General features: G+C 37.6%; 4 protein-coding genes and 2 long non-coding RNA genes across 9 annotated transcripts in view; 1 reads left to right on the top strand and 5 right to left on the bottom strand.

Moving 5' to 3' along the window:
• Positions 1-452: 452 nt before the first annotated feature.
• Positions 453-7,753, bottom strand: cav1 (caveolin 1). The gene is made up of 3 exons (XM_079603784.1): positions 7,479-7,753; positions 6,697-6,864; positions 453-2,705 (listed from the first exon to the last, which is right to left on the bottom strand). The coding sequence occupies exons 1-3, from the start codon at positions 7,512-7,514 to the stop codon at positions 2,364-2,366; spliced, it is 546 nt and encodes a 181-aa protein (XP_079459910.1). The 5' UTR covers positions 7,515-7,753; the 3' UTR covers positions 453-2,363.
• Positions 7,754-8,662: 909 nt separating this feature from the next.
• Positions 8,663-12,666, bottom strand: cav2 (caveolin 2). Its single transcript, XM_079603680.1, has 3 exons — positions 12,431-12,666; positions 11,698-11,885; positions 8,663-9,758 (listed from the first exon to the last, which is right to left on the bottom strand). Exons 1-3 carry the CDS (start codon positions 12,581-12,583, stop codon positions 9,608-9,610), a joined length of 492 nt encoding a protein of 163 aa, XP_079459806.1. The 5' UTR covers positions 12,584-12,666; the 3' UTR covers positions 8,663-9,607.
• Positions 12,667-19,903: 7,237 nt separating this feature from the next.
• LOC306993685 lies at positions 19,904-24,631 on the bottom strand. 4 transcript variants are annotated; one of them, XR_013796512.1, is made up of 4 exons: positions 23,283-24,631; positions 21,885-22,124; positions 21,500-21,621; positions 19,904-21,205 (listed from the first exon to the last, which is right to left on the bottom strand). It is a non-coding gene; the product is annotated as an uncharacterized lncRNA (long non-coding RNA). The 4 variants fall into 4 exon arrangements; XR_013796513.1 differs by having other exon boundaries at positions 19,904-20,774; XR_013796514.1 differs by having other exon boundaries at positions 23,439-24,631.
• Positions 24,632-27,631: 3,000 nt separating this feature from the next.
• LOC306993952 lies at positions 27,632-34,332 on the bottom strand. Its single transcript, XR_013796580.1, has 5 exons — positions 34,202-34,332; positions 33,680-33,724; positions 31,427-31,523; positions 30,566-30,659; positions 27,632-28,091 (listed from the first exon to the last, which is right to left on the bottom strand). It is a non-coding gene; the product is annotated as an uncharacterized lncRNA (long non-coding RNA).
• A 2,465-nt stretch (positions 34,333-36,797) lies between these two features.
• tes (testis derived transcript (3 LIM domains)) lies at positions 36,798-50,410 on the bottom strand. The gene is made up of 7 exons (XM_079603084.1): positions 50,244-50,410; positions 46,405-46,490; positions 42,484-43,096; positions 41,293-41,697; positions 40,273-40,488; positions 39,090-39,248; positions 36,798-37,812 (listed from the first exon to the last, which is right to left on the bottom strand). Exons 1-7 carry the CDS (start codon positions 50,268-50,270, stop codon positions 37,618-37,620), a joined length of 1,701 nt encoding a protein of 566 aa, XP_079459210.1. The 5' UTR covers positions 50,271-50,410; the 3' UTR covers positions 36,798-37,617.
• Positions 50,411-55,293: 4,883 nt separating this feature from the next.
• Positions 55,294-60,948, top strand: part of LOC306993374 (carboxypeptidase A1-like) — a 16,112-nt gene continuing 10,457 nt past the window's right edge. The window contains exons 1-2 of the mRNA XM_079603085.1: positions 55,294-55,416; positions 55,556-55,637. Coding sequence (XP_079459211.1) covers positions 55,325-55,416; positions 55,556-55,637 — 174 coding nt within the window. The 5' untranslated portion in view covers positions 55,294-55,324. The remainder of the gene's footprint in view (positions 55,417-55,555; positions 55,638-60,948) is intronic.

Genomic DNA, 60,948 nt, shown 5'->3' with positions numbered 1-60,948 from the left:
CTAAAATAATTCTGATATTGTCTACAGTACTATAAAAGGTAAAAGTGTTTAGTATTATTATAGAGGATCCATGTGCCACTAAAATGCATTACAAAAGAAAAATAAACGTTTTGAGGTTCAGTCCAAATATTCACTAGAGGCACATGAAAATGAATAAGCACTGATTTATTTCTCCCCACTTTATTTTAGTAACCCTGAGCTTACGTGCTTATTTTTGGCTTCTCTTAAATACTTCAATATTAATTGCCGTGGGTTCAAGGACTTGTTTTGTAAACAAATAAAGAAAGCCTTAAAATGACCACAGAGAGGTTAAAGCAACCCAAAGGGGCTTTAAACAAAGTCCTAAAATGAAATCAAAGCCATTTAATCAAAAACTTTTTCATTACAAGAAAGCAAAGCCTGTGGCAGTGCAACCGTCCATGTAAATAAAGACGCTGAATGAACCAGACAAATGAAATCAACTTGTTTTATATTACATTTTCTTTAATGTGCACAGCATTATGTGATTTTACAGTAAAAGCAAGGAAAGAGAATTTCAGTTTTCATATAAAAAATATGAATAAAAATAAGATCTCATGTACAGAGGCAGACTCATTGAAGCAAATGCATCGCAATAGATACTAAGACAGCAGGTAGACAAAGAGGTGACCAAGTCAAAGCGGGTAGACAAAAGGTGACAGAAGTGAGCATAATGTCAGTACAAAATACTATATAAACCCCACTTTAGCAGCAGCCTTTGATGCTGGAAACTTTGGTTTGCTGCCAGTCTTTGCCAGTGTGTGTGTGTGTGTGTGTGTGTGTGTGTGTGTGTCTGACTGACAGTGAATTAACAGAGAAGCAGACAGGTTTGTTTACGGGACAAAATTCCAAACCAAATGTCACTTCGTACTGCAGAAACATTTAAAAAAATGCAAAAAAAACTAATTCTTCATCTTCAAAGACTGCAAATAAAGTTTAAGTATACGTTAAGGCTGTGGTAATGTGCTTTAGTGTTAAAAAAAGTTCAATCCTCACAACCTCGCTAGCTTTGTGTCCTATAGTTGATAGATTCACATGATGTGTCTCTGGAAGTTGTAAAGACATTCTCTGCCACTCAAAAAGCTGTTGACATGATGACCGATGTTTGAAGCGTAACGTGTCAGAGCCAGGAACAGTCTCTTTGTTAGTATATGCTGAGTTGGCAAAGGGTTCAGTGAGGGCACCTCTTTTGCTCCGTGTTCGGGCCATCCACCATATTTAGTGGCAACATGCAGTGTGACGGGCAGTCTTAACGTCAGCAGGGCCATGCCTACTTTTTTCTCTAATATTCGTTCCGTTTCCCCGAACCCTCTCTCAAAAACAAACAAAAAACGTTTGGATTACAATCATTACATAAACCCAGTGATGGCAAAAAAAGGGTGATGGTACCCAAATGGAAGAATGAACATAGCAAAACTATTCGAATCTTCTATATAAGGAACTATTTTGGACAGACTTAAGTGGACATGTCAATGAACGATAGGGGACCAAAAAAAAAAAAAAAAAAAAAAATTCACAGCCTCGTCCCAGCAGGCAAATCTTAAAGGGATAGTTCACCCCAAAATGAAAATTCTGTCATTATTTACTTAACCTCAAGTCATTTCCAAATATATATACCTGTAATGTATCTGTGGGATACAAAGTGGAAAGTTTGCGAAATATTTCACGATAAAAGTACGGTCACATTTTCTGTTCGGCAAATTTTCACGGTTGAAATCCAATTGCTAATGCGACTGGACCTTAAAATATGTATTTTTATATATTTCACATTTTTTTATATTTATATATATTTATGATATTCTCTATAATGAGAGTGGCCATTGTTAAGCTCCAAAAAGGACAAAAATCACCAACAAAAGCACCAATAAAGTACCATAAAAGTGGTCATGTGCGCTATTATTCAAGTTTCCCGAAGTCATATGAATGATATGAAACAGAACAAGTCATGCGGATCACTTTTATGGTGTTTTTGGAGCTTGACGGGCGAGAAATGACATGAGGGTAAGTAAATAATAACAGAATTTGCATTTTTGCATGAACTGTCCCTTTAAAAGTCAGGGTAAAACGGTATTCCTACGTTGATAAATTCTAACAAATTACCAAAAAAAAAAATGTTTTTTACCACACACGTCCCCTACACCCCAAGGAATCCAAAGCCGAGAGGAGACAAAGCTCATAAATACGCTGAAAAGAGAGTCTTATCTAACGTGCAACCCTCCATCTCTGTTCACGTTTATTTCGCACACCCTTTATTATAGGTTTATCATGTGACTTATCTCCCTGCTTTGGACATTGGTTTCCCCCATCCCACCCGATCCCTCTGGCTCTTTTCCTTCTCCCTGTCCCTACACCACTTTGATGGTGGTGACCCGCACGCTGCTGAAGCACTTCCCCATGGCTTCGAACAGAGGGTCGCAGAAGGTGTGCACACAGATGGAGTAGACTCGGCTGACACAGTGGATCTCGATTAGGTAGCTCTTCACGCAGGGCACCACGGCCCAGATGTGGATGAAGGAGAGGATGGCGAAGAAGATGCCCCACACCAGGGCGAGCGGGATGCCCACCAGGGCCGTCAGCAGCCTGTAGCACCAGTACTTTGTTACCGTGAAGGTGGTGAAGCTCGCTTTCCACACGCCGTCGAAGCTGTAGGTGCCGGCAGGCTCAGCGATCACGTCCTCGAAGTCCACCTGGAGATGAAAGGGATTTCAGAATTCTGCCCTCTGGTGGATTATAAATGATCTTCAGGAAGTAGAAATAATTTTTCTATTACTATTTTTACTATTTCAAAAATGATTACAAATGAATCTATCTATCTATCTATCTATCTATCTATCTATCTATCTATCTATCTATCTATCTATCTATCTATCTATCTATCTATCTATCTATCTATCTATCTATCTATCTATCTATCTATCTATCTCTCTATCTATCTATCTATCTATCTATCTGTCTGTCTATCTATCTATCTATCTATCTATCTATCTATCTATCTATCTATCTATCTATCTATCTATCTATCTATCTGTCTGTCTGTCTGTCTGTCTGTCTGTCTGTCTGTCTGTCTGTCTATCTGTCATATATGTCTTTCTATCTATCAGTCTGTCTATCTATCTATCTTTCTATATATATGTCTGTCTGGCTGTCATATCTGTCCGTCTATCTATCTATCTATTTTAACTATGTTATATAATTTTTTTTAGGATGACTAAATTACTATGAAAGTTATGAGTATTTCTGCCATGTTTTCATCCATATGGAGTGGGCTGACATTAAGAAATCCAGCACAATTCCTCCTCCCCCTCTTCATCCATCTCCACATTCCTCATAGACAGCATCTCTACACTGTCCAGCACCCTGCTCTGGTTCACTCACACTGGTACGGCCTGGTTCATGCCCGAGCCACCTTACTCTAAACCTCCTGCATCAACCACAGATTGGATTAGATAGTGCCTGACACCAAACACTAACATTTGGAGAAGAAGACATGTAAATGTAAAACTCATTTAATAAGCCCTGGAAAGCTTGGTTCAGATCTTCTCAGCGCTGGCAAACCTCACACCATCTACTGTATAGCAGTACACTTTCTTTTAAATACAGACGTGTTTATTTCAGTTGTGACATTTTTGATTATACAGGGAAAAAGCACACACAAAACACACACCGTCCTTCACGGTCAAACACGAAAGTCAAGATAAAGCTAATATTTATTTAAGAACTCCTATTTGAATCAGAATAACTAGTCAACAAAACAGACATACACACATTTGGTGATCTTTTAACTGATAACATCTGAAAATGACTTTTGCTAACTGAAATGTAGGCAACTTAACCACTTTAGACTATGTGTGCTAGTTTAAACAGCATAGCCTTAGATCACTAGCTAAAAAAAGAAAAGAAAAGCTGGTTGACCAAAGAAGGCTGACTGGTTAAGATTAGCTAAAAAGACTGCTAGGCTCACAAGGTTTGGACAAAATAGAAGAGTGTTTCGACTTTCGAGTAAATTGAAGTTCCTGTAAGAGTAAAATGATAAATTACTACTTGTCTGAGGGCTTGAAACCATCATGGCTCAAGTTGGCAACAAAATACCAAATTATACAGTCTTATAAAAGCCAATCCTCCCCATTCATTTATCTACAGTATATCCCAATTGGCTGGACACATAGTTTCCATTACTTGAATATTACAACTATGACTTTCAACAACGTTAAAATAAACAGTTCTTGAGCCGACTGCACAGTGTTCCCTGATAACACCCTCACTGCACTGACAGAAGAATCAACTTGCATTCTTCAGATCTGGGGGCTTGTGATTATATAAGACCCGCGTCCACATAGTTAATAAATCACCAGTGCACACTGCAGTTTATGGAGGAGTAGGACTGATCACTGATCATTACTTTTTAAATGGAATGAACCCAATAAAATAAATTTTTCAATAATAAATAATTTAAATAAATCACATTAAAACGGTTTACTTGATATTTAAAATGAACAAAATGAAATAAATAAAAATGTAAATAAAAAAGTTTCTGTTTATTTAATGAACTGTTTAAAAATGCAGCTATATAAAAATATATATTTGTGTGTGTATGTGTGTGTATATATATATATATATATATATATATATATATATATATATATATATATATATATATATTTAAAATGCATAAAATTTAATAAAAATACAAATAAATCATATTTCAAGCTGACAAATAAACAGACATATTTAATTACATATATAAATGTGTAATTAAATATGAACATATCAATTAATATGTTTTTTAATTAATGTTTATAAATAAATAAATAAAGATTTATTTTTAAGTACCGGTAGTCCTCCACATGCATCAAAATATTGAATTTGGACAGACAACAAAAGTTGTGCAATCCACACCGGTTTAAATTAAAAACAATAATAGCTATCTTGTTTATTTTTTCTAAATCCTCGATCACGACGGCAACAGCCTGTGATTCATTTCAAATTGCAAATTCGTGTGCAGTGACTAACAAACCCACCAAAGCCTTGGTACTGTAACTGTATTAGCTATGGAAGGTTTTCATATTGGTCAGCCAGGATTTATAGTCCTTCTGCAAACACTGTATACTACGAGCATAATCTCGTGCATTCGTGATGACTACGCGGAGGTCACTAGACTGTGCTCTGGCCAGATTCCCACGTGGAATCCTGCTCCAGCGTGCTATTAAAAGAATGCACTTTTATGAGAGGAAAATATTCTGTTCTAAAGGAAAGCTACACATGTGTTTCTGCACACAAGGATCTTTGATGTGGATGTCTGTGGGAGTGCACTTGAACCACGAGTCTGGAGGAACGCCCATGTGTGGAGAGGGATGTGTGTGTGTGTGTGTGTGCGTGCACAGAGAATTTGTAAAAATGGAGATGGGAATTCCCTGCTACGCTCTCCTACGCAAGACCCCTGCGGGTGCTCAACCCCTTTTAAGGACAAAATAAAAGGACTGTGAGCACAAAATGAGCCCTTGTGACAGCAATCCCATAATTCCAAGAAAACAGCAAATTATAAACAGAAAACTTGCTTTCGGTGTTCTCTGGATTCAATTTTCAGTCAAATCATAAGAGGCTTTCAACTGCATGTGTCCTCAGGGATGTGACTCAGTGTCATGTTGTGGTGGGACGTAGGAGGGGAAAAGAAATGCGAAAAAATAATGCGAAAGGGCGGAGATGGATGCAGGGGGGTCATTTTTTGAAAGCTGAGTGTATCATCAGGTGACCCAGTCGACTTTTCTTTCAGGGAAAGTTGCTATGCAAGGCATCGTCCCACGCCCAGGAAAATGTTCACTAAGAATGTTAGGTGTGCAGTCTTTGCTCAAAAACAGGAAACTGTTAATATTTCCTCTATAAAAAAAAAAGACCTTACTTTGACAGCTCGTCACCGCATGGGAGTTACCACAGCATCATGCCCGTCCAAATGAGAGCAACGGGCTATTATTGCATACATGGATTTCACAAACTTGTGCCACAGTCCCAACATTTCACATTGAAGAGACAGCTGCTCCAGTGATAATTGTTTCCACCCTGATGGAAAATCCAGCTTAAGCTGGTAGCTGTGGATCTTAAAGCTGGTCTAGAACTAATTTGACTACTGGTATGACCAGCTTAGAAATCAACTGCTGCTCCAAAACACCTAAGGAAGCCTGGTAGGGACACCAGCACATCAGTATAATATAGTAGAGTCCAGGTGAGACTGAATGCAAGTGCGTTTAAAAGTAAATTTAAGGTTTTGCAAGTTCTATAACAGGATTTGAAAGACAGCAGCTGCTTGCAATAATTGTTTCCAGTGCCACCGTGACGGACTGACCAGTGACTCATCGCCTTTGTTATGAAGCCAACCTTTCTGTTGAGTTATAATGCCAAACTATTAGGATATGCATAAACTGTAATGCTCTTTGAAGACGCTTTATTAAGTTTAATATAACAAAACATAACATTTAATAAATATTATATATATATAAAATACAAATAATTATTAATAAATTACATTATATAATACATTAATTATAATATATACTAAAATAAGTGCGTATGAAAAGTTACATGCAGTTGTTTCATGTTACATTGTACTAATTGTACATGCATTTAAAGTGACTGGCCAAAGAAAAAAAGTTGCAAAACGCAGAAAAAGTGAAGTGAATGACCTACCTTCACCACATCGTCATTTAAATGTTTTGGGTCCCGGTTGACCAGGTCAATCTCCTTGGTGTGGACATCCCGAAGTGTCTTTTCGTTGATGCTGTCGTTATCCATTTCTTTATTATTTGGTTTGTAAATATTCCCCTGTTTCCTGATGAACGGTGAGTGAGCGTATTCCTGCGGTTCCAAAGAAAACAGAAAATGAAGTTCATGAGCGTGGAGGGGAGACTGGGGCGCAACTCAGCACAGCCCTGGCATGGGATGGTTTTAAGCGGATAGAAATGAAGCACCACACCCCTCTGGAACACAGTAAAGCGACCCACCGCAGGGCGGCGCCATTTTACACGCCGCGCGTGCGTTGCTCTTATTCCGCAGCAAAAATATATAAAATAAATACATTCACAACTGAAATATCAAACTTTTAGGACGTGCTTTAAATATATTAGTTATTCTGAATTAAAAAAAATTGCATTGCGCTCCGTCAACATGCGCTGCGAACTTGCACATTATTCCACCTATGGATAGGGAGCAGTTTACCTAGCCTAATATTCGTATTCCATCAAATTGTGTTTGCACAAAGTGTGCACAAAGTAAACAAGGGAGGCTTGCCGAACAAATACCTGCCAGTAAAAGATAAGACCTCACATTATCCAACATGCGCGAAAACAAATGGAGCAAGTGCCAGCACACCGCCTTCGTGATAAACCCCTAAAAGTGTTTGAGTAATAAGTTGCACAATGAATTTTCATCAAACATAAAAAAGTCCGAGGTAAAATAGTTGTCATTCTTACCTCTTCAGGTGTCCCGTCCTTGTATCCGCTAGTCATGCTGTCCTCAGTGTCCTGTGAGTGACTGAAGTGCGATCAGATGAGTGTGTGTGGAAACGAGACAATCAGTAGCTTACAGAGGAAGCAGTGTGGGAGGCGTGGGGAGATTGCAGACTTTGGGGAGTCCTCTTCCTTACAACAGCCCTCTTTTTTGCCAACTGAAGTCCCATAAAAACTTTATCTATTGAATGTTTTTATCTCTCCTTCAACCTCTCATGGCATCTGTGGGAGTTTCTCTCAGTCACCGAGGACATGCTGTGTGTGTTCAAATGAATGAAACCTTCCATTAGCCTGCCACTCACAGAACTACGCAGTATTAGTGGTTGGATATTTTGACGTGATTTTTCCCAAATGGGAGGTATATTTGGGCACTGTACCATATTTTCCTGCACGGTCGTGTAAACATCCACTCGCACTATTTCTCCACGTTAGAGCAAGGGTAGCCTTAACAACTAAAGCAACACAAATTGGGTGGAATTAATGGTGATTAGGACACTTTTTGCAATTGAAAGGATTGTAAAAGGTGTCCTAATCAACCTGAATTCAGAAGTAGCCTATGGGGATTGTGTAGTGACCAAAATCAAATGGTAAACAAACCATATTTCACCAAAGTAGCCATGTTACTATTTCACAACTCTACATAGCCTACTTATGCATGAGGTGCATCTTATGTTTTTTAAACCTATTGAGAGTTTTAGTTTAAAGTTTTAGCTCTGTAAAGAAATTCATTCTTGACTTGAAATGTATATAAACCTGAAAATGTGACTCTAAGGTCAGTTTGCATACCAAAATACACCTCAAGGCAAAACTTGCACTTTAGTTTGGAATGTTTTCAACAAAAATGCACCTGTTTAATCTTGTTTTTTTCTCATATTTGTAACTATGATACTTATCAGGCTATAACTTTTCTATCGTTTACTTTACGTATCTATACATCTTTTAGTGTCCATTTATTGTACCTAATATTTGTGTATCTAGTTCAGGTGCTGGGATGTGCAGGCAATGCAAAATATGCAAACAATGACGAGATAGCGGCCAAAGGTCACTGTTGTTCAGGTAAAAAAGTAGCATGTTTTAAATGTTTAAACCTTTATATAATGATTTTAATTAATTACTACTTTATATTAAATAAAAGTCTCCATGAATTACAAAAAATCCTCATAAATTTTTATTATTCTACAAAATCAGAATGTAGATTGAGACATTTAATAATCGCTCAGCAAAGAAAACAGCCCATTCAACTTCCAAAAATATTTTTATTTGTGAACTGAAAGGCATTTAGTTCTGTCTTTCATAAGCTGAGCTGTATTCAGCATGTTTGCTACATGAGATCATTCAACAGGGGTGAGGAAACGGCACCTGAGCCTCTAATGTTCCATTGCACAGTCAAATATTCCATTTACTCTGCGGAGCCACTAACAAAGCACAATCAATGGCAAACAGCATGTCCAATGTGGCTTTGCAAGTCAAACTAATCGCCATTTGGGCTCTATTTTATCATTACAAAAAGAAGTCATCCATACAGAAGAAACCATGTGATATTTGTATAGAATGCTCTCTATAATAGGAATGTACCTGAAAATCATAAATAGTTTGTACACTGAAATTTCATCAAATCATCTAATTTACTCTTGTTGATAAAAATCTATCAACTCCAAACAATATAAATATTAACCCAGAAATAAATCGCACAACACTACAACCCTATTGGAAGTAGTTGCATAATTTTTTCCTTACAAGCACATCATGCGCTTATTGCAATGTCATACATTGCAGTAGTATTGAAATCTCAATCATCACAATAAAATCTTCGAAAAGTCTTGCATTATAACAAAAAAGCTTACATAACAATTTTGAAAAAGCATCTCAGCACTGACACCGCCCATTACGAGGTTAACATGTCAGTGGCTAAAAAATGGAATGAATATTGCAATTGTCTACTGAAATGAAAGAAAAGTTATTTCTCTTCTCTTTGCTTCAGAAGTCAAGGGAAACTTATCCTTCAGCTAATAACCCTCAAAAAGGAGGCCAAAAGAATACGACAGAAAGATTCTGCAACACTTCTATGCGGAGTTAGATTTGGACAGACTTGCTCAGTTTTGCACAGTCTTGATATTGATGGATGACAAGCACCGTCCAATGCTGAAGAAGAAAGGCCCTATAAACGTGTCCATCAAGCTGGTCCAGATCACGTGGATGGAGGGCAGTGTCATCATGCAACCATGGATCATTGGCATCACCACCCTGCAGATGGAAAATAACTCATCATAATGTGTGCTGACATATAGGGCTTATATAATAATCATTCAAATCAAGGTGAACGAGTTCCATTCGCTTTGTTCTGGAGTACAAATGTACCCTGGAAAGTGTGCAAAGCATTATTCTTCGTTTCAGATGGTTCCATTAAATCATCACCTTTGATATTGTTGACATTAAAAACATATGCAAGATCTGTCACTGGCCATCTGTAAGGGATTAATAAGAGATGAGAGAATATATAAAGCGTGTTTCCATCTACAGCACAGGTCTAATATCTTATTTTTTGTAACAATCTTCTTATTTATAAGATTAACCTAATTTATAATTAACCACATTTTTGCAAAAAAATCTTGAATAAATTGTGAGTGGTGCCTCACCTATGCAAAACTCACATCCTCAATGTTGTGGGTGTTTGCTAGGGTGTTGCTATGCAGTTGCTATAGTTCTGTGTGGTTTTAGCACTATTTTGGGTGGTTGCTAGGGTGTTGCTATGCTGTTGCTACAGTTCTATGTTATTTTAGCACTATGCTTGGTGTTCTAGATGGTTGCTAAAACATTGCTATGTGTTTGCCAATATTCTGCCTGATTTTTTGCACTATCTTTGACGTTCTATATGGTTGCTAGGGTGTTTCTAAGGTTCTGGGTGGTTTTTATCTGTTTTTTTATGGGGGTCTAGGTGTTGCTATGACATTGTATTGCTGTTTCTAATGTTCTTTTCATTATACTTGGCTATCTAGGTGATTGCTAAGGTTCTATGTGTTTTTTTTAGCACTATGCGTGGCAAGCTATGTGGTTGTTAGGGTGTTGCTTTGTAGCTGCTGAGGTCCTGTGGGTTTTACCACTATGCTTGGCGATCTAGGTGGTTGTTAGGGTGTTGCTTATGTTGTTATGTGGTTGTTGAGGCTCTGTGAGGTTTTTAGCATTGTAGTTGATGTTCTAAGTGCTTGTTGGGGTGTTGCTTTGCAGCTGCTAAGATCCTGTGGTAGTTAGCAGGCTTGGTGATGTAGGTGGATGTTAGGGTGTTGCTATGTTGTTATGTGGTCGTTGAGGTTCTTAGCATTGTACTCGATGTTCTAGGTGGTTGCTAGGGTGTTGATAGATAGATGGTTGATAGGAGTTTTGGAAAAGTAAACATTCCTCAACAAGCTGCACAATTTGAAGCATCATTCATGTCTGTGACACCTTAAATTGACAAAATCTGTACAAAAAGGTGTACTAGGTGGTTGGTATAGGGAATTCTGGGTAGATGCTAGGTGGTTACTTACTGACCCTTCTTTATGATATTCTGGGATGATATTTTTTTCACCTGTTTTAGCATCTACCAGGCTAAAATTATAAGTACAAACATTTAGAAAAGACACATGTATCCAACAAACCCCACAATTTAAGGTGTCGCCCACTATAGCACATTAGACATGCAAAATTTAAAGTAGTTTTCTCTTCATCCTTAATGAGCTACATCTTGACATTGATCTTCTCTGGCAAATTTGTCAGCACGACTCATTCCTAAGCTAATGGGGTCACTCTGCTACTCTAGGTTGTAAAGTGTGCTAATATATGCACCTCAGGAACACTGACCCTGAAAGAGCTGTTGATCTAAACTGCACAAGGGTCAAGCACCAAGCTTTGCCAAGTTTCTGCTTGCATGTGTCAAACCCCTAAGAAGTCGGAGAAAACCCCTTGACTAGAATGTTAACAATCCAATGAGAGTTATGTGTGGATTTTTCCACCATATGTGAAAATGCAGGCCCACCTGTGCTGCACAAAACCAGTATGCAAGACTTTCTCTGTGGTATTTCTTCAATTTTGTCAAATGCAAGTCTTTATCTAAGTGGGAAGTGGCCATGGCATATATTTTGCAATTGGGCTGTGGAAAATACAACAGAGAGCCAACAGCCTTCCCCAACAAGAAGTCTTTTCATACCAAATATGTATACAGCTGAGGATCCCGAAAACAATCCCCGCAATAAATGCCAAGGGAATAGCCAGAAACGTGGTGAGGATCCGGTAGAAGACGTATTTCACCAGCTCGAACACAGCATGACTGCCGATCCACACTCTGTCAAAGCTGTGCGTGGAGATCGGCTCAGCAATGATGTCTTCAAAACTAACCTGTGGAATCAAGCATAAAACATGGAAATCAACAGTGCTCAAACTCAACTACTAAATTAGACCAAAATAATGTAGAAAATGTCACACTTCATTTTAACTACACACATTTAAAGACCAAGAGATCAGTGTTGCTGAAAATCTATGTAACACTTTATTTTGATGGTCCCTTTTGAACATTCTGTTAACTATAAGTAACTTTGCCATCAAAATAAAATTAAAGTCTATTTTATTTCTATATTAATGGAGTATGCAAAACAGCCATGCCAAGTAGCTACTCAAAACTGAAAAAAGAAAGAAAAGAAAAGATTATTGCACATGTGCAACATACACTTATTCAAACATAGAATCATTCTAAAAAAGAAAAAAGAAAAAAGAATGCACGTGAATGGCGGTAAGTTAAAAGAACTTCAGATCAAACCGTAATAAACACGTTATCAATTCTTACATCAACGATGTTTAGTCAGTTGTAGGCTATAACGATGTTTATTAGTAAGTATTAATAAAATAAGTGATAGTAAAATCTCTCGCATTAAGTTGTCACCTACCTTTAAGTGCGAGTTAATATCTTTAGGATCTCTGTCCGCTACTACATCTGAATACACTTTCGTTTTTTTTCCAATTATAGGTTCAATCGATCTATTGAACTCATCCTCATCCATAATGACACTGGTCTCCGATTTTTCTTTTTCAAGTCCCATTTTTTTGTTTTGGAGGTGCGAGGCGCGCGCTGCTGTCTGTCGCGCCTGCTGTACGCGCACTGTGCGCTCGAGACAGGACGCGTCCACGCCCCTCACGGAAGACGCGTTCACGCGCAGACAAAACACACAAACGGCGCTCAATTCACTGCTCCAAACAAATGAGGAACAACGATAAGTAACCTTTTTAGGAATGAATCCCTGTCTAGCCGTCCTTATCTCAAAACATTGTTTATTGAAACAGAATTCAAGGAATGTTAACAGATTGTTATTGTTATTTCCTCTAGAGTAGCCAATAGGTCGCTATTTGAAGTATTTTTTTCCTCACCCGTTTCATTCATTCATTCATTCATTCATATGAAGTTTATTTTTACTTTAGGGCATTGCTAAATGTTTATCTCCCTCAGTCTTGATCTTCATTAATCATTAAGCTTCACTGGATTCTTGGAGGAGGCATTTTTTGTTCTTTAAAGCCAAGGTTATTAAAACATATATGCCTAAAAGTTCTTTATAATCATATTGTCCTGAAGAACCCTTTTATGCTGAACTGTCAAAAATCCATTGAAAGCAACATTGATTTTCTGGAGCTTAGCCATCTAACAGACTGTCAACACACAGTTATTGATGTTAAGCATAAACTGTACCGTTTTAAAACCAAGGCTAGCCTACTACAGCTCTCTATATTTTTAAAACTGATCCAGTGATGGTATTTGGTTTTACTTTTCAAAAAGGGACAGTTCACCCAAAAATGTTGTCATCAAAAACCTGTCTTTCATTGTGTAAAATGTCAGGGAGTATACATTTTTTTAAATTCTTGAAACCTTTTTGCATAATCGTTTAAAATGTCTTGTATTAAAATAATATTTTAACTAAACAATCTTGCCTTTATTTTTTCCTGCCAAATCAAAGTCATTTGGTGCAACCAACATGCCAAAAAAAAAAAGAGAGAAGAAGAATGATAAAGACCCTCATTAGTGTTTCAATAAGTGTCTTCAAATATCAGATAAGTTGACCTAATAAAAAATCCTAGTTGTTCTTTTCCACTATGAAAGTGGATGGCGACCAGCTTGGTCATTCTGCTAAACATGTATAGCCCTAATACTTTGTTTTCATAATTTTTACCAAAAGTATGAATATAATGTTTATCTATAACCAGAAGGAATGGAGGGAGTTTCACTGGAGCTAATACACATTTAAACAACAAACTCATTGTGTTGTAACAGTCGGGAGGAAAAAGGGGAGAGGCCGTGGCGGCTCATGACAGCAGAGCAAAAGCACAACAGTGGGAGTGAAAAGCACATTCTACCCACATGGACACACACAATACAGGTCATAATCCCCATGGACAATCACACAGCTGATTTCCAACAGCAAAACAGCGTGTGATTTAAGTGGTGATCAAACTTTGTCAGCATGAACGGTCCATGAAGATCTATGATCTTGAGTTTGATTTGGGTGTACTGTATTTTTATTTATTTATTTATTTATTGGTCCAAATAAAAATGTGAAACAGAGCAATCTGACTTCACTGCTAAACTCTTCAATGAATGTATGAAGTACTATAATCTGTGATGAAGGGTTTGGCAGGCGAGTCTGTTTGATCTATTCAGGAGCAATCTTTTACAGTCATAATAACTTCAGTTTTCCCCTTGAGGACACAGGACCAGCCCAACAAGCTACTGAAGCAAAGTAATCAAACCAATATGTCATTTTCATGACAACTTAGCAGGTGAATGACAGCTGCCTTATAAGATTGCATAAAATGAGTCAAATTTAGGTAATTAGCTATTACTAGCAAATCAAGTGAAGTGGCTTTAAAATCCTCTTAAATTCGTACTTTCAATGAGGACTATATGTTGGTCATCACTATTTTTGGGCACTTGGGTCAATAACATTGATTATATTATATATTTTTCTTTTTTTTCTCTCTCTTTTTTTCTTCTAAAACACATTAAAATGTAATCCACTACTATTGTTAATTTCTGAAATAAATTCATTTGGATTTTTTTGGGGGGGAGCATAAAGTCAAAAGTATCAGGGGTGGTACAACTGTCATGGAATCATAATGAATTGTGAAATGAGTTGTTGAAAATGAAATATTTGAAAAAATAAATAATAATTTGGTTATTATTAATAATCCGGTTATTATTAACAACCCCCCCCCCCCCACACACTCATGACTGTTTCAAAATCAGTAAGTCTATTAAAATATAAAATAATTGTAATTTTTTAATGACAAGGCAAAGTTAGTTCAGACTGTAAAATATCATGCTGTATCACTTTCCAAAAACATAATAAATAAACATATTTATAAAGATTAAAATGTACACTCACATGCTCAGGGTGTGAGGAAAACTCTTCATCCTAAGGCACAAACAGTGCTGGGGATTTTTGATGAATTAGCCAAAGGTCACATTCCATGGTTCTGTGATATAAATCTACCTGCAGAAAAACAATGAAATCAGCACAATGATATCAGATGGGCCTTCCTGACAGTCACCTCATCTGTTAAAGCTCTCAGCTCTGTGAATCTCCTTATAATAAACCCTGACATGCGGTAATCGTGAGAATCAGCCTATAGCAATATTACTCTATTGTCAGCACTTTCCAAGCCTGGAACCTCATATTTTCACATGCATTAGCGTACAATTACTACAATTACACTATACAAAAAAAATTAAGTGTGAATATATTCCTGGCTACTTGTAGAGTATAGGCAATTGGCAATCAAAACAGATTTCATTAAAGTCTTCTGCAGAAGTAAACTTTACAACATAGCACTCACTGATGAAAGTATTTGCTTAAACATTGCATAACTTTTATTCAGACATAAAAGAGGCATTTGTTTCTCCATTGACTCTTATAAAGACTGAACTTAGATCAATTTAAGGAAATGAAAGTAGACTAGAATACATTAACCTCCGTGCTCTCTGCCAGCATACCTTTGTCTAGATCAAATTTAATGCTTTGTAACTTTTCCAAGCACAATAAACCTGTCAAAAGCACCCAATCTCTTCATCTGTACCCACGTTGCTCTGTGCTTGCGAACACACACTGGCTGAAGGTGTGGTAAACACATCAGGGATCCGCCCAGAGCCCGAGGTCGCATTAGTCGAGAGAGCTTTGCGGTAAGAGATAAATATGTTTTTTCCATCTGTAAGTGTGGAGCAGCTTTTGCTGAGGTGTTGCATGAACAAGCCCTTGAGTCCTTACAAGCTTCAACCCTGCAGCTTTGACACGGCTGCCCAGTCGCACACGGAGGAATATTCATCACCATCGCATGACAGACCCCCTCAAACCATTTTCCAGCATAGTTTAGATCAGGAAGATGACTCTAAACGTTGCAGAACGTGCATTCCGGTGATGTTACTCAACAGCTTCAGGTGTGCCTTTTCCCTTCATTTTAGGCCAAGTCTGGAAATGCTGGCCAGTGATCCTGTTTCATGGACCTCCTTTGTGCTTTTATAAGCTGCCCTATGATAAATGTTCCCTTCATGAAAACATATAGCCACACTGGACAGAATCATAAACTCAGAATGTTTAGAAATCATATTAGTTGTTATTTATCACATTTGGGTGAATATAGGAGTGTGTTTTAAATCATTTCTAAATATGTTTTACATTTATGTTCATATTTAATAAAAACTATTAAATAAAACTAATTTAAAATAACATTTTAAGTGAATATTTCATCTTTTTTTCTGTCAATGTTGTTTCCATTATGTATACTTCATGTTCGAATATTTTCCATCTATCTATCTATCTATCTATCTATCTATCTATCTATCTATCTATCTATCTATCTATCTATCTATCTATCTATCTATCTATCTATCTATCTATCTATCTATCTATCTATCTATCTATCTATCTATCTATCTATCTATCTATCTATCTGTCTGTCTGTCTGTCTGTCTGTCTGTCTGTCTGTCTGTCTGTCTGTCTGTCTGTCTGACTGTCTGTCTGTGTGTGTGTCTGTCTATCTGTCTATCTGTCTATCTATCTATCTATCTATCTATCTATCTATCTATCTATCTATCTATCTATCTATCTATCATTTATCTGTCCGTCTATCTATCTATCTATCTATCTATCTATCTATCTATCTATCTATCTATCTATCTATCTATCTATCTATCTATCTATCTATCTATCTATCTATCTATCTATCTATCTGTCTGTCTGTCTGTCTGTCTGTCTGTCTGTCTGTCTGTCTGTCTGTCTGTCTGTCTGTGTGTCTGTCTATCTGTCTATCTATCTATCTATCTATCTATCTATCTATCTATCTATCTATCTATCTATCTATCTATCTATCTATCTATCTATCTATCTATCATTTATCTGTCCGTCTATCTATCTATCTATCTATCTATCTATCTATCTATCTATCTATCTATCTATCTATCTATCTATCTATCTATCTATCTATCTATCTATCTATCTATCTATCTATCTATCTATCTATCTATCTATCTATCTATCTATCTATCTATCTAGTATAGTCGCAAAACATGAAGGTCATAAACCAATTAATTTTACTCCAGCTTTAATTTATAATTTTCACAGTTAGCTATTAGCTATGTGTACATTTGACCCAGGTGACTGAAAACGCTGGAGTAGCCGTGCAGTCCAAAGCAAACACTGTCAAACGTCACTGCTCTAGTAGTTTTCCAGACTTGTTTGCACTGGAATATGAGGACTATTGAATGCGCTACCTGAATTAGCTTAAACCATGCTAGCCACGGTCCCCCAAAATTAGCAACAGTGAAGTTTTACAGGAACACTCACCCTGAATCTGTGCCAAAAGGGTGTGGGCTGAGGGGAACACGATTAAAGAGAGATTTTTTTTTTTCTGTAGTGTTTTTTCATCTTGAGTTGAGGGCGGTTAGCATGTTGCTAATGGCCTCTGAAGTAGTCAGTCACGCAAACTTTCATCTAGGGTTCCCCCAAAGTGGAATTCCCAAGTTAAATTTAGTCTTTATTTGCCTTCTCTCCCTCGTTCTCTCCAACCACACTATCAGCTCACACACAGCTTTCCTTCTCTTTCCTTCCAAGCTACGGCGATGAAACGGTTCTGTTGAGGCTATTTTTAGGCCTCGGCTGCCTCCTTTCCACCTTGCTCCACAAACATCATCTCAGGGATACCGATGAGTGGTTAATTGTCTCATTTATGCAGTCTACATAAAAGTGTGTACTCTAAATCCATCAATCTATCAATATGGACATACACAAGCAAAACTCAGCTACATAAACTGTACGGCCTTCACCGCAGTCTTTGACACTGTGAACCCCACAGGCTGAATTCCAAGCTCAGTGTCATCAAACCTTTGTCTTTTCATGGAAAAACAGTGTTTGAAACCAAATACGCAGCTATCGGACCACACACTTCCCGCGGTATGAATGTGACCTGGAGTGAATGAGTGTGCGCAGGTGGGTGGAGTGTCCCGGGGAGTTCAAAAGGAAGCTCCGGCCATGAACACACAATAATGAGACCACCAATATACCCTGCTCGCTTGATTGAGGGTGTAATGAGTATTTGAAAACAGATGTGTGAGAGATCACTGCTCTTTCCTATCCCAATATTAGCACAAACAATGAGCAGACCAAAAACAAAGGGCGTGGTCATGAGGAAGCTGAATTTCCATTGGGAGCTCTTGAGGAATTTGATCTTCTTGAGACCTCTTTTGGCTTGCGAAAGCTATCTGGGTTTAATAAAAGGTTTTAGAGTTGGCAATTTGTCTTCAAACTGGCGGTGCTTTTGAAAGTGTTCCAAAGACCATGCTAAGGCTAAAACTACGTCCTTTAGCCTAGTAATTCAAGGCAGCTATTTTAAGTCATGAAAGTACAGCTCCTGTCTAATTAAATTGGGAAACAAAAACTTGCCAAAGTCACATTTCAATGACATTTCAATTCAGCAGTAAAATCTGACAAGGCTGGTATCATAAACGTTGTTTCTTACCTTTCAATAATGCTAAAAACTCTATATTCTGGAATCTGGACGGTCCAGCCAATGTACCTGCACTGAGCAAAGTTTCTAGCAAAGACCAGGTGGTGACTTTGCCGACTGGCTCTTTTATTTGCAAGGAGGGACTTACTTTAGAGACACCATATTGGGCATTCCAATTTCTTCCATTCATTCCCATGGCCCATCTCAGGTACTGATACAGTCTGAGGCTCAAGTACAAAAATGCTTTGACATGAATCATTGTTTCTGATCATTTCCATTGAATAATGACTTTTTTGTCTGGTTAATGCAAAGCTATCGCATGATATTAGAAGACTATACAGCATGACTTATATGCTTCTAGATACTTTACGTACATGAGTACTGTGATCAACTTTGCCTTAAAGGGATAGTTCACTTAATTTTTTTTTAAATTAAGTAATAATTTACTCACCCTGGTGTTGTTCTAATGCAGTATGCCAGTCGGATCACCAAAGGAATTTTTTTCGCACTTGTCCATATAATGGCAATGAATAGCGACCAGCATAAAGCTTTAAAAAAAAGATGGAAAAGTATCACAGAAAGGTCGTATGCTACATGTGTTGTACACTCCAAGTGTTCTGGGAATATACAATGGGGTTTGGTAAAAAACAAACCCAAATTTAAATCCTGACCTTGGCTGTTTGTCTTTTGTGCAGGACTACATGTTCATGAGACTCTATTAGAGGCACAGTTCAATAAAGTCTTATGAGAAAACCAACGGCCAAGGTCAGGATTTTCATTAAATAATACAATAAATGTTGTTAGTTTTTCACCGAATCCTATCGCATAAACCCAGAACACTTGAAATATACGACAAGTCGCATGGGACCTCTCTGATACATTTCCATCTTTTTTTTTTTAAAAAGCGTGATGATGGTCTCTATTCACTGCCATCTTATGGATGAGCAAGAGTGGGATTTTTTCTTTAAAAATCTCCCTTTCTTGTCCGAAAAAGAAAGAATGGCATACGCCATTAGAAAAACACAAGGGCAAGTAAATTATAACTGAATTATTGAACTATCTCTTTTGTGTTTTGAAATTAAATGTACTCAAATGTGCTTAATGACATTATTAAGACAACAAGTCAGTAAGAAATGTTCAGGTGTTGTGGACGGGTGGTTAAATGCCGCTGATGTGTGTTAACAAGTTAATGGAAAATCACATCCGCTTGTACAAAGGCAGGGAAGAACATGCCTCAGGCTACCTTCTTATGAAGGCTAAAAAAATACTTCTCAACATGCCCAATTAACTGCAGAGAGTTATACAAATTAACTTCAATTGAAAAGATTACAGTCATTTGACAGGAGTAGATACTGTCAAAGGGTTAAACTGTCCCGTTTAAGCTGTTGTAATATAATTAATCACATAATAGGGATAACTCAAATCCACATATTATCTAATATTCAAGGTCTTAAAAAAAAGAGGCTGAAAATGGGCTGAAGCGTGTTCGCTACTAGTCCCCTATCATTTAAAAGTTAGTCTTTTATTTTTTATTCAAGCAAAACATCTGCACAGCTCTTAAATTTGATGGCAAACTCTGAGAGCAAAACATAAAGGTCCACTGGGACTTTCAACCGGGGAATTTTAAACACACAGTCCTCAGGTTTTTTCTCTTTGGTGACGGCAGGAGCATGTCCATATCAGCTGCTCGGCAGGGTTTAATGTTTCCACCAAAACCATGTAAGGAGTTTTTAGGGTACTTCAGGATCCTAGCATAAGACATTGTAGGGAAGGGGGGTGGACCACTCATAGAAAAATGAATGGGAAAATCGCAACACTTAATATAGCAGCTGTAGAAATGGTTTCAGTTAAAGAGACAATGATCTTTTTAAAAGAGTTTTTCATGATGCTACATTTAAAATATTTATAAAATACAATCTTTACAAACAGTTAGATTTAAAGTAGAAAGGAGCTGCACTTTTATTCCTAGTACTGCCTTCCATAATGGCTGCCGAGTGAACTGATTTGCCTTAAAGGGACAGGCATGATGCAAGCCTTTAATGCTGATATTAGGGTTTGAAAGTGCTTGTTTCTTCACAGATTCAGAAATACATCACATTTGAAACACAAATGTTCCTCAGAGCTGTTGCCAAAAATCTCTATATTTGCTCATTTCCTTGCAGACGTCTCCGGTCGGATACGCTGCCATCCAGCATGAGCAGGCTGTGATTGGTTGTTTCTAAAGCCTACGGTCATCCGCTCATCATACTATGGAGACAAGGGAGGTTTCAGTTGCTTTGACATCATCACACTGTTCATGTTTAAAGGCGGGCATATTCAGGAGGAATTAAGTACAGTGACCCATGTGGATTCATAAACAGAGCAACTGTATTGGCAGCAAGTCCTATGAAGCATCTGTAATCTGTTAAGAAGACAGTGACAGTGGTTTTGTCTCTGAGACAGACATAAAAAGATGGGCATTCAATCGTGATTCATTTGAAAATGCAATGTTTCAGGAGTATCGATTCATGGGATCTGGACTCCATTTGTTATAGATAGATTTACATGTTATGAAACTTCTAAGAATAGCCTACTGTGGTTTTGCTTTACACAGTTACAGATGTTTTGGACATCACAGAATATGAAATATTGCAAAAAAGCAGTTCATACAAGTACAAATCATCTAGGGGGTTTTCAAACTGGAGATGCTCAAGGGTCCGTGGAAAATGGAGAGAGAGAGAGAGAGAGAGAGAGAGAGAGAGAGAGAGAGAGAGAGAGAGAAAGATTTTACAAAATATTTTTAACCTTTTTAAGTTACCCTACATTTTTTTTTTAAATGTTAAAAGCAAAAGAAAACTTAGCAGAACTAAAAAAAAACGAAATCTATTTTAAATAGGTTTATACATTATTATAATAGTGGGGACATGTCACCTAAAATAAGAAAATATTTTCCATATAATATTTTAATAGTTTAGTCTTCCTCCCTCACCAACCTGATGCAGGAGTCTCTCTGTCTTTCTCTCTCTCTGAGTGGACCGGCCTGCCTCAGTGCTCATGCAGGATGTTATGTACAGTTGATAACAGAGAAAACAGGAGGACTGGGCCAAACTTCTTCCTGAAATGGGATGTCAGTAATTAGCAGAGACCGGGGAATAGCATTTGTTTTCCTTGTGCAGCTGAACATGAAATTAAAGCTTTATCTGAAGGTAACAGGCCATTGGTCCCAGGGGTCAAACTCATGTAAGTGGACTGGGCTCCATGGCCAAAAAATGTCTACAAAAGATACATTTTACAGTTTACAAGCACAATACTAATTTTGAACCATAACACAATTTCTCCAAGTCTGTTTGCACTCCATCATCTCTCATTTTCACTTACTATGTTCATGTAATTGAAGCTCTTGCTGTACAGTATCCCTCTATTGATGTCTAAATCTACACCAAAGAGGGAGTCCCGAGGCGCTGTAACGCTATATAAAGCCCTTTGCTGCAAAACTCCACCAGTTTCTGCCCATAGTCTTCCCACAGCCGAGCTGCCAAGCCGACACACATTTTCCTGGCCAGAGTTCAGGAAAGTGCTGCTCCGAGCAGAAGGATGGAAACTTCAGACTGCCTTTGCCTGGATACAATAAAAAACACAAACACAGGGCCTGGTGACTCAGTGATGCAGACAGTGCCTTCTTTATCAGGAAGGGGGCTCACCCGGTGGATACGTCCCTTATCAGACCTCTGTACCCAGATACAAGTCATTATAAACATGTGAGGAGCCATAACTATTTTTCACTGTTCAATTTTTAAATCTATCATCCCTAATGCCAACATACTACTAACCACAAGGGAAAATGTCTCTCGTTTTTTGTATCCCTCATTTAAGTCCAGTGAGTCATACTCGCCGCAAAATGCAACATTCCCATCTCTCACAAATGGTACAGGGCTCAAATGGGTTACTTTGATGTTACATGCAGAATGACAAAGAATAAAGGAACTCTCCCCGGATCAAACTGTACCATTAATAGGACCCCGAGTGGTTGTATAAATTAAAGTGACAGAAGTGTCATAATTGATGCAATTAGTCAGGGTATGTAATTAGATCAATTAGAATCAAACTGAAGTCCAGGGATCCTGAGGGGTCCGTTGAAAAACTGAAGTAAAAAAAAAGTAAAAAACAAACAAAAACAAAAAACAGTTATTCTCAGGGCTGTGGAAGTTAAGACACTAATAAAACAGGTAACCATACAAATATAAAAGAATAATAAAAAGCTATTTTAACATTTACTAAATTTGATATGATTTATATGTATATGTAGCTATAACATCTATGGAAGCATAGACCTATTTTCAAACAGGGTTGGGAAAAGCCTTGCCGCTGAGAACAGTGTTTTTAGACATAATAATTAATAACTTTTATTAGCTTTTGCATTTGGATATATATTTAGATAATCAAAGACCAGTTTCTGTCACAGTTTAGATTTAACTTTTTTGTAAATGTTGTTGAATTTTCTGGTAAATTAACTGGTAAACAGTCTCCAACTTATCCTTTGACCCCCCCCCCCCCTCTCTCTCTCTCTCTCTCTCTCTCTCTCTGTGTGTGTGTGTGTGTGTGTGTGTGTGTGTGTGTGTGTGTGTGTGTGTGTGTGTGTTTCAATTGTATACCTTTGATGGTGTAGAGTTTAACCCATTCATGCTTTTGCCTGACAATATAGCTTTAAATAATTAATTTAATAATTAGGTTAATCAAAATATAAAAAAACCTTAAGATAAATACTTCTGGACTTACAAAATGGCCTGTCATCGCTGTTTGCCTTTGGCGAATTGATCTGGCCTGAGATCTTTACAGAAAACTTTCCTTTTTCAGAATACAGTACAAAACCTCTTAGATCCTGTGGAAAAACTGAAAATAAGTGGATGTGACCAAAAACGTAGTAATACATACCTGCACAGAACTCCAAACCCCGGATTGTGTCAGAGAGGGAACTCCCTGACTGAGTGTTTATAGCCAAGCCCATCCAGGAACCCAAATGTGAGGAACATTCTGTCAACATACGCCACGGCCTCCAACCGCACAAATACACAGTTCCAGTTCCCACAGCGTTGCCATGACAGCAAAGAGCCCATTACATAATGTTGTGGTGACCCACTCTTTCCTGCAATGGACTCCAAGCAGGATGTGTTCGAGTTGTGATGAATGTGAGCTCTCTGTGAGATTTTCCCTGATGCGCCATGTGCAAAAAATGTATCTACCTTCTGAGATCATGAGATTTCAGGAAAAGATCTGGTGTCCGCGATAAGGTTATAGGGAAAATAATGTTGTTAAATGGATACTACATAGGTCACCCTCAAGTCATCCCAAACCTGACTTTCTTTTTTCCACGGAACACAAAAGAAGAAATTTTGAAGAATCTGTTTTTGTCCATACAGTGAAAGTCAATGGGGACCAAAACATAACATTGTGCGTTAGGGAGATAGAGACTTGAGGTCTGGTTGCTAACACAAGTTCTCTCTCAAACAGCTTTGTTCTTTGCAGAAGCACATGTGTTTGACATTAAATTTCAGAGACGAAAAAGCGATACAGTTAATAGCAGACATCAGGAACAAAAGGAGGAACAGATGTAAGGTAGGAACACAGACCGACGTCAGCTGGCTAAAATTATCCGAGGACATCCCTGCTCGCCACGTGGGTCGTCTGTGTGGGAGAATTCTTCTACTGGAGCGGGGAACTCCTCCTGTCAGTGGAAGCCCATACAAATGGGACAGAGAGCATAAATCTTCCCCCAAAGGCCCAAGACACACCCGTGTATTGTCCTCCAGCTTGCAGTAGCATCAGGAAACGACTGCAACTGTTTTTGGACAGGAGTCGTGAAAACAGTTCCTCTTAGAGATGTCTACTTTTATCGTGCCGAGAGCTTCCGACTATTGACTGGTCATCTTTTGCTTCTCACACAATGCATTTATCAGGTAGAGAACAACACCAGATGGGAAGCTGGTTGAGGGATGTTTCAATGAGGTGTAGCAGAAGTAAGAGGCGCCATTAATCTTCTTGAATGCTGTGTTAATGGAAGGCATCTATCTAAATGGGGAAAGACTGAAGATTATATTTCAGCAACATATATTAATGAATAAAATGCAAAATAATACATTTTGCTACTTTAGCTCATCACACACACACACACACACACACACACACACAAGCTTTCATTTCTATCCTTGTGAGGACATTCCATAGGCGTAATGGTTTTTATACTGTACAAACTGTATATTCTATCCCCTTACACTGCCCCTATCCCTAAACCTACCCATCACAGGAGACATTCTGCATTTTTACATTTTCAAAAATATATAATTTAGTAGGCCCTATGTTTATTAACCCATTCCCCTCATGGGGACCGCTGGCTGGTCCCCACAATGGAGGTGATCTCAGGTTTTACTATCCTTGTGGGGACATTATGGTTCCCACAATGTAATGTATACCAAGTACACACACACACACACACACACACACACACACACACACACACACACACACACACACACACACACACACACACACACACACACACACACACACACAGGTGACATTACTATAAAAATTGTGATTGGCTGTTTTAACCAAAAGGCGGGGCTTCAATTCCTATCACTTGCCATATTGTTACAAGTTCCCTCATTTATTTATACTCTCTCTGTCCACCCAAAAATGAAAAATCTGTCATTATTTACTTACCGTCATGTAACATAAAAGATATTTGACTCAAAATATCTTCTATGTTCCACAGAAGAAAGAAAGTTAAAAATTGTTTTAAGTTTTAAGTTTAAGTTAAGATGGTGCAGTACTGTTCGGTTTTCATCATTATGACTGAATGAATGCACTGTGTGGTTACTGGTTATCAACTAAATGTTTCTGTATTTTGTTTATAATGGGGGGATTAGATTTTGCTCAGATACTCAGACTTTAAAAGCATCACTTTCAATCCCCAAAATCAAACACACATGTCAGCCAAGGGGAGTGTGTTCCCCATTTCAATTCCAACCCACTTTTTATGTGTAACATCTCTAAAATCTCATTATTTCCAGCATTATCCAATCACAACTCCGCACCTGAAATTTATTTGGGCACGTGAGCATGAGGGAAATTTGGTACGGTAATAATTTTAGTTCAGAGATATTGCCAGGCTTTAGAATGTACAACCAAGATGTAATTGTACAGGCTGATCTAAAACAATGGTGGAACACTAATATAATAAAAGCATGGTTCTACATATGTACAAAATGTAGTGCCACTACAAAAAAAGATGTAACATTAAGAGAATAAAGTCATAATGTTTTGAAAATGTTTAAACTGTCAATAATAATTTCATAAATGATCATAAAAAAAGATAATTGAATTATTACATTATCTCAATAGGCCCATAACTTCATTCTTGATTTTTTTATTTATTTTACTGTGGCACTAAAACACTGTCCTAATTATGAAATCAACATTGCAACTTTATGCTATTAAGAAAGATAAAATACTGTAATACATCAACATGACCTTACCCTTAATCAGCATGTAAACAAACTACATTTTTGAACACATATATAGTCAAGGTTTTTACATTATAATATGCAGAGCCCCACAGATACTAGCAAGACTATTTGCATTAAATGTTAATAGGCGAAGACTGCACCTGAGCGGAATAGGAGTGGCCAGTTAAAAAAAAAAAAAAAAGGATAGTGAGTCACTGGAAACGTATTATATCCTATTTGAAGTTGCTGCCACAACATGGCACATTCTTTACCTGGCATACTCCCATTTCCTAGGGCTACAGATTTTACAGAAGCAGGAGAACTGATTGTATATATATATATATATATATATATATAGTTATATAAATTGTTATTTTTAAAATAATTTTTACGAATTTCTCTTCACAAGTGTTTATTTAAGAAGGCCAGGTCTGGAGGAATTTTGGAAATGCAGACACATGACTTGAGAACAACAGGGCAGGCACCAGCTGGATGCACCGACATGAATCAGAGGTTGTTTTCAAACCAAGCATCAGCATAGCGATATCATCTGGAAGATGTTAAAAAAAGGTTTAATCAGGGTGTGTCTCTATCTATCTATTCAGCCTCCCACTTTTTCTCACTCTTTCTGTTTTTCTTATACAAAACACATAAATTCTTCTCAAACAGATGAGCTGTGAGCACAGAGGTGTGTCTGAAGAAGCTAACCACGATCATTATACAGTGCTGAGGGACACTTGGGAATTCACAAATATGTCATTCCTCCCTTGTTTCCTTGGAGTTCATTGTGAGTCGCTAAATTTATTGCATGGAAAGACCCCAAATGTTTGGCAGAAAACGGGGACTTAACCATTGATATGTCTGTTTGAAAGATAACCGGCTTTGACTGAACTCTGGAGGCCAAGAGATTAAGCATCTTGGGTTATGTGGGAGAAAGACTTGAAGTTTAAAGGGATAGTGCACACACACAAAAAAACTGTCATTATTTACTCTCAATCCTGTTGTTCCGATCTTGTGTGACTTTATTTCTTATGTTGAACCCAAAAGACGATATTCTGATCTTTTTTCTTTTTTCTTTATACAATCAAAGCCAATGAGGGCCAACATTGTTTCAGAGCCTATTGACATTCAATGTTTGGACAAAAAAAGCGGTTAAAAATTCTTCAAAACAAAAAATGCTAAATTATTTTCAATGTGATTCTTAGTATTACATTCTGATTTTTGGAAACACAAATCAAAAGTTTGAAAAAAAAAAATCTCATTCATCAAAGAATATATCACTGTTTTCACAAATAAAAGTAAGCAGCACAACTTTTTTCAACATTGATAATAATAAGAAATGTTTCTTGAGCAGTAAATCAGCATATTGCAATGATTTCTGAAGGATCATGTGACACTGAAGACTGGTGTAATGATGCTGAAAATTCAACTTTGCATCTCAGGAATAAATTACACCGTAAACACATTAAATTAGAAAAGGAGTTATTTTATATTGCACAATATGGCAATTTTTTCAGTATTTTTGCATAAGAGACATAAGAGACATCTTTAAAAAAAAAAAAACACTGAAAAATCTAACCCAAACTTTTAAACATTAGTGTAACAGTACATGTATAGGGAAGAATCTCATTGAAAAAGCCCTGCCCTGGCACACCCCTCAGTCCACAGATGCCCACAGGGCGTATAACCTACAAACACAGATATAAATGAGCATATCCTCCCTAAAGCAAAGACTGAGAGGAGAGGAATTTTCCAGAAGTGGTGTGAAAGGCCCATGTGTGTCTTCAGTTTAGATTGCAGCAACGGGAGAAAGAAACAGTCAGAAAGAGAGAGGGAGGAAGGGAGAATAAGAGAAAATTTGCCAATGAAATTGGGTAAAGCGTGGCTTGCTCAACATATTGTCATTAGAGAGCAAGTGAACCCAACCGTGTTTTCTGGGAGAGAGGTGAGGTTGGGAAACTCCTTCCACATGATGGAGGATTCTCCTCAAATGCCGCAAATATGACCATGAAAAGTCTTTTTGTTTGTTGGTTTTTCATGAATGATTTATAAAAAGACTGATCTTCAGTATTTCTTCGTTCTTCTGTGAAGCAAAAAAAAAGAAGATATTGTTTAAAATGTGCTTTTTGGCCATACAATAAAAGTAATTTTATTCATTATATGGACCAAAACATGAGATTTAACATGAGATTTTAAACAATAAAACTATTGTTAAAATCCAAGCGAAATGATAGGTTGGTAACCTGTGTCTGTCACAAATTCTGCAAAAACACAAAAGCAACATTGCATAAATAGCCTGGATTATTGCACCATTTAGCCATTGCGAGAAGCTGCTGGTGGATCGCAAAGGATTTCCCCCAGTGCCCGGTGAAACCTACTTCACACAACTGTTAATCTTTCCACACTGTTGCCGTTTACCAGACTGTTGGCATGGCAATGGGAATAAACTGGAGCTGTTGCTTGAGGAGGCATTTTGTATAAACAGTATCCTCTTTATTTCAGTGATATCTGATTTATGATCTGAAACCAACAGATGAGTTTGGGGCAAAACACTCTATGCTCATTAAAATACAAGACAGAGTCCCTCTTACATGTGTATATGAACGTATAAGTCGCTAAGTTATATTAAAAGCTTTGATCTGGACAACAATGTGGCTGAAAGTTGTTGTGTTGTGATGAAGTTAGTTCATTGCATGACAAAAATCTTTCAAGAAACTCAAGAGAAGTTACAGCCTGCTGACAGAAGAAGCCAAGCTGGTTTTCTTTTTCTCACTCTGGCACAACAGTTTTAGAAAGCAATGTAGGCTACAGTATGCATCACTTCATCTTCAAGTCATAAGAAAAGATTTCATAAATTAGTAGCAGTAAACATTAAAGGCATTATATAAAATAAATGAGCACTAGTGCGTCTTAATCGCATTAGAAACATAGTTTCAACTAATTAGGTGAATGCAAAGAAAACTCATTCTCATTACCATAATGTGAACAAAATATTGTGTAATTTTATAGATATTTTGAATAGTAATTGTGATTTTTTTTATTGCCTTTAACTTAAAATCATGCAGTTTTTTACAAAACAAAATAACAAAACAAACAAATAAAATAACAAAATAAAACAAAAGCAAAAACACCAAACAGCAAAAACAAAACACCAAAAAAGCTAAACAAAAATCCCAAAACAAAAATCAATCATCAAACAAAACACCAAACAAAAACGAAACACGGCACTAAACTAAACTCCAAACAAAAAACAAACAAAACACCAAACAAAACATCGAACAAAAAATAAAATAAAAAAATAAATAATGTAATATATATATATACATACATTTGAATTTTTTTATATATTTTATAACATATATATTTAAAAACAATTTTATAACATATTCATATAATTGAATAAAAAATTAACTAAAATCATCTTTTCCTTTCAGTTTTGGCTTGAAATATGACCCAAACATGCTTTGAGAATTTCACCCATGCAGTTATTTTACTATAGTTAATCATAGTTATCATATAAACACTTGAGGTTTCTGAAAAGAGGCAAAAAAAGAAGAAAAAAGATAGCAAATATTACACCAAGATTGCATATGATTTTGTTTCAGAGCAATGCATGTAAATGCACTTAAGCTAGGCATAATCTGCTTGATCACCTTACGCAGTGAGCCCGGTGAGGGGATAAAAACTGTTGCTCCACACTTTTCTGCATTTACTCCATTACCTCAGACAGTAAGAATTCCAGAGCCACAGACTTATCAGTACAGCATGTTTGTGAAAACACTAGGACATGCTGTTACCAATTCATTCCATGGAATAAATGGCATCCAGTTTCAGACTTGGATGAGGAAAACAGAATAATGATTGTTGATATATATATAGGCTGATTCACATCATTGAGACCTGTCAAACCAAGGCAATCACATAAGTGCCTGATGTTAGGTTTGTATAGAAAATAAACTGTAAGGTACAGAACGTTTTTCCATTCCATCGCGGCAATGTTTTCCAATGTTAACATGCTGTTTTTAACTGCAAAAACTCATTCTGTGCGAACCAGCCCCTAGTCTGCTTACATTTATCGTATCCCTCTAATTTACTACAGCTCAAATCTTCATGGCTTAGTGTTTCAAGGCAAAGGAGGTGCAACTAAGTAACATCCAAACAAGTCTGTGACCGTTCGTATTGTTCATGATACTTGGCTCGAAAGTTACAGTGATACAAAGACCGGCATTCCATGAGGAGCATTCTTTCAGCAAGCATGGACCAGCTCTCTATAGTGAATCAGTCTCAGGGGAAGGGAAATGATTGTGTTGTGTAATGCCAAAACAAGGCAAGCACAGCCATGAAATAAAGTTAAAAGTTTACAGACTCACAGGCTAGTGAGCAATGAAGCGGTATGCAGGCCAAATCGATTCAAATACCTGTGAGGAAGGGTTACGTTGACCTGGACAGTTTGGGAAAAACTACCTAACAGGGCTAACGTTATATAAAGGTTGTGTAAACATTAGAGACAAACATTCCTAGAATCAATAACGAAAATTTAAATTCTTTCATATTTACCCATGCCATTGCAACTTCCTGTCTTCAGTGAAATACAAAAGATAATCTTTTCCATCCAGTTCTTTTAGGAGTTTGACAGATGAGGTCACTTGAACTATAGTTGGAAAAGAGTAGTGTGAAAATCAAAAAATGTCTTCTTTGGTGTTCAATTTCAGAATATAGAAAGCAACTTATGTTCCAGAAAATATGGTAATATATTATTTCCTTGTAAAACTGGGAAATAATTTACAGTACTTATGTGACAATTCCACATAGCTTAATTTTTTCAATTACGCATTAAGTTTATTTACTTATTTACTCATTTTAAATCATCAGGGTTTCCGCACTTTTTTAAGTTAAGGCAACTGATCACTTTTACAAGTGTTCCTAAAAAAAAAAAAAAAGTGGACTGTACAGTTCAAATAAAGTAGCATTCTGTACATATTCAACAACTGACCAATTGCAATAATATAAATCAATGTTCATTGAGAGAACATTTCAAACATGTAATGTTGCTAACATTCCCACAACCAATATCAGCAAACAGCTTGTTAAAAATAGCATTACCTCAGTTAAAAATCAAACTTTTGAATCCTGTTTTTGCTGGAAAGTGGCACCAAAAGTAAAAGTTATGAAAGATGATATAAAGGTCAAAGGTTAAAGGCTAAGAATTGGGCTAATTCTGACATTTCTCTGTCACCAGTCGGCGGAATGTGCAGTACAGGAATGGAGAGGCTTGTCCTCTGTCTTTTAATGTCAAATGTCAAACGTCCACTTTTCTCTTTCATCCAAATGATGGATGGGTGGAAAAACTGATGGAGATGTAAAAAAGAAGTTCAGAAACGTTACAAGAGCCCGACTTTGACCCCCTCACATTCTCACCTCAGTATTTCTCCTTCACAGAGAGGTGATACTCAGTGGCATCAGCACCATTCAGGAAGAGGAATCCCCTTCTTTCTGTACCACCTTTAAAAAGGTCCTAGAATGAGAGAAGATAGATGTTTTTTACTCTGTTTGACCTTCCCACCTCACCACCTTTAGAAATCCCCCTTATTTAAACCACATTAAATAAAGTAAACCTCTTTGCTGCGGAAAGATGATAGAAAAAAAACGGGCTCTTGATTTTCATGCCCATACAAGGTAGTTACACATTCCAGCTTGAGACGTTTATTAGCTCTTAAAATTTTTCTCCAATAGCTTGCTAAATACAGAGTACAGCCTTTAAGAATTCTTATCTTTCTACCGATAAAACAAATTAAGTGTGGGGTTTCATACTTATTTATGTAAAGGTTAAGTGCTTCAGTCAATGTGCATCATCATTATTGTTAAGTACACGTGAACATGATGAATCATTGGAAAAAATCATATGGTTATACTGACAGGGAAAAGTTATCTATATGTTTAACGTGTGATTATGTGATATTGTGTTTATACTCCATCTCCATTGGTCAATCAGATTACACCCCAAACTCATGGCGTTGGGAATGAAAAACAACCATTACTTGCCAGTTTAAATATGTTTTTTTTTCTCTCCAAAATGAGTGGTACAAGTTTGGAGTTGTGTGAGAAGAGTCAAACAACAGAGGATCTATTGAACGGGTTATCTACCCATTTGTGGCATTTATGTAATTTATGTCTTGCTTCGCCAGATTATTCGCTTCTCTTGGCCTAAACTACTGTGATTTTCTGAGGAGTTCAAATGACAGAGCTCTGATGGTTTGTGTTTGCCTCTGCTTGTAAGTTTTTCCAGGGTGAAGAATGGGAAATGAAACCGTGTACAAAGGCAGGAAACTGAGGCAGTTGCTAGGCTATGCAAACTGAACCTGGAGAGCCCATGGTTGATGAGGCCTGTGCAATCTGTGTCAAACACTGTTGAGTAAACATCAGCTCCAGCAGTAACACAATACACCAAGAATGTACTGGAATAATCATTATAATTTTGCATTCTTGCCATAAGCAAGATGTCCACTTTTGTACTTCAGCTTTGATAAATCTATCTTGAAAGAGTTTAAAGATATGTTTGAGTAGATCACCTTAAAAGGTCTCACATAGACAAAAATATATCAATTTGAGAGTGACTACCGCAACTTTTCTAAATACAGTGGCCCAAAAAAAGTATTTGGACACTTACACCAGGTTTAAAAAATGCATATAGCCTATCAAATAAATTAAAAATCAAAATTCTGAGTTTTTCATGGTTAATATAAAAACATATACAATTGAGCAACTTACAATGTAAACACAATATGAATATTGACAGTTACTTTTTTTAATCCTCAACTAAAGTAAAAAAAAATCGAATCTAAGCACAATCTATTGAGTGACTGGTTCGTTTTGTAAATGAGTTACAACAAACGGCTGGTAGAGACTACGTTACACGACATTCCTGCCGGGTTAGTGACATCACCAACCCTAAAATCTACATTTGTGAGTCAGCTCAAACTTTAGCATCCTATACGAGCGATTTAAAGATTACCATGACAGAATATCCCAATTAAAGATATTATCTCCACATCAGCAACATAAATTCATCAACTAACCATTCAGAGACGTCCTGTTGCATTCTACATGTTGTCACTTCTTCTTGAGTCTCTCCATCTTTGTCTGACTAAGTTTTTTAACATTAAAGGCAGAACAGTTTCTGTCATTTTAGTGTGTCTGCGTGAGGTAAATAATCGCAGCTGATAACACACACACACACACACACACACACACACACACACACACACACACACACACACACACACACACACACACACACACACACACACACACACACACACACACACACACACACACACACACACACACACACACACACACACACACACACACACACACACACACACACACACACACACACACACACACACACACACACACACACACACGAGCTCTTGAAACCCCGCCCTCTGCAGCAGCTCATTTGCAGCCAGGCACAAAACGGTGCATTTTTGCAAACCCTCAAAAAGTGACAACTTTAACATGCTATATAAAAATATCTGTGGGTATTTTGTGCTAAAACTGCACACACACACTCTGGGGACATCAGAGATTTATTTTACATCTTGTGAAAAGGGCATTTTACCACCCCTTTAAAACGAGTGGTTCATCCATAAATCCGTAAGATCCTACCTTCATGCTGTGGAAGTAAACCAAAAGACCACAACGAACGCAGAGCTGAAAGGGGAATATCAGAATATTCAGAAATCAGAATATGGATGAAAATTAACTCTACAACACATAGGCCAGCAAAAATTAAATAAGAGGAATATTTCAAATGCAACCATATTGTAAAACTTTTTTTTTCTCAAAACACTTTAAATTAACTCCAATTGTGTCCATATTCTGCATCTACATTTAGCTCCTCTCATCCTGTCTTCACTCAACAGATTGAACATAATGCCTTGTCTTATTTACTGCTTTATTTTCTTTATTTCATCTCTGACTTGAATTTCCTTACAGCACACTCATTTATGTCTATAAAATACAATTTATTTAATGAATTTGAGTGTAATTACTGAAGGTCGCCCACTTTACCTGAATCCTGGCCCACTTTATCTAACACATTCAGCCAAAGTGGGCCAGCAATATTTAAAGTAACACCTTACAGGAAAACTGGCACATTTTTAATCATTTTAATCTTATTCACTTTACCTGATGGCCCACTTGACCTGCATTCACTATATCTGTGCAAATATCTGTATCAGTCCAAGAATAGGTCTGTCTGTCTGTCAATCCATCCATTCAACAATTGGGCCAATCGAATTCGAGGAACAGAACTAATTGCGATATCATAGTGCAATTACTTTTTTCTATATATTTTAACTGTTGGATAAGTATCCAGATGTGTTTTGTACATTGTACAATACACAGTGATTATTATGAACCATCAGTCCTAAAATTGCATATTTTAGAGATTGATGTGAAATGCTAAATCAAACGTCTCAAAACTCTAAAATGTACAAAAGAGAGTTATCTCATCCTAATTCACTGTGCTTAAAACATTTTTGTGCTACCCAAAATAAATACCCACAATGCCAAAGAAAAACACTCCCAGTGAACATTAAGTTTCACTAATGTCTTAAATGGTCTTGGTGGAGTATGGATAGCACATGACTCCTCAAGTATGTTTGGGGAGAGCTACATTACTCTTCAGCTGGGTGGGGCTTCTCCATTTTTGCCCTAGAGAAAAAGAGATAAACACACTGGGAGAGAAATAGATAGAATGAGTAAGTACATCAAACAATGGTCTAAAAAACCCAAAGGTGGGTGTGGAGAGTTCACTTAATATCGTATTTGACTTGACACAATGAAAAAGCCAGGAAAAGGAGGAGTGTACGAGATAAACAAAAGCACAAAAGAGTGCCGAAAGAACCCAGAGCCAACCGCAGATATGATTTAAAGACCATTTGGGCTGTGCCAGGGATTTGCTTTATTTGCCTGCCCAGAGTTGGTATGAGCATGCCCAGATCATAGAGGCGGGGAGTACACCTGGAAACCCTGGTCTTGTCTGCTTCATATCAGTACACATATGCAAAAACAGCTCAAAAGGAATTTGGAAAGCCGTTGAAGAGAAATGTGAAGAGAGGTCGACTTAAGGTTTTATGGCTGAGTAAACATCACTGAGGTGACTAGAAAAGCGTCAGGCCAATTCTGGCAGGTTCCTTCTGTTTCGTCACTGTTATGTGTCAAACTCTCCCTCGTTTTCTCTTTTTTTAGGAGGAATGTTGTTGGGGAGGCTTATCAGTCAAAGAGACAGCTAACATTTACCTTGAGTTCTGAGTCTGCCTCTATCTTTCGGTATTCACACATTCCTATCACAATTACCTGGAGCATCTGGACGAGTCGTTGGATCATTCCTTAAAGAACAACAAAAAGTCACATAACTAACTTGCCAAGTAATGGTTAGACTACGTTTATTTTACTATATTCTTATTATAACCATAACCACGCACTTTCCAAAAAGAGAAATTATTATTTGATACGAATGTTGTTCAAGCCTCAAACCAGCCCTACAGGCCAAACCCTAAACCTGGTTAACAAAAATGTTGTTTGAGGGCCAACAAGGATGTCGTACAGCACCATACTAAAAAATAACTAAATAAAAAATCATGGTGAACGACATACAATCGTTGGGACACAGTTGCACTGCACATTGCTATGAACTAAATAGCGCTAAATAGTGAAGACTGGTGCCGTGCAACAACATATATAAAATGTGGAAGAGCGCCCTCTCCAGGATCATCTTATCAATTACTGCTGAAGCTAATGAACCCAGAGGAAACGGGTGTCCGAATGAAAATGTGTCTGTCTGTCTATCTATCTATAACATTTCATTTAGATTGTCCCCATTAGACATCCTACTGCTAACTACAAGTAACTTTGCAACTACATGTCAACTACCAGTCAAAAACAGCATAGTAAACTGTCGCCTTACTATCTTGTATTAAACACTTTATTTTGATGGTTCCCCAACAGACATTCTATACTGACTAAAAGTAACTTTGCAAGTACGTCAACTTATTCTACAAACCCTAACAGTCAAGGCTAATAATACTCTGAGTTAGTTGACATGTAGTTGCAAAGTTACTTATAGTGACTGTCTAAAGTGAACTATCGAAAAAAAGTGTAACCCAACAATCTTTTATCTGATTGAACTGGCCATGTGCACTTTAATAATGTGCTAACGCCAGATTCTTTTTCAATACTGATCTACACAATGGACCGGTTTTGTTTCTATGTGCTTATCTAGGAATATTTTCTCAGCTAAAGGCCAGATAAACATGACCGCAATGAGGAGGGGGTCTTGCAATACAAACACTTTTAACTAAGGCTGAAAAGACATCACTGCATAGCTAGCCAGAATATATAGTCAGAAAGAGAGGCCTAACCGAACAACCATTTTTGCTACATTGTCATTTCTCAAGAGTCTGTAACAAACAAGCTCAACAGTTTTGTGACTAACGAGTGTAATTCCAGGATCCCGACTGTCACATTTCTGCTGTCACCAGTAGGATCCTCCAGGGATTTGGATCGTCTCCCTGGCCTGTCTTGACTCTTCATGTGTGGGGTCTGCGCAATACTTTCGCTGAACAGCAGCGCCGCTTAATGCTTTGCATCTGGGTTTCATCACCTCAGGGAGCTACAAATCAACAGATCATATCTCTTGCACAGTTAGTGCTCATGGGGAAAACAAGTGCTAAGGAGGCAAGTGTGCAAGTAAGTGCACTTCATGTTTGGCAGGGAAAGCACCATGTAAATAAATTCCTGCACGAGGGGTGATATTGAAGGAAAGAATTCCCTCTTGGAAAACTCCACCCTAGTGTGGCGTGAGGTGAGGGGAGGTGAAACAGTAGAGCCCCTCGTGCAACCGTGAACAGTTACGATGGGAGGAAATGACGGCATAGTCTTAAGTTCGCCGCCATTAGAGACAATGGAACCGGGCTTCCTTGAATTGTGCCCAGTTTCCACAGCTAAGTGTAAGAAAACACACAGAGGACTAACTTTTCCCCAAAAGTGCCGGCCTAGATTGGAATTTTCAATGGTGTGAAACGGTCAAGACGTTAACATGAACGTAACACCTGTCCCTTGAGATCCCGAACTTGTACGTCACAATAACGATGGATATTTGGATACATAGTTGAAGTGGAAAGATGGGGAAATAATCCACTCATATTACTGCAAAACATTTATTGGGTTACATGAATGATAAATGGAAGCGATGAAAAAATAAAGTGCAATTTTAGACCTAAAAACGGGGGGAAAATTCAGTAGCCAAAGAACAAAAGCCATCATTGCTTCTGTTTATTAATACTAAACTATTAATAATAAAGACACTGTCACATTGGATTAAGTTGTCAACTTATTAAGTTGGTTCATCAGCCGCTGCTCCACCGTATTGCTTATTATTTCTAAAAAAAACATTCAAATGACATGAAAATTAAGATTACCTACATTCATTTCTAATAGTGGCAGTATATATTTATGAGTAATGCATTAGAGAGAAACTGGTTTGCAGTGCTCTGAGCACTTTCCCAAATAAAGTAGAATTCTTATTGTTCCTTGTTCCTTCATGAGGCCATGACCTTTTTCTTGCACTCTACGGAGCACAGCAGCATTCCCTGCAGGGCCATGAAGCGCTGGCCCATAAGGCACTTGGAGCAGCAGGAGCACTGGAAACACTGGGGCTCAGCGTGCCAGTGGTGCTCTCCATACGACACGCGCTGAGCTTCAGGCTCGATGGGGTTCTGACAGGCCGCACAACACTGTGAACACAGAGAGACATGGACAAATTCACAGGAAGAAGTATATCATAGTAAATGTATTTGTTTGAAATAACACTAGTGACAAAGGTCTTTGATTACATGTTACAGGCACAATCAAGCTAGTGCATTCTGGGATATAAATATTAAATATGTATATTTTGCATATTAATATTATTTCTTCATTTTTAAGCATATTAATATATATTCTAATTAATATTAAATATTTAATTTATAATTATTAAATTACATTAAACATTAATTCATATTTTATGCCTATTTTAATAGTTAATATAATCATTAATATTTTATTTATATTTGATATGCCCTTCAGCAAGGCATCCCAGGATGCACCAGTGTGATTGCACCTGTAATTGTGTAATCAAGTGTAATCAAAGTTATTTGGAAGCAAGCCTAATTAATTATAAAAATTATTATATCAATATAATTTAATTATATTATTACAATAATAATTGCACGCGTGTAAATAATTATTATAAATATATATTAATATAATATACAGATGATAAAATATAAAAACTCTGCTTTTTTGACTGCCTGAAGTTTCTTTCTAAGCTGATGTCTAACAGATGAGTCATAAGAGCTGTGTGTCATGGGACATGCAGGCGTTGAAAGAGAACGGTGGTGTCCGATATCACACAACTCCATTATAAGCGCATCCACCCTCCTTTTCCTCTGGTTATCATGTCACTGGCACTTCCTTAATCTCCTTCACCTGCTCCTGAACCAACATGGCTGCCAAACACATGCCAAGCCTGTTAGTTTTAATAGCCCAGGCTTAGCAGGAATTCACTTCCATTTATGCATGACATGAATGATACTTGTACAACGGTTGTAAAGCTAAATGTTTCAATGATCTATCCATCCATCCATCAGTCTTAACTGTAATGTATTTCATGTTATGCCAACCAGTATTAATTTGATAATTTTCAAAAAATATAATTGTACTAAAATAGATATCATATTACTAGGTTATTGGCTATTTATTATTAGTACTTAAAAAGCACATATTAATGCCTTATTCTGCATGACCATATTCTACATCCCTTAATCCTACCCCATACCTAAACTTAACAACTACCTTACTTAACTAATAATAAGCAGTAATTAGGAGTTTATTAAGGCAAAAGTCTTAGTTCATTTATACATTGTTTTCTGAGGAAGATAAAAAGAAGTCCAATAGAAAGAAAGCTACTCAAAATCAAATAGAGCAGAGAAACAGCGAGGGAGAGAGAAAGTAAGGAATTTCTTCTCTTTACCACAGCGTGGTTCTTCATGTAGCAGGGTTTGCAAACAGGCTTGTCATTCTCCATGACGTAGGTCTCTCCAGCCAGCACACAGTCACAGTGAAAACAGCAGAAGTGCTTCAGGTGCCAATCGTGGCCCTCGGCCTGAGTGTACTCATTACTGAAGATGAGCTGGAGACCACACACACACACACACACGTTTAAGAACATTCGACATAAGAAACAGTTTAAGAACATTCAACAAAATTGCATTCATTGTTTTGCTAAGACTTGTTCAGATTTTAACACGAAACATATGGTGGGGTCTAAACATCTTGAAAATCTTGACATTGAAATTGACATTGACATCTTGACATTGAAAATCTTCCGCAATTTTTACTGTACCAATCTTTTTTTATGAACAATTGAAATGAGCATTTAGGACAATGCACATCGAGCCGCCTATTATGACATCAGCTAATTTCTTGGCACGGTGTCATGGCCGCACATATGATGCGTTAAAGCTGACATAACAAATTTTTATTAGAATTACTGCTCTAACAAAATATACATTTTCAGCAGTTTTTACTGTACCAATTATTATTTTTTTGGCCTTTGAACTTGGCATGTGGGATAATGCACACTGTCGTATTACACCATCAGCCCATTTTGTGGCGCTCTTTCTCAGCCGCTATATCCGTTAATGCGGATATAACAATTTTATACTAGAGTTACTGCACTAATTCAAATCCAAATTTTGAGCACTTTTTACTGTATAATCTTTTTTTTTCAACCATTGAACTTAGCAAATAGGACAATGCACAGTAAAAAAAGCCACCTATTGCACCATCAGTCCAATTTTCGGCGCTGTTTCTCAGCTGTCACAGAGGATGCATTAAAGTAGACAAAAGGCTGTTATAGTAGCCTTACTGCTCTAATGAAATCCAGATTCCCAGCCTTTTTTACTGTACCAATCTTTCTTTATGGACCCTTGAACTTGGCATATAGGACAATGTACATTGAGCCGACTACTGCACCATTAGCCCATTGACCTTTTGTTTAATTTTAACCTGTAAATGATCAAAGATAAGATTTTGTAACATTTAAAACATAGCCATTATTAAGTTATTGAAGATTCTGAGCTATTTCCAGGTTGCTAAACAAATGTACGCAAATTTGTGACATTGACCATGTGAACTACTTTGCCTCCACTCACCTCATCGCAACCTGCACACCGAGGCTTTTCGCTATCTCCATAATGGCGGCCACAGTACAGCTGATCCTTCTTCCAAAAATAGATCATGTCCACCAGTAGCTCGCTGCAGTTACAGCACACAAAGCACGCAGGGTGCCAGAGTTTATCGTAGCCTGCCCGCTCGGCGTAAACCGCCGGCTCACCCTTCTTCATGGGCAGCTGGCACCGGTGACATGACTGTGGGCAGAGATTCGGTGATGAGTTCAGCTTGGCATAAACATAAATGAAGAATGAAAGGGGGGGAAACACAGTCGGGGGAGGTTGGTATTAATGAAGACTTGACATATAGTGAAGGAATTGTATGGATCACACGTATGGTGCTTTTCAGAGCATGAGAAATGTCATCACTATGAACTGTTGTTCTATGCAATAGAGCTGCTGAAGATTGATTTAATTATTCTTGTCTTCCAGGGAAACAATAACAGCATACAGGTTTGGAACAACATTAGGTTGAGTTAATAAAGACACACACAATGTTCATTTTTAGGTGAACTATCCCTTTAAAAAGAGCAAGAACAAGAACAATAGGCTGATGGCATACATGTGTTTCCATCATGAGATTTCAGATGATTATTTCAAATCCACCTGAGCTCAAACATAACCACAGGGACTAAGTGTGGTAATTTATGAAGATCTCTGGAAGAACATAACGTTCATTCCAGCTGCATGACTAACACAGGCTTGGCAGTATATGAACCGCTCATGTTAATCAAGTGAATCCGGAGATGAGCACTGGAGAATGATTTGACTCCTGTGGCGCACATGTGGTGGAAATAAATACCACCGCTCAACAACTCCAAAGGCGTTTTTTCATTAATATAAGTTGACATTTAACTGGAAATAATCTAGATTGAGATTCATTTAGATATAAAGGGATAATGAGAGTAAAATTTTTACATACGCTATTTGTATGTAATAGAGAAAAGTATTCATGGCAAGCAACATTCACAATAGGTGTCCATTACTACAGTTAATACTTACGTAGTTACCAGCAGGTCCACTGAGTGAAGTCCCAGCAGCCCCTGGGGCGCCAACTTTTCCCATTGTAGCAATGGCATCACCTTTGTCTCCTGGTGTCCCTGTTGTTCCAGCACCAGGCTTCCCTCCAGCACCGGCACCTTGAGGGCCCTTTTCCCCGGCCAAACCTGCCTGCAGCCCCATCTCTTCAGGCAAGGTGATGTCGCCTATGCCCAAAGCCTCATCCTTGTACTTTCGGACATACTGCTGCATTTGCTTGACCTCGCTGGGTGAGAGTTCGTGGCAGCGCTCAGGGTCTTGGTCGTGGTCGGGCAGCTGCTTGGCCATCTGCTTCTTACGGTAATCTGCTCCCGCCGAACCAGCGATGGGTCGCCGCTCCGGAGGCAGAAGTTCCATGTAGAGCAGAGCCTGAGAGGACAAAGGTGGCGCTTTTTGGTCAATATGAAACGGGATTTGCAACTCTTACTTGACTTCTGTAATGTGATGTATTTTTGATTGAAACAGGGTATTAAAAAATAAATGACAAAGAAGTGGCAGGACTTTCGTTCTTGGTGAACCATTCGTTTAAAAAAAAAATTATTTTCTTATTTTGGGATATTCTAAGAGATATTTTTATAAATATTTTGGAATAATTTAATTATATTCATAATAAAAATTATAATAAATGCATATAAATGTATAATTTTGCATCAGAAAGTTTACTACAGAAAATAACAGAACAATGTAGGCCTACAGACAAAAGGGATTTGTGTCAATGAAAGGTGTAACTTTTAATTACTCAAATAATGTTTTTAATTAAAACTAAAGAAACATGCATTCTTATATTCTTTTCTGAAGAACAATGTTTTTATTGAAAACAACAACACATAACTGCTAATATTTTAAACTTCAGTCTTTTCCTCATTTTTAAGTATCAGCTAAATTATAAATGCATATTATATTTCTATTATTCAGTATTTTAAGACAATCAAAATATTGGTAGAGCACAAACTCTTTTTCAAACTTTCAAAGAGGGCAGTCAAAAAAAAGAAGTAGAGAACAGTGACCTCTAGTGGATCCAAGTATCATAGTACAATTACAAACTGACCCTCAAGCATTTTTGAATAAACAAATATATATAAATATAAACTTAATTTAAATATAATGTAATGTATAGTAAATCATAGAATATGATTTTAAGATTAAGAGAGTTACCAAGCCTTGGTTGATCCCAGGTGGAGCCCATTCATAGGTAACGGACTTAACCACATCAGTCTTGGCAGGCACTGCAGTAGGGGTTGGGACAGCAGTAGTGGCAGCACCAGGGCCTTTGGATGGGATGGAAGCACTATGGCCTGTCCCTAAAGCAGCAGTATGGCCTGTTCCTGATGCGGCACTATGGCCCGTCCCTAAAGCAGCAGTATGGCCTGTTCCTGATGCGGCACTATGGCACGTCCCTAAAGCAGCACTATGGCCTGTTCCTGATGCGGCAGTACGGCCTGTTGCTGGGGCTGCAGGGGAGTGAATTGACGTTCCTGGGGCAGCAACAGGTGGGGCATGAGCGGACTGAGAGCCGGGGATGTAGGTCTGGCTGGAGCCGGGGACAAAAGTGGAAGCAGGAACAGGAGTAGCAGTGCTGATGGAGGAGGCCGGGATGCTGAATGTGACTTGGTTGCCTTTATAAGACGGGATGCCATCTCTCTTCAGCCTGGCTATGAGGCCTGTGTACTTGGTGTCCTCAAAAAGCTTCCCCACCTTCTTATTCTCCTCCGTCTCGAGCTGCACGTCATGGTCCTCAACGCCGCACTTGCAGTTTCGGCAAATCTTTCTGATGAAGAGAATGACAGAATGTTTATTTTAGGGTGGAACACTTTAACCATGCACTACAATTCAAAGGTATGCGATCAGTTCGATTTGTTTTGGAAATAAAGTAATACTATTCCAGGCAGGGGCGTAGCACCAAATTCTGGGCCCTGTATACTCACAATGTCAGTAGGCCCCCTACACATGCCATTAGACGATGCGGGTTAGCAAAAATGAAAATTCAATTTTGAATAAATTTTTTTTTTAAATTATTTGAATATAAACAAGTATAAATAGTGTTTAAATCCATAATCAAATCAGATTATAGTAATGACTGGTTCTTTCGCTGTAAAATGACTTGTGTGTTGTGTTTTTACTTTTCGAGTATTAATGTGTAAGGTAGAGTTGAGTAGTTATTCAAACAAAGAGAAATACTTTCCAATTCACTTCATGATCATTTTTTTGCGCAGGTTTTTATAGCTAAAAACCGTAATAAAGTGCTCCTAGGGGGGTTGGGGGGCATGCCCCCCCGAGAAAATTTAGATTTACCTGAGCTCAACATGTGAATTTTAAGGTGTTTTGAAGACCAAAAAAAATGGACAACAGGAGCTTTAAAAGCATGTCAGTGGGCAGTATGTAGTATTTTATCAGATAACAAATTCTAAAACATGAGAATCAGTTTAAATGTCGCAATGAATTATCCACACTATAAAATGGAAATGCAGAATGTTTATGCTTATTGTGGACTATACACAATCACATATTCGAAACGGGAATGGCCTTAAATAAGAAATGATTCAAGGATTATTTTGCATAGGCTAGATGTTACATTTCAAACAAACGCCAATGCAATAATTCCAACGCTATCTCACGACCAATTCATACGAATTTGTACGAGTGATTAAAAGGTGGCTAATTCGTACGAATTTGTACGACCTCACTCGTACGAATTTGTACGATTTGTCTAAACCCACGTGACGGTTGGGTTTAGGGGCGGGGTCAGGGGTAGGTCATTCGTATGAATTCATACGATTTTGGCAAATCGTAAAATATGTACGATTTAGCAAAAAACGTACAAATTCGTACGAGTGAGGTCGTATGAATTGGTACGAATTAGCCACCTCGTAAAATTCGTACGAATTGCCGTGAGATCGGGTTTCTGTGTCCAGAGGCATATGAGCAATTAGTATGCGCATCAAATATCAATTTCATCTACTTTTTCTTTCCTAAATGAATCAATATTTGTGGACTAATCTGTTCATTTAATCAATGGTTCAATTGCTCACTCATAAAGACAGTCACTTGTCGCCGCCTTCTGGCTTAATGATGCAAGTTGCGCAAACACGAACAAGCGGAGTGATACAAACAGGGAAAAGGTCTGGCACTGAGTTCATTCTCTCAGTTGGTGTTATCAATATATTTTGAAATGAATAATGACATCAATTGGAGGGCCCAATTAATTCGAATTAGGTTAAAAAAAAAAAAAAAAAATGAAAAAATTTTTTTTTTTTTTTTTGATGGGATTTCAAAGGGCCCTCTCCCTAGACGGGGCCCTGGGTAGTCAGGTCCACTTTTCCCCCCACTACCACGCCCCTGATTCCAGGATGCATTAAATTGATTAAATGTGACAGTAAAATACATTTATAATGATGATGATAATGATTTCTGAAGAATCATGTGACACTGAAGAATGGAGTAATGATGCTGAAAATACAGCTTCACAGTCACAGGAATAAATAGTTTAAAATATTTAAAAAATAGAAAACATAAGCATAAGAGACTGACTCCACACTTTTGAACTGTAATATATGAAGAATCAAACCGAATCAAACAGCAGCGTACTGGGAGGAAAAAAAACAATGATTGATAGAGAATGAGAGTAGCATATTATTACTGTGGGACGACCTGTCACTCGGAGTTATGTCTGTTGTGTTAAGTTAAGAGTCTGATAACACTAGTTTGGATTGCTGTGCACGTCGAGTTACGGCATGCACAGAGTATTCAGTGATTACTTGGAAAAATAACAACGTGGGTTATATGCCGAAACCCTTCCGTCATGATTTTTACCACAACATTAAATAAATAAACCATATCGTGTTGCATTCAATGAGACCTGTGAACATTTTGAGAAAAGACTGTAGAGCAGGATAAAGTGCATTGTTTATCAGCAAGTTGACTTAACATGTCATGAAAAACTCTTTGTTGACTATTTGAATGGAAAATAATGCATTCTGGTCACTTTGTTGCTTCAAACCACTGTAATTAGCTATGTTTACCATCCAACAATTTATTATGCGAATTTGAGCATATTGCATACAGAAAATGCTGGATGGAAACACCAAGATGTGCATTAAAATGTATGTGCTCAATTGAGGCGGATACATTTTTTTATCCGATAAGAAACCATGTGCATAATTACGATGGAAGCTAATAAATCCGAAATCCAATTATGCGCATAAGTTACATTCGCAACTTTGTATGGAAACCTAGCTATTGTGAACGCAGGGTCAGCGAGAGGGTAATCAGGGAAACTAAATTATGACTTTTTGGTGCAAGAAACCCTGACATTATAAGGGAAGAAAATAAAATACCACAAAAGTAGAACATGGCCCCTTTTAAGGACACTTTGAGCTGTTTAACATATCAAAAAGAGCCAAGCAGAAAGAGTGATGGTCTTTGGAAATGTTACAACGTAAATCGTAGCCACAAATCCAAAGAGGCTTTATCTTCACCCAAAAAGAACTGTTTCAGCACGTCAGTGATCCAAAGCACCAGAGCACAGATGATTTTACCCAAAGCGTTTTACAAACGAAAGACTTTGAATTGAAGATGAGGAACAGGAAGTGGGCCTACGCCTGTCTGAGTCACTTTACTCCCATTTAAATGTCACTAATTCTGTTCAGCCACTGGATGGCTAGTCTCCCATCTCTGCTGCATAGAAACAAACACAAAGATGAAGTCTCTGGCTCTGCATCCAATGACCTCCACATTGACGTCTTTTCATTCAAAGAATTCCTGAATCCCCACGAGGGCGCTCGGGAATGGCATGCAGCGCCGCTGTAGAGATAGAGCTCTGGCATCTTGGCAACTGTGACTCTGTTGTGAAAAACTGGTCGAGTGCAGCGAATGGCCAGAACTCTCTCAGCGTGACACTTTTCTTGTCGTATTTGTCAGATAGATATGGTACTGCATGTTGCCGTGTTTTTCAAGATGATGATGGATAAAAACAGAGAAGTCAAACCAATGATGGCCCAAACATGATTACACAGTTGTCACAGAAAAAAACACATGCACATCACTGCACAAATACATAGGAAGGAAGCAAGTACAAACCGCCAGAAGTGAAGATCAAAGCCTTCACACTTGTCCTTGCATTTCAGACAGGCAGCTCCGGCTCCTATCTCATGGCCCAGGGTTATCTGCCAAAACAATGCATAAAGACACATTGGAGAAATCAACACGTATCAAACACATCAATCATCTGAAGTTTAAAAAGCATTTGCATAGTTTATGGTATTTTAATCAACCATCTGGCACTTTTTTTTTTTTAAATTACAAGTAAAAGGATGTGCAGAACCATCAGAAAATGTTAATTATCAACCTCAGGAGATCAAAAGAAATGAATCATTTTTTTCAGCAAGGACGCATTAAAGTGATCATAAAGATATGTATGTTACAAAAGATTTTCATTTAAAAAAAATGCAACTTTCTATAAAAAAAAAAGATATAAACAGTTAACTGGTCCCATTGACTTCCATGGTATTTTTTTTTTCCTACTATGGAAGTCAATGGGACCAGTTAACTGTTTGGTTACTGACATTCTTTAAAATATCTTCCTTTTTGTTCAGCAGAAGAAATAAACTCATACAGGTTTGAAACAACTTGAGGGTGAGTAAATGATGACAGAATTTTAATAATAAAAAAGCCTAAATAAATAAACTATGCCAAAACAGGTAAAAGTTTTGCAAATTTAGCATATATTAAGATGTCACTCGGGCTAACAAAATTTTGGGACCAAATTATTATTATTCACTATTATCTCTTTATTCTCTAACATAGTCCCACACCCAAGTTCATAAAACATAAAACATTTGCGTTTCCAATTATTTATTAAAAAAGAAAAGACCAACATGTAACACATTTCTCTCACACTCCGTGTCTGCTTTACTTGCTTAATGGACTTTATGCACAGCTGCACTACTTCCTGAACTTTAGCCAGCTCCTTTGTTTCCTGTCTGCCATTACTGGACAAACTGATTAATCCAGGTGTGTCTGATTATTGTAGTTGGTCAGGCTAGGGCTGCACAATTAATCGAATTTTAATCACGATTACGATTTTGGCTTCCCACGATCAAATTCGTGTGATCGTGCGATATTTTAAATCCGTCATTCTGTTCATAGAACGCTCCATATGAAAGTTTTTTTTTTGCAAAGCCAATCTAGCGCTGGCTCCATGACGAGCCAATAATCAGAGTTGTTCCTTGCACCGCACAGCTTAGTTTCTAGATGTAGAAACTAGAATGTTTTGCCGGACTGGACAAAAGCGAAGCAAACTGGGCGAGATGAGACAGAGTGTGTCTGCGCGCGAGCAATAGTGCGCGAGAGAGTGTGTCTGGGCGCGAGCGATAGTGCGCGAGAGACTTCAAATAACAAGAGACTTTTCAAATAACAATGACAGAATTTTATTCACTGCCATCGGGATCCCGCTTACATGGCTACCTTCCAAATAAATCAATAATTTGACACAAAATATTGATTTAAAAACGATTGTATTGCTTCCGTGTCCATGACAACGCTCTGTTTTTCATGGCAACGGTGTGTTATCAAGAAATAACAGACTGCATTCTACATTAGAATTTAACCAAGCCATGTAATAATAGGTAATAATAATTATAACAGAAGATAATATATCTAGTCTATCCTAATAATTATTATAAATACAATGTATATAACATATATATAATATAAAATATTAATAAATTATTTATTTTTATTTATTCTGGAGATGCACTGAATTTTGGTGAATAAGAGGACCCATTTTATTTTGATGCACATATTTGTACATTAGCAGGAAATGTAGCACAATATGGATGTAAAAAGCAGTTATAATTAGCCTATGTGACAAATCAACAAATAATCGTGATAATTAATCGTGATCTCAATATTGATCAAAATAATCGTGATTATCATTTTGGCCAAAATCGTGCAGCCCTAGGTCAGGCACACCTGGATTAATCAGTTTGTCTAATAATGGCAGACAGGAAACAAAGGAGCTGGCTATAGTTCAGGAAGTAGCGCAGCTGTGCATTAAGTCCATTGTGCCAAATTCAACATAGGTGAAATTGCATTTCTCTGGGGTCTGTTTCTCATAAGACAAGCAGACAATATTCAAAGAGGCTGATGTCATAAAACTTTGTTTTCTCCTTATACATGATCTAAGTGCTTCTAAAACTTCATAGAACTTAGGCCTACTATTTAGGACAAAATAAAAGATGTCACTTTACACAAACACTTCAGTATGAAGCAGGACATAATTTACATAATTAAAAGAAAAAAAATAATCTGAAACCAGTCTACTTCACTAGATATTATAATATTTAGATTATAAAGTTCATTCCTGTCTCAGCAATTCTCAACAGTAAACCTCCTGAGCTGGAAGACCGCCTTATAAGGTCAAGTATGGAGAATGCCTGGAGGGATTTTTTTTCTACACAGAGATCCCTCCAGATCTGAGGAGTTACTGTTGAACGGCAAAACTATGAGGCCCACTGTGGCATAAACATGTAACTACTGTTATTTATACTGTACCAACACTAGTGCAAGCCTCAATTATTGCTTTTAAAAACATGACAATTTTGCAGTTCTCGCAAAGATTTAGCAGGTGAAAATTATTGCATCTGTTAAAGATGCTTTAAAAATTTAATGTAAATGTTTTTTAACCGTTTCTTTGATAGACTCTTGAACTCGGAGTACACTTGCAACTTTAAAAATGTGGAAATGTTATATACATGAGAAACTGTCCGTTTCACGCAAAAATTACAATTCTCTAAAGACTGTTGGACACTTTTCCATGTGATCAAAATTAATGAGGACTGCAACTTTCAAGTTCAAAAAGGTGCCATAAAAGTAGTCCTTAATACTTGTATAATTGAAGTCTTCTTTATAATATATATATATATATATATATATATATATATATATATATATATATATATATATATATTTATATCTCCAGTGAGATGTTAACTGTGTCATTGAATCAGCAAATTTAACTCTAATAATTTAGTTTAAATTTCAGTTTGTTCATCACACAAAGTGCACGATGCATATTACTGGTAACTATTTTTTATGTTGAATTTGTGTTCTTTTCGAGGCTTGACATCTTCGGTCATCATTCATTGTTTTTGAAAAACATTTGTCAAAGTATCTTTTGTGTTTCACAGAAGGAAGAAAGAAAGAAAGAAAGAAAGAAAGAAAGAAAGAAAGAAAGAAAGAAAGAAAGAAAGAAAGAAAGAAAGAAAGAAAGAAAGTAAGAAAGAAAGAAAGAAAGAAAGAAAGAAAGAAAGAAAGTAAGTACCGGTACATCTTTAGAACGACATGTGGGTGAGTAAGTAACAGCAGTATTATAATTTTGGGCTGAACTATAACTTTAAACTGCCAGGAAGTGGAACTTCACATCTTTACATCATCATCTTACAAAACCCCACTTCTTTCTTTACTGTACATGCACTTCACAACACATTGCAACTTGGCTTGTGGTTGAATAACTGATACATGCGAAGAAAGTTTCTGCAGTAACACCCCTATGAGAAAAGAGAATGTATCAGCAGAATGATATATAATAATCATAACATATCTTCCAGCTTGTTTACAATATGGAAAAATGAAAATATATTGGCTCCATCAACTCGAATTCATTTTTTTTCCTATCAGATAAAGAGGGACCAGGATCCTCCTTCTATATTTTACTTCCTATTAATTAACCAGACCACTTCCTATTTCTTAACACATGTAACCAAGCTTTTTAAACATTTTTTTTTGTAACCAACAGTCGTTATACCAAATGTTTCGCCATGCAACGTTATAACAATGGCAGTGGCTTTACCTTTAAGGGCGTTGCCGAATGTTTCAGCAACTAACCCTTTGAACCATGACCAGTTTAATAAGCGTACCTTTTTAACTTCTTTCTCGATCTCCATTCTTGTCGAGCTTGTTTAGATTTGATAAACAGCGTTGAATCTATTCCCACCGGCAACTTTCCCTGGAGGATCACTTTTGTTGAACGGGACAGTCTCTCCCACCTCTGCCCCTCTCTGAGAGACTTCCGCTTATTGTCAATGTGCGCTGCTCAACCAATAGACGCAGAGATGTCCATGAGAACTACCAATCAGAGCCAAGCATGACATATCAAAGTTACTAAATCGAAACAATCGCGGATAGATCGAAGGTTTACGATAGCTTACTATATTTCACTGTTATGCTGTGTGAGTGACGTGGATACGTTGCTTCATTTTTAAATTATGTTTATACAATTATTTATTTTAGATATTAATTTGAAATTCTTATAAATAAAATGTAATTGTTTAAAATAAAATAGGCTACTTTTATATGTTGTATAATAATATAAAATCATATAGATAGATAGATAGATAGATAGATGTCTTCAACCAATGAGCTGCTGCCACTACAAATCCCCACATAGACAAAAGCTATTTCTTTAAGCAAACTGAAGTGAATAGTGTATTTAAATTCTGCAATCAATCATGTTTTTCATGAGAAGTCTGTGTATTGACTAAATCATACCCCTAAAAATAAAGATTTAAACAGCTGCATTGTTCTCATTCATCAGACACCAGCGTTACACAAAGTTGTGAGAACCAAAGCCGCAGGCCTGTCTGAGCTTATTTAGTGTCACAAGGTCAAAACTATCCTTGGTAGAAGTGTTTCCTGCTCTTCTATTCCACAAAGCATGATCATGTTTTGAAGAGATATAAATGCATAAGCCTATTATTTTTGCTGGGGGGGGGACACCACCACCACCACCACCACCACCAATGTGCAGCATCCACCTGGACGAAGCGATGGCAGCCATATTGCGCCAGAACGCCCACCAAACACCAGCTTACTGGTGGAGAGGAGACAGTGATGAAGCCAATCAGTAGGCTATATAAGGGGATGATTAGGAGGCCATGATGGACAGTGGCCAAGGGACAAATTTGGCCAGGATGGGATTTTTAATGACCACAGAGAGTCAGGACCTCGGTTTAACGTCTCATCCGAAGGACGGTGCTCTTTGTATAGTGTCCCCGTCACTACACTGGGGCGTTATGACCCACACAGACCACAGGGTGAGCGCCCCCTGCTGGCCTCACACCTCTTCCAGCAGCAACCTGGTTTTCTCAGGAGGTCTCCCATCCAGGTACTGACCAGGCTCAACCCTGCTTAGCTTCAGTGGGCAACCAGTCTTGAGCTACAGGGTGATATGGCTGCTGGCTTATAACCATTCTATACCTGCTTATTCCATTTTATGAGGTGAGAAGAAATAGGTTGTAATTAATTGTGACTAACTGTACCACGCTGTCTAAAGTATTATGAAAGGTGAGTTTGTTTACATGTGAGTGTATGTGACTTATTTAACATGTAGGTGTGCCTCTCCTTTCAGGATATGAATTATTATGAGGTTGTGCAGATAAGAAAACTCAAGAAGTAAATTATTACCATGGATTGGTTATCTTGACCTATATAGTAATATCTGATAAGTTTTGGTATAAATGCAACAGTTCTGGCCATCTGCTCCATTCAAACAAAGTTTTTTTCAAATAATATGCTCAATTTTTGAGATGGTAAAATGGTAGATTTTATATATATAAAAAAACAATAATATTATATAAAAAAATACCAACAATAAGTTTTGTGTAAGTGTTGCCACATTCATCTGGTTCATTCAAATATAACCAGTTCCCCGAATAATATTCTATATTAATATAATATTCAAATGGTCTTGCTTTCTTTGCTGTAACTCATCTTATGAATAATAATACTTAAAGCTGCAGTCCGGCACTTTTTTGGGTTTAAAATTTTTAAAAAAAGACATTTTGGAAAAAAAACTTAACCAGCCAGTGTTCAAAACGATCTGCTTGCCTTACCTCGATTCAAAACGGTAAGCTTGTAATAATGATTTTAATTCCAGTGGTACTGGTGGATTTCCGCGGGAATTTCGAGCATGTCTTTGCGTCATTACGTCACTTCCATCTGTACACAATAGAGAAGGAGTCCCCGGCTAGCGTGTGTGGATGATGGAGGTGGAGATTTAGCATAGCACTTGGTATGGCGGATCCCGAAAGTTTAAAGCGACAATCACCAGGGACAACTGGAGATTCACCAGTTGTAAAACACAAAGACTTTGGACTTCAGATTGGCTACAGAAAAAATATATTTTTCACGTTTTGACGTGATATACTGTAAGCAATAGTCAGATTTAATCAGCATGATATATAGCCTACTGCAATGCTTCCCCCCACCCCGCGAATTTGGTCAGAACAAACGTGAATGTTACTTACTTGTTCAGATGACATTTTCCGATGAAAATTCTAATGTTGACACTTTCAAAAAGTATACTCTGAGATTGCTGATGACAGTACAGTAGGGCTGCACGATTTTGGCCAAAATGATAATCACGATTATTTTGATCAATATTGAGATCACGATTAATTATCACGATTATTTGTTGATTTGTCACATAGGCTAATTATAACTGCTTTTTACATCCATATTGTGCTACATTTCCTGCTAATGTACAAATATGTGCATCAAAATAAAATGGGTCCTCTTATTCACCAAAATTCAGTGCATCTCCAGAATAAATAAAAATAAATAATTTATTAATATTTTATATTATATATATGTTATATACATTGTATTTATAATAATTATTAGGATAGACTAGATATATTATCTTCTGTTATAATTATTATTACCTATTATTACATGGCTTGGTTAAATTCTAATGTAGAATGCAGTCTGTTATTTCTTGATAACACACCGTTGCCATGAAAAACAGAGCGTTGTCATGGACACGGAAGCAATACAATCGTTTTTAAATCAATATTTTGTGTCAAATTATTGATTTATTTGGAAGGTAGCCATGTAAGCGGGATCCCGATGGCAGTGAATAAAATTCTGTCATTGTTATTTGAAAAGTCTCTTGTTATTTGAAGTCTCTCGCGCACTATCGCTCGCGCCCAGACACACTCTCTCGCGCACTATTGCTCGCGCGCAGACACACTCTGTCTCATCTCGCCCAGTTTGCTTCGCTTTTGTCCAGTCCGGCAAAACATTCTAGTTTCTACATCTAGAAACTAAGCTGTGCGGTGCAAGGAACAACTCTGATTATTGGCTCGTCATGGAGCCAGCGCTAGATTGGCTTTGCAAAAAAAAAACTTTCATATGGAGCGTTCTATGAACAGAATGACGGATTTAAAATATCGCACGATCACACGAATTTGATCGTGGGAAGCCAAAATCGTAATCGTGATTAAAATTCGATTAATTGTGCAGCCCTACAGTACAGTATCCACAGCGACGCGGCAGCCTCAATACATTGTGTTCATCCGCGCTGTTTCATGCCGATTTACTACCCACGCACAGTTAATAATTCCGCGAATAACTGCAATTGCAGATTTCTAACAGAGATGGCGACAAAGAGGAAAAACGACGGACTGCAGCTTTAAAAAAACTTATATAAAATATATATAAAAAATGAATGTATTAATTTATTATTATATAATAAAGGACTAAACCAATAATGCATATTTGCCCCAAAGGACCCATGACTCATTGATTTGGTCTTGTTTTTACTATCTCTCTGATTTCAGGCAATACCAACTGTGTATTGATTACATTTAGTCAACTGAGGCATATTGATTGCATTTACTAGCTTATGTTGCAATAAGTAAAATTTAGGAAAAACAGCTGCCTTCCTCTCACTCTAGTATTAGTATTGTACAATATTGTGGGAACCACAGCAGCAGGCTTCCCTTCCCATTACCACCTCAAATAACAAGGTCACAGCCAGTGAGGCAGTACATAAAAGATGTCTCTAGCTAGTTCTACTCTATGGAAGCATATGGATAGCAATATTCAATTTTAAATGTAATGCAAAGTATGAAGTATACCAAAGGATTCTAGAGTTAACTGAGGTTATCTGTCCGACAGCTAACGCTTGGTCCAAACTGGGTTATGCAGCAGGACAATGATCCCAAGCACACCAGCAAATCTACAACAGAATGGCTAAAGAAGAAGAGAATGAAGGTGTTGCACTTGCCAAGTCAAAGTCCAGAACTCAACCCGATTTAAATGCTGTGGCGGGACCTTAAGAGAGCTGTGCATAAACAGATGCCCACAAACCTAGCAACGTTGTAAAGGGGAGCGGGCCAAAATTCCTCCACAACGATATGAGAGACTGATACTGTCATGCAGAAAACGATTCCTTTAACTTATTGCTGCTAAAAGTGACTCTACAAGCAATTGAATCATAGGGTGTATATTGCCAGACCGCAATAATAGTGTCAGCCCAGATCCGGCCCAGATGTGTCAAATCCATGTGTACCAGATGTGGGCCGGATCTGGGGCGACCCTATGTTGCTGCTTGGGTAGTTTGTCACCCATGGCTTTTCCATTTTGCATTTATTTGTGTTAAATAAATAATGACACTGTGTAAAAAATATGTAATTTGTTGTTGTTTATATGAGGTTGTATTTAGTACCAATTAAGCATGGTTTAAATGTTGTATTGTTGCTGACCATGTCCATCACAGTGTACCATCTTCTGATGGATACTTCCAGCAAGATAACGCACATCACAAAGCTAACATCATCTCAGACTTGTTTCTTGAACATGGTCACTGAGTTCACTAAACGGAAATGACCTCCACAGTCACCAGATCTCAATCTGAATGTCAGTAACTAAACAGTTTATAGTCCCCATTGACTTCCATAATATTATTTTTTTTCATACTATGGAAGTCAGTGGCCCATGAACTTTTTGGAAACAATCTTCTTTTGTGTTCAGCAGAAGAAAGAAATTCATACAATTTTGGAACAACTTTAGGGTGAGGAAATGATGACAGAATTTTCATTTTTGTGCGAACTATCCCTTTAAGAGTCTCAAGAGGAAGCTGTGGCTGAGTGAGTTGTAAGGAGGAGGGTCAACATGGTCAAAGCTACAGTGACAGAATATAAAGTGTGTTTTTTTAATGTTGATAGCTACTTTATGTAAGAAGATGACCAGATTACTATTTTTAGGTGCTCTATTTGTGGCTGTTTTTGCCAAAAGGACTTTCAAGAGGTGAGTTAATTTGCGGCTTAAATTGATAATAGTTCATCCAAAACTGATAAATAAAAATATCTTCATATAATGAAATTTAAAATAACGCCACCTTTCATGTCTAAAAACATAATTACACATATGGTGTTGATGATGTCAGAGACCAGGTTCTTCGGATCAACGCAAAAGATGACGCACAAATCTCTCTCCTGAAGGAACTTTCTGAACAGGCCCATCTTGGGGTGAGTCTCACATCAAGACCAGAGATTTACATGTTTTATGTTTCTCATATGCATTTGGTATTTAAACTAGGAAACTGTGAACTGTTGTGGAAATTTATCAATATTCAAACCTGGATGAAGGAGACAAAGTCGATTCTCAAAAGATTAAACAAAGTATTTTATTTCATGCATGAAATAAGACGTTCCCACACAGACAGCGTCTGATATGAGAAGGTCTATGGCATTCTCACGCAGAGAGCATCTGACATGAGAAGGCGAAGGCTAGTCCCTTTCGCCAAGGTTATATACCCTAACACACCCTGCGTAAAAAAAAATCCTTTGTTACCTTAAATGGAGATGTCTTAGCTCATTAGCTCATGTCCAACCCAAATTCTAACTGGTCTGAGCAACGTCATGTCTGCAAAAGATTCCTGTTGTTTGCTGCTGCTCTTGTTCACACATCTTGTCTATCTTTAGTTCGATCAAAGCTGCACACACACACATAGTCTTCACATTTTGGAGTACAAAGGTCACTTGCTACTTAGTTCTTCTTAGAACATATTGTTCCTGCAAGCCTTGTTCTAACTCATACATTTATAAAAACTTAGTTTTATATCTTTAATAATGTGCCTTTGATTATATTCTTTTAAATGCTTATGAGTAAAAATGAATCTTCATCGTTAATAAAAGTTGTACCCATCTAAAAGTAAAAGAAACACATCTAAATGTAAAATTTCCATAACAATCCCCCATATGTTCATTCAAAGAACATACACACAATTTTACATTTACTCTTCCATAATCATAGTAATTCACAACAGGTAAATTTTTCCATGGTTACTTAATTTCCTAGTCAAACTCATGTTCGCTCTTGTTCTCATAATCCTCATCATCATCAGCCACTGACACATTAACTTCACCTCTGGTGCTCTACTTATCACTGTTGTGTATTCCCCTGGACTCATTCTCACCATTGTGGCAGTCACTGCCTTAGCAGTGATTCTAGAAATACAATTCATTAAACATGGAATCATTAAAAGAAAAATCAAAATGAAACATCCGATTGGCATAATGGTACTTATTAACAATTTCGTCCACCCCTGCAGGCCCAAGAACCAATTATCTAGTAAAGATGACATTTCATCTGGAGTAGCTACGGCCATTTTCATGTGTTCTATTATGTCTGATACTTTTTGATAGACGTCAGTCAAATTAAAACAACAAGAGGTTCCTAACATTTTGCATATTTTCCAATAATATGTTATACATTTGTTATTATTCATGATTATCGTGGTTTTACAGTGTGCTGTACCAACCATTATTGCCCCTTGTTGGGTCCCTAATTTACATAAACATACGTCGCCTAATTGTGGTTTCACTGCCCATACATTGTCAAAGTCTCTAGTGCTGTGTTCTGATGGGTTCTGACTTTTGACTTTCTTTGGAGATAATTTGATTTCTATAGAATTTTCACATTCAGTAATTTCTACATAGTACATGGAATTAACCCTATTAATTCTCCTAAATTTTCAGTGATTTCTTCTAATTCCAAAAACTCTGATTACCTCCGTACACATATTGCCCTTGACATGGATCCTTACAAAAATACATGGTCTTACCCCATTTTCCCTTTGTCATTTTCACCTCTATATGCTATCATCTCGTGCTAGGCTTACAGCCACACTAATTAAGAGGATAAGATTTAGTGACCTATTGCCACACATTACAACCTTGTCAGGCGAGAAAATGTTCTTGTTTGGACGATATCAGTCCCGTTTCTCGATGTATTTTTGGTCTCAGGGCAGGTCTAGTTGATATGATCAGACAGGTTATTTCAATGCCCACGCCGTTAAAGTTCCACAAAGTCCTTGATACAGTCCTGACCACTCCTGAAATTGCACAATCGTCTCTTACTATTGATTCGTCTGCTCTCCAGTGACGGTGGTTTTCACATTGGTAACCTACGGTATGACACGTCTCTGGTTAGTCTGATCTCTGTTTGGCACTCGTTAGCTTTGAGTGGGATTCTTCTTCCGTTGCAGCTAGCCGCATGAGCTGATGCTTCTCGACTTTCACCGCATTTTGAGTTGTCAGCAAAACCTGGAATGGTCCCTGTCACCTTTTCGCCTTCCAATGCTTTCGTCTCAGATCCTTTATCAACACGAACTCTCCTCGCCGGAAGCTGTGCAGGGCCGTCTCAGCTGGCTCTGGAACTGCTGCCTGGACCTGTTTTGAGATATTACAGAACACCTTATCCAGCTCAACACAACATTGCAACATGTCATGCTCACAAATAGTGGTGTCAGGCAATGTTCGAGGATTTCGTGCCTCCCAGTCCATCTTTCTCATTCTCATGTAAGTTAGTTCCTCCTGATTCCGGATGTACCCAGGAATGCTTCAACCTAAAATTGCACTGTTTACAAAATGTGAACCATTGCCACTTAATAATTTTTCAGGATTTGAAATTCCCATGGTGGGATAATTTCTTGTAGAAATAGTTTTGCCATTCCTTTTTTAATCTGCCTTTGTTGTTGGCATGGCTTCTACCCATTCTGAAAACATGTCGACTGCCACTATGCAGTATCTCTTTTTGTCAGATTTTGATAATTCAATATAATCGAGCATTACATTTGAGAATGGTCTCTGCGGCCTGGGATGCCCCCCTGTCTCATTGCCTGACCCCTCCCCAACCTTGTTAATACCACAAATCAAACATCTGCTGCAAAAATCTGCTGCCACTGTGGAAAAAAAACTTTGGTAAATCAGTTATTTTGCATAATAGTAAACATCCTCCCTTTTGAGACATGGTCCAATCCATGCATCAAACTTGCATATACCTGAAAGAAAATGAGAAGGTAAACATGGTTTATTATTATTAGCTGGGGCCCCATTGTCCATTTTCATATTCACGGCCTGCCTTGTAAATCTCTCTTTATCATAGGCAGAAGCATGCTGTTCCATCGCAGCTGTCACCTAGTTCCTCATTCAGCCGTGCTGCTGTGGTTATCTGAACAGGAAGTCGAGCTACAGCCTTCGCTGCTAAACTCTGACACCCTGTTTTCCTTAGAAACGTCATCACTACCCGAAGTATGAGCCTGGCACTTACAAACTGCCACTTCCTTTTTAGTGGATACTGCATTTTATTTTTGGTCTATAGTCGGATTTGGTCTTTATTTTAATCGGCTCACAATCTGCAATCAGACATCATTTTTTTATCAGTAGCCCATAAACATTTTGGAAACTCTCTCCAACCCGTCTGTTATGACAGGGAGTTGTGTTAAACTCAGTCTGTTTAGTTTCACTTCCTCTTCCAACACTGTGACTGCTCTCAAACTTCTCAGTGTCCCATGACATGGCTGTTTTTGGTACCTTCATTTTGGCAGATCATTCTTTTTTTTTTTTGATCTATTATGACCCAGTCGGTCAGTTCATGGCACCTGGCCATGAAGGGACCCGCGTCACGCCATTCAGCCTTCACTGGTTTGGCCAGCGATATGAGGCTTGTGCATTTTCCATGTCATAAAACACTGTCTGTTTGTCAGTCAATTTCACATTCAAAACACCATTGGTCAGTCCAATACACATAGTCAGTCGTCACAATTTCTATGTCAACATTAAATCATTGCTGCGCATATTCATCATCATGATCAGTGCTTACATGAGAAGTGCAATGTAAATCTGAGTCTCTCATAGATTCAGAAGATGGCAACACTCTGTCATGAGCCGCTTTGTGGTCAGACATGTGTCAGAAATTTGCCATTCATATACAAACAGAGAAAAATCCTCTGTGCTTTCAGTTTCATGCGTCATTCTCATGTCAGCTGATAAGCCCTGATCACCACAGTAAACAAAAACACCCTACTTACAAAGTAAATCCCTTCGCATTAAATTCACTGGGCATAACTTAGTAATTAAAAAACAATGCTTAATTTTTTATTCTATTTTTCCCCTTCAATTGAACACTCAAGGGTTTTCGAATATGGTTCTATGGCCACATGACCAGTTGCACCTCTGTAAGAAGTCGTCTTACCAGAGAGTGGAATTGGTTTTTCAAACTCTGTGGCTTTAATTACAAAATTGGAAGCTCCCGTGTCAAGCAGAAATAGTAAAGATACGTCATTAACAGTCATTTCTATCAAGGGTAAAGAAATATGAGTCTTATAGAAAACCCTAGCAAGCAAGTCTTCATTGCATAGAGCAGAAATCAGAAAATAAAGGTAAATTATACTCATCTGCTGGAGAGACAGGAACCCCGTCGCTCACCCCCTCCTCCTCCTTTCAATCCGCCTGATTCCTGCCTTCACCGTGTGGGCACTCATCCCGCCAATGTCCTTTACGTCTGCAGTTAAAGCATATGTCCGAATCATTTTGTCCTCGTCTCATTTGTGGAAAGCTTCGTCCTCTTCCCCGACCACGTCCTCTCCTCTTCCTCTGCCATTGCCTCTCTGGTTCATTTGGTGATGGTTGGAGTTGTTGTTGCCCATATACACACCTTGCATTGTCACCAGGGCCCACATGAGGTCTTTGTCTTGCTTGGCTGCGTTGATTTTCCGCTGCACTTTCATGATGTCTTGCGTGTTGTCTCATTTCTACTGTGGAGGCAAATTGCCATCCGACACAGCTCTTTTGAATTGCTTTTGAAATGTCACTGTCCAATCCATCCAAGAACAAAGTCTTTACTTTCATTTTCTGGAGGGTTGCAGAGCAGTGGTGGTTGTTTGTGTGGTGCGTTAGGAACTGCGTGACCCCGTCCTTCTGACTCGGCTGGAATCTGGTTAGGATTGCGAGGAGTTGGAAGATGAGCCGGATGCGTCCTGTCCTCCTCTCTTATTCTCACAAAACAAAAACAAAACAAAACAAAACAAAAATCGCCATAATAGGGAGAAGAAGAAACAATGTCAGAGCAGTCATTTTTCAAAGATACGTCATTTTTAAGATTGCATAATGCGTTTCTCTGTGTCTTGTCTTTCCTCTTGACAACGTGAGTAGACCAATTTTGCTTTTGTTTTTGTCAAATGTGACATACTTAAACCCCCATTGAACCCATAATTTTCTTTTAAATACGGCACCTATTCATGATACCAAATTCCTATAACTTTGTCCATTAATTTGTATGAACCCTTCGAGAAATCAACATGTTCTTCATCTTTCCTTTTTGAATTTTCATTACCCATTTTTACTTTTACAATTTTGTTTGTTCAATTTCCCTATATTAATTAATTTTGTTTTGTTAATTTATATTTGCGTATTTTTATTCTTTTATTACTTTATATTTACCTATCAATTTTCCTCGCGCAGTCACCCACGCTCTCCTCTACGTATTAAATTTTCC

This window comes from Phoxinus phoxinus, assembly GCF_949152265.1.
Source record: "Phoxinus phoxinus genome assembly, chromosome: 25".
Taxonomy (NCBI): Eukaryota; Metazoa; Chordata; class Actinopteri; order Cypriniformes; family Leuciscidae; genus Phoxinus; species Phoxinus phoxinus.
Note: the sequence above shows the minus strand (reverse complement) of the source record. Positions and strands in the feature narration are given on the sequence as shown.

Bases quoted from the DNA above. Each gene is read 5' to 3' on its own strand.
- cav2 (XM_079603680.1), bottom strand. From the start codon at position 12,583: ATGGGACTTGAAAAAGAAAAATCGGAGACCAGTGTCATTATGGATGAG. The intron at 11,886-12,430 runs GTAGGTGACAAC...TTGATTCCACAG, and splicing joins ATATTAACTCGCACTTAAAG to GTTAGTTTTGAAGACATCAT. The intron at 9,759-11,697 runs GTATGAAAAGAC...TTCCATCTGCAG, and splicing joins CTCAGCTGTATACATATTTG to GGTGGTGATGCCAATGATCC.
- cav1 (XM_079603784.1), bottom strand. From the start codon at position 7,514: ATGACTAGCGGATACAAGGACGGGACACCTGAAGAG. The intron at 6,865-7,478 runs GTAAGAATGACA...TTGGAACCGCAG, and splicing joins AGGACGGGACACCTGAAGAG to GAATACGCTCACTCACCGTT. The intron at 2,706-6,696 runs GTAGGTCATTCA...TTTCATCTCCAG, and splicing joins TAAATGACGATGTGGTGAAG to GTGGACTTCGAGGACGTGAT.
- tes (XM_079603084.1), bottom strand. From the start codon at position 50,270: ATGGAGATCGAGAAAGAAGTTAAAAAG. The intron at 43,097-46,404 runs GTTTGTACTTGC...TCTCTTCATCAG, and splicing joins TTTGATCTTCACTTCTGGCG to AAAGATTTGCCGAAACTGCA. The intron at 39,249-40,272 runs GTGAGTGGAGGC...TGTGGTCTCCAG, and splicing joins GGTGTGCAGGTTGCGATGAG to CTCATCTTCAGTAATGAGTA.